General features: G+C 41.4%; 2 long non-coding RNA genes across 2 annotated transcripts; one reads left to right on the top strand and one right to left on the bottom strand.

Annotated features, from left to right (window-relative positions):
• Nucleotides 1-25,219: 25,219 nt before the first annotated feature.
• LOC118500782 lies at nt 25,220-41,827 on the top strand. The gene is made up of 3 exons (XR_004903364.1): nt 25,220-25,234; nt 26,267-26,268; nt 41,462-41,827. It is a non-coding gene; the product is annotated as an uncharacterized LOC118500782 (long non-coding RNA).
• Nucleotides 41,828-48,469: 6,642 nt separating this feature from the next.
• On the bottom strand, nt 48,470-54,119 carry LOC118500781. Its single transcript, XR_004903363.1, has 2 exons — nt 53,949-54,119; nt 48,470-49,974 (listed from the first exon to the last, which is right to left on the bottom strand). It is a non-coding gene; the product is annotated as an uncharacterized LOC118500781 (long non-coding RNA).
• Between the last annotated feature and the right edge of the window lie 17,970 nt (nt 54,120-72,089).

The following is a 72,089-nucleotide window of genomic DNA, read 5'->3' as shown; positions in this document are numbered from 1 at the left end:
GTTTTTCTGACAGTCCACAGCATCTGTAGTTTCCACCAACACCATTTTCAAATGAACCTTTTTTCCTATTAGTTTTTTTCACTGTCCAACTTTCATATTTGTACATAGTAATTGGGAATATGAGGGTGCAGATAATCTTTGTACTCTACTGCATTTGAAAGAAGAAAATCAGCATTCCCTGCCTGTATTCATTTCCTAGGGCTGCTGTTACAAAGTACCCAAAACAAAGTGGCTTAGAACACAGAAATTTATTCTTTCACAGTTTTGGAGACCAGAAGTCCAAAATTAAGGCATCAGCATGGTCATACTCTTTCCCCTAGCTTTTGGTGGTTTCCAGCAGTTCTTGGTGTTTCTTGACTTGCAGCTTATAACTTCAGTTTCTGCCTCTGTTGTCACATGGGATGGTTTTCTTCTTTCTGTGTATGTCTTCACATGGTTTTTACTCTGTGTGTATCTGTCTCTGTGTGCTTTTCCTCTTCTAACAGCACTATTCATATTGGATTAAGGGCCCACCTTACTCCAGTATGACCTAATTTTAACTTACATATTAATTACATTTGTAAATACCCTACTTCCAAATAAGGTCATATTCACAAGGTTAGAGTTTATGACCTCGACATATTATTTTGGGGAGTAACTCAAACCACATACCTAATTTCTTTTATCTTATTCTCTGTATTGCTTCTTTAATTCCCTACTTCTTCCACCTTCACCAAAATCAACCAAACATCCTTGGCTCCTCTTGACTCCTGCTATGGTGGTACCTTTCTCAAAACCTAATAGCCATAGCTATAGACTTACCTTCCACATTACCATCAGCGCTAAGTCTGACAATCTTTTGTTTGAAGTTCAGCAATGTGGGCAGTCTTTGGAAAATCTCTTACTGTCTTCAATTTCAGAAAGTGTATTCCTTCCTTGCACTGACTCTGGATCTTCAGCAGGCACAAAATTCAAAGTTGCCTATAGAAAGGTACACACCTAGTTCTGTGGTTTTCTCTGGACAAGGAGCATCAGTATCCTCTAGGAACTTGTTAATAATACATATTCTCAACCCCCACCCCAGATCTACTAAAGTAGAAACTCTGAGGTTGGGCTCAACATTCTGTGTTCCAATGAGTTGTCTACATGATTTGAATGCACACTAAAGTTTGAGAATCATTTGCATAGAGAAGTACTTTAAATCTCATGGAGAGGCTGATAAATCAGAAAACAGCAAATTAAAATCAAAGGATGAACACTGCAAATGATGAATCTAGCTCTCTGATGTCTGGAGTAAAGCAAGACTAAGGTGTGCTATGTGCTGGCCTGGCAGGAGCTCTGTGTTCCTGGCAGGAACTTCCATCCCCCAGCATAAAGGACAAGGCAGGTTTTCATAAAGTTGGAGAATTGATAGCCTGCCACAAGCCATGCTGCCCCAGTGAGACTCAACTCATCATTTCTATGTAAGAAAGAATCTGAATTATGAGATGGAATGCATCTATTTTTCCTTACTGTCAGTCTCAGGGTTAGATGCTGAGATCTAGTGTGTTGGAATAATTGCAAATGGTAGGAATACCCAGCCTTTCCCTAAAGACTCTAAAAGGAAACCTTTTGAAAGAACTTATTCTGGAGACTCTGTTTTTTTTTCCCAAGGTTATGTTAAGTTCTGTAGAATTTATTCCTTTATTCTTTTTCATACCTATCCAAATCTCTTGGTTTAGAGAAATAGCTGTTCTATCTCCCCACCCTCATTTTACTTTCCTTCTATTAAAAAACTGCCTGCTGACTTACCTGTACCTCTGCCAGCTTGGGGACTTCTCTGGTTATAGGGTCTACAGTTTTTCTAATTTAAATGTGCTCTTCATTCCTTTATGTCAAGCCATGTCCTTTCTTTAAAACCTGAAGCATGAGTAGATAGATGTCTAATTATTGAGAAGGGCTAAGATAATAGAGGAATGAGTCTTTGTTTTCATTTTCTGAAAGCACTTGGAAGCAGCAAGTAGAAATAAAAATAGAAAAATTACATGTGATGAAACCAGGAAATAGGCACACTTTTGAGCCACAATTGGAGAAAAAGCCCACAGTCTTCCAAAGACAAATTGCACAGCCTGAGGTATCAAACAAATAACCCCTCATTTACCATGACAATGGTAAAAAATACTGGAAAGTTTTTTAGTGCAACATGACATAGAAAGGGCAGAGAATTCAGGCTTAGTGAAAAAAAAAACATGGAAACATGTGGACATGCCCTCTACAAAAATGTGATGCCAATGTGGAGGCCAAAGTGAGGAAGGTTAACAGACTTGCAGTGATTGAACTTGCTCACCAGAGAAAAATAACCATGGAAGTATATAGATATTAATGTGGATATAGATATGGAGATGATAGATAAATAGATAGATAGATAGGTAGATAGATAGATAGATAGATGAAAGATAGATAGATTGTTATAGAACAGAAGGAGGGGGTGAACAATATATTATTACCAAAAGGCCCCATTTTTTCTCTGGGGGTTCCCCCACCAATACTAGGTTCACTTTGCCTGCTGCCAGAGGAAAGATGTCCCTCAATGCCAGAGACTGGTGAAAAGGAAAGGAATTATTTATTTAAAAGTTATACAGACTTAGAGTAATGACTTAATGTCTTCATTAAAATACTAAAGTTCTTTAGAATACCTACAAATGCATACAGTACTTCCTCCTCTCCTTTGCCCAGTCTGGGAGTACTGTATGTCAGGAAAAGAAGTAGAAGTCTGTGACTTAGTCTTCCGGCACCATTAGCTGTGTTGCTGCCATGATCTACGGTTAATCCAAAGTCATGTGGCACCTTCTCATGGCCCACCAGCAAGTGTCCTATCACCCCTTTTCTTCCAGGCAAAGTCTCTCCTCCTGCCTAAGCCATGTAGCAAAAGGGAGCACCTCAGAGCCATGTGATCCCAACTCCTCTAAAGCCGCATGGCCTGGTCCTGACCTGGTATGGCTGCTGCACCTGGGTTTAAATCCCTGAGCCAATCTTCCTCTGCAGCCCCATTTCAGACTCCTCCCACAATCAGTTACACCTGCCAGCATTCCTGTATTCTTCCAGCTTTACTGGGCTGCCGTAGTAAGTCTGGGCAGACATGACCCTAGGCATGGAGCCAATCGTCTCCAAGCTCTCACACAGGCGCTGTTACCAGGGGAAGTTGCTTCCTAGTTATATCCTGGGTTGAAGTCACTCCTGTTCTCCTGGCTCAAAGCTTGGCCATAGCTATTTAACATATCTATGAAACAAGTTAAATGCTATAGATATGTTAAATGACCATGCCAGAGGCTAGCTGCAAAGCTGTTGCTATGCAAAACAGCCCTCAAAGGCTCGGCTCCATGTGTCCCATCCCCCAGCTCAGACTGGTGGGAGTGAGGACATAATATATAATTTTTTCTCTAATATTGAGTTCTGGACCACATTACAAATCCCTATTTGGGGACCCCCTTGGCTGTGCCCTGTTACAAGATGATAGATGATAGATAGATAGATAGATAGATAGATAGATAGATAGATAGATAGATAGATAGATAGATAGATAGATAGATAGATATTTCATGTGTACAACCATGATGTTAAAACTTCTCTCTAAGTCTAGGAAATTTCCTGTCCTAGTGTCGTCATGTGCTCAGGGAAGGATATTGGTGAGAATATGTTCACAGATTGTAGGCCAAAGCCAAGTCCACTCATCTGCTATTCTTCAACAACTAACTGGAACAAGAAGAAAGAACTTCCTTCTAAGACAAGTAATGATCAGAAAGAAAGCAGCATGGTATTAATGCATGGTATTGATGCAAGAAATCTCCAAACTTGTAGAGAATTTTCATGAGTTTATTTGAGCCAAACTGATGACAATTTCTGGGACAGAAACTCTCAAAGGATTGAGAGAATGTTCCAAGGAGTGGCAGTTTTGCAGCTTACTTTATACGTTAAAATCAAAAGAGGGGATGTAAGGAAGTTACATGCAATTCCTTGGTGGTAGATTAGGAAGGTGAGAGAAAGAAAAGCAGAGAAATCTGTGAGACTGAATAAAGAGCAAAACAGAGAGACACATACTTCTTTTACATTGGTGGGTATAGGATAGTTAACAACATTTATAGCACATAGAGATAGTATATAGGGAACAAGATAACAATGAGGTCTTATGCTCTGATAGGGAGGTTGTACCCTGAGAGTTCTGAAAAGGAGATTACTCTGATATTTCAGAGGTATGTTATCTTAAATGTCAAAAAGTAATAAATAAGCTTACTTAAAGATTGGCATTTGTCAAGGAAGCTGTAGGCCTACGATGTGACTACCCACCATGACCCAATTAGTGTTAGGAATTTATATATTCAGACCATCCTATGTGGTTATTTGTTGTCTCTGAGTTTGTAAGGCCACCATGTAGGCCTTTCCAGAGCTTGTCAGGTTTAATATGTGGTGCCTTTTTTGTGCACAATAATTTGGGAAATTAAAAAAGAAGAAAAAGACTAAGTAAGCGAGTGAGAAATACATACCTGAAGCACTATGGCACTCAAGCAAATGAATTTAGATGAAAAAATCCATGCAATCAATAAAATTAAAGTAAATGTCACCTCTCTGAAGTGCTCACAGATGAGATATGAGGGTTTGAAGAGGAAGTAATAAAACAACCAACGGAGATTTAACAATATAAACCTGTACTAATAAGATTCAAAACTTTATACAAAAAAGAATTACATAAAAGTCATAAAAACCAAACTGTATATTGTATATATAGGCAGTGACAAGGACAGAACTGCGAAAATGAATCAAAATGAAATAAAATAATAAAACGCTAAACCAGATTAGAAGAAAGTGAGATTTGAAAGATAAATATTGTCTAATATACAAATTATTTATATTTTTTAATATAATAGCAGAAGAAATATAATTGAAAAATACAGATAAAATACAAGAAACATTCCCAAAATGAAGTGAAATCTAAATTTACCAAAAATTGCGGGACCCAGAAAAATCATTGAAGAGCAATAAAAAATGAGACATGCAGGTTTTAAAACATAAAGAAAAAACTGAATGGCCATCCAAGTTTTAAAATATCAACTTAATTTCAAGGAGAGAAATTTCCATCATAATGAATGGCAGTTTTTGTAATAGAACCATTTAAAGTTAGAAGACAATGTAGTAATCTTCAGAATATAAAACAATATTTACAAGTTAAACCAAGTTAAGTTGTCATTTAAGAGTAAACAATAATGAAGATAATTGTCAATTTTACTGAATTCCTGATCCTACATAAGGTCTTGTGTATATTATCTCATCTATATCTTAATAATAGCATGAGATAAGTATCATTATTAGCCACATTTTAAAAATGAAGTTCCTGAGCCTTAGGGAGTTAAGTAACATTCCCAAATTCGCATAACTTGAAATGCCATAACCAGAATTTGAGTACAGGCGTCTGATGCAAGATCCTGCTTTCCTACATATTATCTTATTTTCAAACTTATAAGAACTCAAGGATATAAACCCTTGACTATGTACTGGAAGACAAATACCTGTGATACAAGAACTGAGTGGGAAAACTGTAGTAAAAAGGACCAGTGATGAGCGTGCCATTCATTTTAATTTAGAATGAGCACAGCACAGATGTGAAGAGAATGTTTATTTAATGAGGTGTGTGGTTGGCAGACTCTAAGATAGTTTAACAAACACTTCTAAATATTCATGCCCTCATGGGAGTCCTTCCCCTTGAGTGTGGGCTGGATCAATAAACTTTCTTGCAGTGAATAGAAAACAGCAAACATAATGAGATGCCACTTCCAAGATCAGGTTTCAGAAAGACTGTGGTTTATGTCTCACTCACCTTCTAGTGCTTTCTGTCTTAGAAGCCTCACTTTCCTCTGAAAAAAATAAGATGCCATGCTGTGAGCTGCCTCATGGAGAGGCCCAAGTGCCAACAGTCAATGAGGAACCAAATCCTGCCAACATCCCAATGAGTGAATCTTCTCCTGCTGAGTCTTGAGACTTGATTGCACCATTGTGAAACACCTTGAGTCAGAAGCAGAAAAGCTGTGCCTGAATTCCAGGGTCACAGAAGTGGTGTGGTAATAAATGTTTGCTATTTTAAGTCACTAAGGTTGGGGGTAATTTGTTATGCAGCAATAGGTAACTAATTCAAGGTTCAAGCATCATAATCTAATCCCAGTGTGGCAGGAAAAGAAAACCCCATGAAAAAGTTTCTATGCTTCTTTGATAAGCAGTGCTCTCTGTAACACTTGCAAAAAGCTATTTTTAGGTAAGGAGCCATCACCAAGGCCATGGCTGGTTATCTCAAGGCCAAAAACACTGACCTTCACTTCTGCATGCTTGCTTTCAGCAGCTGGTTCCCCCCTCCCTTTCTGCCTGTATAACTAGTATGTACAGAAAGCTCCAGTCCAGCCTTTTTGCTCAGAGGATTTGGATGGTTAACTCCCCTCTGAGCCCCTGGGTAATGAAGTTTGTGCTTTGTCATCTCTCCACGAGTGAGTGGTTTTTCTGCAACATTTTGGTTCCCTGACCAGGAAACGACTCACGTGAGCAGGCATTTTGCTTCCGGTGAAGGTGACCAGGGGAGTCGGTGAGGGAGCCCTGCCAGAAGGAAAGGAGCACGTGCCCTGGTTGTTTCAGGCTTCCTGGGGCAGAGACTCCCATGCCACGTCCCCAACCACTCTAAGACCTAGGTGGAGGGGGAGAGACGAACCACAAACTGTCGGAGGCGCCAATCAGAATTGGTAAGTGCCCCAGGGGACCTGACCCGAGAATCAGGGAGAGGCTGATCACCTCTCAACTGGAAAATTCAGGAGTTTGTGCCAAGACCCAGACCATCGGACTCCTTCTCGGGGGAGAAAACTGTGTGACTGTGTGTGTGAATGTATTTGTGACTTCACAAGCTGGCCAGGCTTATGGAGTTTGATTGGGCCCTCACCTGAGGTGGGTGTGTGAAAGATCCCCTTTTCCTTTGTTTGTCTGCGCCAATTGGGAGAATTCATCATGGGGTGGGGGTGGGGGTTTCTGCCACAGTACTATAGTGCATGTATGTGGGAGATTGGACAGCAAGCCATGTGGGTGTGCTGCCATTTTGGGTAAAATGGAGGACGAGCTACGAGAGTGCCCCCCATGGAGGGTGGAGCATGCATGGCTGTCGTCATCTTGGATGATGGGTCACGTGAGAGCCCCTCCATCTTGGAACTGGGCAAGGTGCCAGGCTACGGGTTCTCTCCAGACTGCATCAGTCTGGTTCTCTGTGTAACTGGTTCTGATAAGAGTGGCTCTGAAGGACATGAACTGAGGTTTAAGGGTAAACATCTGACCTGTAGGGTGTTTGCAGGGTCTGAGCTTCAGAAAACTGCAGGATATCCCTGCAAATCTAGGGAATTTTAGTAGGAGGTACCTGCAGTGCCAGGGACTTTCGGCTGTCCTTCCCAGAGTGAAAAAGGAACCAGAATTAAAAAAGAATAATGGTTAAATCTAAATAAGTAAGAAGGTCTGTGGGAAATTGTAAAGATAAATGGAAAGGTAAAGGTTTTAGGAAGAAATTGTATGGTGTTACTTAATAGTAAAAGGTATAAGGCATAAAGATGCAATGTTGGTGGATATCAGAAGCTGTATAAAAAAATAGAGGGTTTGTGAATGTTGCAGAAAGTCTATGGAAGTAAGGTTTTAAAAAGCCCGGTGGATATCAAAAGGGAAAAGATTTTCCTTCAGGCTTTGTATTTTTCTCCCTACCTGATCCCTCCAGAATTTGGCATTCTAAAGGAGTGAGTGAAGACATAAGGTTTCTTTGCATATGACCAATAAGACCAGTCGTTAATAGTGGTTTTGTTAACCAAGGCTTTGACTGGAATGTCACATCTGAAGAAGGCATGTATGGGTTCTGGTTGTCACCAGAAAGCCCCGAGGAACTGGGATTGACTTGCAAAGCTAGTGTAAGCCCACGAGAAAAGCCTGGTACTTTGGTTGGTTGTGCAGTTTGTGGCAGTCTTTCCAGGGAAGGAACGAAGGTTGCTTTCATGAAAGATGGCCAAAAAGGAACCTGTGTGCACAATGGAAGCCTCAAGAATCTGAGTAAAACAACTGGTACAGGCAAAGACAGATGGCGGATGTGTGGCTCTGCTTCTGTGCCCTGAGAGGTGGACTAAAAAGTCAATCTGAAAGGTCCCTGTATGAGTTCCAGCAAAGCAGAATTAAAGATCATAAGTAATCCAGGCTGTGGGTTATGTGTGTGTTATGTGTGTGTGGATTATTGGTGTGTTTATGCAAACAAACAGTCAAAATAAAAAACAGAACTCAAAGTAGTCTCTTTAATAACAGTGAGGCTGATCTTAAGGAAAAAAATGTAGTTCAAGAAAAATCACAGTGCTCAGTATTAGACACCAGAATAATGCTGCTGTCTTAAAAGCATCTTTTTGTTTAACAGTTAAAGCTGGTTTTGTAATATCATCAAAAATGTACAGTTTACAGGTATAAAAAACCTGTCAAATTGCCATTGCTAAATGTCATTGCAGGAAAGACCTCACAACTAAATGCCTTCCCAAAAGACAGTCTCACAGGCACAGAGACTGGTTTAGGAACTACTGTGTGAATTAACCTGTGTGTTCTTCTGTTTTCATAGAATGTATGCCTATGACTTCATTACCTGAGTAACTGGTTGCAATATAGGCCTCACTTAAGGAGCCCATTCTTCATCATCACCCCTTGAAACTCAATGGTTTGGCTGAACTGAATAGTTAGGTTGGTAAGCAGTTTGGGTGACCTGTGGGCTTCACTTTAAACTGATTTTCCCTTTTCTGTCCAAATCTGTCACCTCCAGAATGTAACCAGGATGCCAATGGTCCAGTAATGCCAGCCTTTGGACAGTGAGCCTGCGACTTCCTGGTAACAGCCAACAAACCAGGATCCTATAAGGTCCTTCCCCTTACAAGAAGGACTCCCTCCATGCTGCACCCCCTTTCAGGGCACCCCAGGCCCACGGGTAGGTAGAATAACATCCATTTCCAGCCAGAAGCAGTTACAAGAAGATGAGACCTTCATTCATTGTCCTTTAAAAGAATTTAAAGTGGGTGTATATCTAAAATGAAAAATTGTTACAGAGTGCAGCCAAAAGGGGGAATGTGGGTAAGGCTGGGGCAGAGGGGGACGCTGTGGCTGGCAGACCACCTCCAGGACTCCCCTCGTCCACCTTCAGGCCTCCCAGAGCAGAGGCTAAGAGCCCCTGAGCCATCGGCAATTCCAGTAGCTGAGCCACCTCCTCCTGCAGCTCTTGGATCAGCTGGGCATTAGGATCCTCATTGATAATGGCATTTCAGCGGATCTGTTTGGTGTGGTCAGCATACCTGAGGGTGCTAAGAGACACCCCTTGGATCCACTACAGCCTGGCCAAGACAGTAGCAGATCCCGAGGACCCAAGGACTAGGCCTATGCCTAGAACACCCATGCTGAGGCACCGGAGGATGCCAGCCAGTAAAGAAGACACCAAAGAATAAACCATTGTTCTGCAGGGTACCTGACTTTAATTAGCACCTTCGCAGGAGCATTGGCAATTAGACTAGTGACTGTGGCCCCTGAGGAATGAAATCCCCGCAAAGCGGGTCACCCTAAAAATAGTTTGTCTCTGTTTGGTCTCTGCATTTAAATTTATTGTACGCTTTGCTTAACAAATGTGGCCCCTGTCTCAGCCCCAGCCTGCAGATGTAATACCCCCGGGCATAGAGTTGTGCTCAACGGTAGAGCAGTCTCTTACTATCTTCCAGGCTCAGCTTTCAGCTTCTCCACTGACATGCCATTGGGTTGTGTTCAGCCACAGCAATCCCTCTGCACTTGGGAAGGGAAGGTATACCAGACTGGAGTAACATCCAGGACCATAAAGTACCAGACCCGGAGGTGTCAGGCATATAGGACCCTGCATCCTCCGGACCTTGGTCCAACACCTAGGGCTACAGTAACTCGTAGGGTAGCCACCAAAGTGCTACCCCTCCAGTGGTACCAACGCCAGTATCAACAGTTGTAACCTTCCCAAAGACCTCAGTCTTATAGCCAGGTATTAGTGATGCTAAAAGGGATAAAACACCTTATAGCATCAATGGGGGGAATGTGGCAGGAAAAGAAAACCCCATGAAAAAGTTTCTATGCTTCTTTGATAAGCAGTGCTCTCTGTAACACTTGCAAAAAGCTATTTTTAGGTAAGGAGCCATCACCAAGGCCATGGCTGGTTATCTCAAGGCCAAAAACACTGACCTTCACTTCTGCATGCTTGCTTTCAATGGCTGGTTCCCCTCTCCCTTTCTGCCTGTACAACTAGTATATACAGAAAGCTCCAGTCCAGCCTTTTTGCTCAGAGGATTTGGGTGGTTAACTCCCCTCTGAGCCCCTGGGTAATAAAGTTTGTGCTTTGTCATCTCTCTGTGAGTGAGTGAGTGATTTTCCGCAACACCAGTAGCATAAAAATTCTTTCAGATCATCATTTTACAAAGACTAGCCATGGTCCTGTCAGACTATGCATTTGTGAGTGTGTTTGTTACACGGAGAGAAAGGACAAAAACAACACTTACTGTTGCTAACTTAGCACCTCAATCAGAGTAACTTTACATTCATGCTCTGCTTAGAGACAGTTTGTGTATTTGTGTGTGAATGGAGGAAGAGGGCATATCACTGGACCAGCAGTAACCAAAAAAAATTGACTGCAATAAATAACTATGGCTCTTTTTAAAGTCATTTGTATTGTTATTCTATTACAGTTGTCCCAGTTTTTCCCCCTTTGCCCTCCTCTGTCCATCCCACTGCAAACTCTTGCAGTCAGTCCCCACACTGTGGTCCACGTCCGTGGGTCATTCATACATGTTCTTCAACTAGTCCCTTCCCCATCTTTCCACTGTTATCTCCCTCCCACTTCCTTCTGGTCACTGTCAGTCGGTTCCGTATTTCCATACCTATGGTCCTACTTTGTTCGCTAGTTTATTTTGTTCATTAGATTCCTCTTATAGGTGAGATTATATGGAATTTGTCTTTCACTGACTGGCTTATTTCACTTAGCATAATATTCTCCATATTCTATCTATGCTCTCACAAATGGTGGAAGTTCCTGTTCCTACCATTTTTTCTGCTGTGTAGTATTCCATGGTGTAAATGTACCACAGTGTTTTGATCCACTCTTTTACTGATGGGCACTTTGTCTGTTTTCAGCCTTGGCTATTGCATGTAGCACTGCTATGAACATGGAGGTGCCTCAATTCTATGAAATGGTGATTCAGGTTTCTTTTTAAAATATATTTTATTGATTATGCAATTACAATTGTCTCATTCCCCCCCCTCTTTATTCCCCTCCACCTGGCACACTCACACCCACCTGCATTTCCCCTCACTTTAGTTCATGTCCATGAGTTGTACATACAAGTTTTTTAGCTTCTACATTTCCTATACTATTCTTAACCTCACCCTGCCTATTTTTTACCTACCAATAATGCCACTTATTCCCCATACCTTTTCCCCTTTCTCCCGTCTCCCTCTCCTGCTCATAACCTTCCATGTGATCTCCATTTCTGTCACTCTGTTCCTATTCTAGTTGTTTGCTTAGTTGGCTTTTGTTCTTGTTTTTTAAGGTGAGTTTGTTGTCACTTTACTGTTTATATGTTTATCTTCTTTTTCTTAGTTAAGTCTCTTTAACAGTTCATATAATAATGGGTTCATGATGATGAACTCCTTTAACTTGACCTTATCTGGGAAGCACTTTATCTGCCCTCCCATTCTAAATGATAGCTTTGCTGGATAGGGTAATCTTGGATGTAGGTCCTTCCCTTTCATGAATTTGAATATGTCTTTCCAGTCCCTTCTTGCCTTCAAGATTTCTTCCAAGAAATCAGCTGATAGTCTAAATGGAAACTCCTTTGTACATAACAGCGTCCTTTTCTCTTGCAGCTTTTAAGATTCTCTCTTTCTCTTTAATCTTGGGTTATTAATTATGATGTGCTTTTGTGTGTGCTGCCTTTGGGTTCAACTCCTTTGGGATTCTCTGAGCTTCCTGGACTTCCTGGAAGTCTATTTCCTTTGCTAGATTGGGTAAGTTCTCCTTCATTATTTGTTCAAATAAATTTTCCATTTCTTCCTCTTCCTCTCCTCCTTCTGGTACCCCTGTGATTAAGATGTTGGAACATTTAAGGTTGTCTTAGAGGTTCCTAAACTTCTCCTTATTTCTTTGATTTCTTGTTTCTTCATTTTTTTTCTTTTTTTTTAAATATTTTTTATTTATTTATTTTTAGGGAGGGAAAGGAGGGAGAGAGAGAGAGAGAGAGAGAGAGAGAGAGAGAGAGAGAGAGAAACATCAATGTGCGGTTGCTGGGGGTTACGGCCTGCAACCCAGGAATGTACCCTGGCTGGGAATCGAACCTGGGACACTTTGGTTCCCAGCCTGCGCTCAATCCACTGAGCTACGCCAGCCAGGGCTTGTTTCTTCATTCTGTTCTGGTTGAATGTTCATTTCTTCCTTCTGGTGCAAATCATTGATTTGAGTCCCGGTTTCCTTCCTGTCACTGTTGGTTCCCTGTATATTTTTCTTTATTTCACTTTGCATAGCCTTCAATTTTTCCTCTATTTTGTGACCATACTCAGCCATTTCTCTGAGCATCTGGATTACCAGTGTTTTGAACTCTATCTGATAGGTTAGCTATCTCTTCAATGCTTAGTTGTATTGTTTCTGGAACTTTGATCTTGTCTTTCATTTGGGCCATTTTTTTTTTTTGGTCTCAGTGTGCCTGTTAAGTAGTAAGAGGTGGAGCCTTAGGTATTCACCAGGGCAGAGCAACCATGTTTCTGCATTGTGGTGCTGTATATGTAGAAAAGGTCTGAGAGGGAACAATGTCACTTGTTCAGCTCACTGTCGGCTTTCAGTCACTTTCCCTATTTCTTCATTTCTGCTATTTCTGCAGATTTCTTAATCTGCTATTACCCAAAAGCAGATTGGGCCCTTCTGGTGCTGATTCCCAGGTGGGTGGTTTTGTGTGCATTCTAGGACCCTGTGGGTCTCTCCAATGAACTCTCCTGTGAGGCTAGGAGTTTCTCCCACAGACTCAACCCCCACAAGTTTTTTCAGTCAGAGATTTTGAAGCTTGATTTCACCACACTGGATCCCTGGTTTATGTGGTCTGTCTCACTCCCCAGTTGTTCCTCCCAGTTTGTTCTGCACATGAATGTTGTACCGCACACTCTGCCAGCCCCCACCTTGCCTAGTCCTCCAGCCACTGCCTTGCTAGCTCCAGTCCTCCAGCTGCCACCTTGCCGTGAGACCTCTCCACACAGCTGCCCATCTCCGCCCCTTCATATGGGTCTAGTTTTTCTTTAACTCCTTGGTTGTCGGACTTCCACACAGTTTGATTTTCTGTCAGTTCTGGTTATGTTTTTGTTTTTAAATTTGGTTTTGTCTTTCTTTTGGTTGTGCAAAGAGGCACAGTGTGTCCAGCTACACCCCCATCTTGGCCAGAAGTCTGAGATTTGAAATAAAATTGAAAAAGTAGTAAATCAAAGGGAATCAAAGTTTCTTTTCTTATTGACACCACAGTGTCAATAAGAAAAGAAAGCTGAGCAAAGATTAATAAAGGTAGAGGGAGAATAAGACTATTATATGAAAGACAAAAGAGAATATGAGATGTCTACAGTGAGGAAAAATTATTTTGAGAGGATAGAGAGAAGAGAAATAATGAGAGTAAGGGATAAAATACAGGCTAAAAAAGGGAAAATAATTCCTAACTCAAGTAAGCATGAGCAGGAGGAAGGCAAAAATGGAGTAAGATAAGGGAGAGTAACCTGAGATATGAATTTAAAAAAAAAACAGTGAACAAATAGGAATATAGGTGAAGAAGAAGAATGATAACCATTATATCCACATTAAACAAGCCACATTTTTATAACGGTGGAAAGGAAGTAAGAATATTATAAGAAGGGGGAAAAGAATGAGAGCTGACAAAAGGAAGGAAGAGTGATTTTGAGAGGATAGACAGAGAAATAGTAAGAGTAAGGAATAGGAACAAGGCCTAGCATGGGGGAAAATAAGATTTACAACAAAAATAACAAAGGGCAGGAAGAAGGCAAAATGGAGGGACAAGGGGGGTACCATATGAGATTTGAAATAAAAATAAAATAAAAAAGTATAAAAATCTAAATTAAAAAAGTAAGAAATTAAAGACAAAGAATAATGAATGTATTGGAATAAATTGATGCAAACGAAGTCTCAAAAGGCTAAGAGAAAGAAAAAATAACAAATTCTGAAGAGGAATGAGGTAGGATTTATTTCAGCAGAGTTTGGTGTTTGCCTTCTATCTTCTCTTTTTGGGTCCACCTCTGGTTTTTTATCAGCTCAGGCTCCTGGGGTGGGTTGTCCAACTTCTGGCATCACCACCTGTGTCACCTTCACCTGCCTCTAGAGGGGGCTTCTATTGTGATCAGGAGAGTGGGCCCCGTGGGTCTCCCATGATAGGCACTATTCAGTCTTCTGGGAAAGTTGCGGTGTGTTCTCCTGGCCCCTGCACCACCCATCTTGGTCTGTCCCTGCTTATTTCCAACAATGTATGGTTTCTGATGAATTAACTGTCTATTTCAAGGTGAGGGCCAATCTGTGTAAGAGTGCCAGCTATTTACTGCTTGGTGTTGATGGCAGCTCCGGGACTGAGCTGGGCCCTGATATCCCTTTGCTGGACCAATTTCTGATCTCCCTGCTTTGCTGGCCTCAGTGGAATAGGGCCCTAGGAACCAGTGTATTTTGTCTCCCTGAGATAAGTTCAAAATGGACCCTTTAGGTGTTTCTCTTTCTTTCTCTTGCAGATATGTACTCTGCAGGGGGTTCTTGTGCTCTCCTGCTTGGAATCCTGCAGGAGGTGGAGGCTAGGTATATTCTTCCCTTCCCAGAGGTTTGATCTCCAACCAGGAAGGTAACTCTGTCTGGCTCTAAATAATCTCAGATGTACTACTCCCACCCATCCAGTTCCTAGCCCACTGCCCTTACAGCAGACACAGTCCCAAACTCTCCACTCTGTGCAGCCTCCGGCCTGCTAGCTGCATTGGGCTAGGGCCAAGAAATCCCCTTGCTGTGCACCTTTCTGATTTTTATGCCTAGCTGCACTCAGTGGGAGGAAACCGCACCCTTAATGCTTTCTCCCTGCTGACAGGGCAGCTGTACAGGAGGTCCCTACCAAGCACACCTAAGCTCCCCTTTTAAAAAGTCTCCGTGGGCATTCCCACAATATCACTGAGTCACTATATGGCTTTCCTCAAACACCCTCTTCAAAAGGCAAAAGTCTCTCACTGTCATGGCTGGACACAGCCAACCTCCTTCACCTGACCCAGGTGCAGATAGAATCCTATCTCTCTGGCACTCTCCTGGTTGGCATTTGCCACTAGAACTATGGGTGTGCTGCTCACTCTGTGTGTGTGTGTGTGTGTGTGTGTGTGTGTGTGTGTGTGTAGTCTGGGCCTCCCCAACTTTGTATATCCAAGCCACTTCCAGCCTAGGTCTGAGGGTTCTCTGTATTGGGAGGCGAGGGGACAGCAGAGCCGTGATCTCAGACCAGGCTCTCCACAGTCACAGGCACCACACCTGACGTACTTCCCCTTCAACCTATAAAATCTCCTCCCATTTTGAAGCATCTTCTGTACTCCTTGGCTTCCAACCTTCATATCAACTAAGATTCCTTTGAATAATCAGTTTATTTTTCAGAAGTTCAGCCAAGTATCCAACTTGGGGACAAGAGCAAGTGGGCTCAGCTTCCACCTACTTGGCCACCATCTTCTCTGTACTGTGGTTTCTATTTAGCAACTGAAATAGAATTAACCTTTCCTTTAAAAAAAACCCCTCTTTTTATTATAATACTCATTATAAACAATTTAGAAAATAAGAATTGTTTTTGGTTATACCACAACTCTTACATTTAAAACAATTCTTTTTTTGATGTACCTTCTTTTATTTTTACACAGTTTCTGCCAAAATAAATATAATTTTATAGTGCATATTTCACTTAATGTTTTTGTATTACTAGGATCTTTGATTTCTTATAAATTTCTTTTGTTAGTCTAATATTAGACTAACCTTTCAATGTATGTATGCTTATTTTGGGGCATAAAGGTCATTTCTATGTGGTTGTAGGAGAGTTTGGCTTCTGCTTACAACTCATAAATAACATTGCAGTATATTCCCTTGAGCATAAAGTCTTTAGTGTACAGGGATGCTTCTTAGACAAAATTCCCATACATGAAAATAATGAGTTGAACTATATACCTGGGCCTGGCACAGAGTGCCCAAACTGTTTTTCGAAAGGGTCATACCTGTTTGCACTTTCACCCACATGGCAGGGAGGACCCCTTCATTACAGAATGCCCTTCCTTTGAGTGTTCCTTCAGAGAAGAGAGATCATTCTTGAAGAGGTTTTCACATTTTACTTTTTGTTTCATTGATAGCTAATGAGGCTAAGCTTTTCCCTCCTTGTTCATTTGTATGTTTTGTAAACAAGTAATTATCTATTTATTTTGTGGCCTATGGATCCACTGTCCCTAGCCTTCAGCCCAATTTTACTCTTTTCAGGTTTTCAGCTCTTAGATCAGGCATTACACCCTGTCTTGAACAGTTATCTGAGTACCCTGGGAGACTCCTAGATAAGTTTTGTCGCCACTAAATGAAATATCTGTGAGAGCAGGGAGGGCTATGTTTGTCTCTCTGTGTACCTGCAGTACCTGCACAGTGCCAGGGCCTTATCTGTGCTCAGTGTTGAGGGGATGTGTGTTCATTCCCATGATATCAGATAAGACTTCCTTTGAGATGCTCTTTCCATCTTGGCATCCTGTCCCGTCAGGCTCTGGTTTTTAAACAAGGGCTGCTGCTAACTTCAGAAGTTACCCAACCCTCTTCCATTTCCTAACAAAGTCAGTCTATCTAGACATCCCCCTACCACCACCACAGTATTGTTCAGTTAGCCCACTTGGGAAGTCCTTCTGTTTCAGAGAGTTCAGTAACTGAGGTGAACACATTTATCACTTAGTTAAAGGCTTCATTTAGCCCATGTGCTCAGGCATTCACAGAGATGTTTTCTTGGGCAAACTTAATTATTGCATCAGAAGAAAAAAATGTGTTCTCATGTTAGTCTTGGGGAGGGAGCAAAAGTTGGCAAGGCTTCCTGTAATTTTAATTACCAGTAATGATATTTTCCACAATCATTAATTCATTGGGTTATTTTTATTATTTTTACATTCCTTGTCTAAATGGCAACAGGACCTATTAAGGGCAGGCTTGATAGCAGTTTTCATAAATTCAAGGAATTGTCAGGAGTTCTGAAAGGTCACTTAATGTATGTCTCAATCCTCCAGCAGCAGAGTCATGGTTAAATCCTCTGACCACTAGAAACCTCATGGACTTGCAAAGAAATAATTTCCACAGTCTGCCATAGAAGGATCCCTTCTATGGTCTGGAAACTCTCCCAGTCAGGAAGGCCTCCCCAGGTCTAATAGCCACCCATTGGAATAGCAGCTGCAATGGAAGGGTGGGACACTAAAATCACCAGGAGAATCTTTGGTCCTTTCGCCTGTGTCACACTCAGATTCATTAAATGGTTCCTGGGGCTGGAGGAGACAGAAATCTGTATTTTTTAAAAAATATTTTATTTATTTATTTTTAGAGACAAGAAGGGAAGGAGAAAGAGAGAGAGAAATATCAATGTGTGGTTGCCTCTCATGTGGCCCCCACTGGGGACCTGGCCTGCAATGCAGGCATGTGCCCTGACTGGGAATAGAACCTGCCTTGCTTTGGTTCACAGCCCACGCTCAATCCACTGAGCTATGCCAGCCAGGGCTCAAAATCTGTATTTTTTAATGATGTTCATGTGAAACCAGAGTTGAGGCCCACAGATCTGTCTCTGCTGATTTGTCAAATGCCTCACCTGGAGGTGGGGCATTAAATGAGAGGACTTTACAGGGTCTTGTTTCCCATCTTGTCTGAACATTAAAATATCTTAGAAAGATTCAACAACTTGTCCATGTCTAGCCCTACCCTCATGGGTTCTGACCAAACTGGTCTGGGGCCTGACTACTCTTTGAGAGATCCCAGAGCTCTCTGTCCAGGACTGAAGACCACCCAGTTGGTCCCTTATGAGCCTTCATTGTCCCCAGGCCTTCAGAAGAACTAGAGAGGGTTCCAAGAAATATTCATATATACAAGAGCACCCATTTTGCAAGGGGCTTTGACACCCATCTAAAGACACCCCAGTGGTCATGGAACCTGATTTACTTCCATCAAGTTGTTTATAAAACAGAGGGCAAATGCCTAGAGAAGCCCAGTGACTGGCTCAGGACCAGAACTTGATGACAGCAGCATATCAGGGATCATGAGTTCTGATGTCAGCCAGAAGCTCTTCTACAACCCAGTTTCATATAAGTCACTAAGAAAAATGTCTCATTGCCTGCTGTGGTAGCCCAAGACATGGTCCCCAATTGCAAACACAAGGGTCTGTGAGAGGGAGGCAGGGAGAAATTTTCACACACAGAGACGAAGGTGATATAAAAGCAGAAAGAGATTTGAAGATAGTTTGGAGATTGGAGTGATGTGACCACAAGCCAAGGAATGTCAGCAGCCATCAGAAAATGAGAGCAGTAAGAAATAAATACTTCCCTTAAGCCTTCAGAAGGAGCAAGACACCTTAATTTCAGACTTCCCAGAGACACCTTAATTTCAGACTTCCAGCTTCCAGAACTGTGAGAGAAGATATATCTACTGTTTTAAACCACCAAGTTTGTGGTAATTTGTTATAGCAACCATAGGGAACTAGTACACCTAAATAACAAAAGTTTAGAATTATCAAATAGAATTTGGAATACATGTCTCTGTGATTAGTTCTAACCCAGTGGTCCCCAAGCTTTTTGGCACCAGAGACCCTGCTTTACTGGCTCCCCAGATGCTCACCTCCTATTGTGTAGCACAGTTCCTAACAGGCCATGGACTGGACTGGTCCATGGCCCAGGGATTGGGGACTACTGTTCTAACCTACATTTCTGGGAATGTAGGGAGTATCCTTTCAGAGAGGTAAAGTAAAAGTGGGTATATGGGGTTTACAGCTTCCCACAGAGTCCCCTGAAGTTGAGTTATGGTCTTCCTGTTGCTTTCCTTAGACTTTCAGAGAGCACCCCTGACAACTTGGAGCACCAGATGTTAGCCTCTTCCAGGTCTATATAGATAAAAGTTGTGTGGGCCACAGCACACACCTTGCCCCTGCAGTGCTGCTGAAGGGATGTGAGTTGCTTCTTGTCCTTCCTTACAGCTGAGTCCAGGCCCAGGGACACTTGGCCAGGCATAACTAGGAATAGGAGGTCTTCAAGGGGTCATCCTCTGCCTCTTATAATTCCCTCTTTGTAGCCTTGAGCTCACGAGGATCTCTCTCACTGACCAAACAAACATGTTGGATCTTCCCATTAGAAGCAATTGGAATTTCATCCTTCAGAACTCAGCTCAAACTTCCTTTTCTTTGAAACCTTCCTTGATCTCCCAGAATAGGTTGTTCGGTGAGGTTGGTCAGGGTCTTAGCAGAAAACAGATGGTATATTTAAATTGGGTAATTTGATGAAGGTTCAGTGAAGGGACTGACTATAAAGTATGGGCCAGAGTTAGGGGAAGCTGCAGGGGTAGGGTATCCTGTGAGTCAAAGGGAATAAATTATGGGGAGATCAAGATGTCTACTACTTTTTGCCCATGGAGGTAGGGCAGGAGTGGTTCTAAGAACCTGAATGCAGGGTGGGGAAGAGAGAGGCAGGGCCTGAAGCAGGCAGGGAGCCAGGGAAGCCAGTGTCCACTTTCCTCCTTTAGCGTCCACTCTTTTGTCTCCCTTGGTGACCCCATCAGGTGAACTCAGTTGGAAGCCACAGGTCCTGCAGAGACTCAGAAATGCACACCTCATAGTTGGGACTTCTGCATCTATCATTATTTGTATTCCCCATAGGAGTGTGGGTCCCTCAAGAAAGGAAACTTGCATAGCTTGCTCACTGTGCAGCACCTGGGTATAACCGGAGTTCACTGAACACCTGCTGACTAACCAATAGATGCTGCAGAAACAAGGGGGTATAGGCCACCCTGGAAGAGCATCATTAAGAAACCCAATAAGTGACTCACAACCCCTAACTTCCCCAAATGAGAGGCTTCCCTTCTGTCTTCTCATCTCTTCATGTAATTCTGGAAGATCCAGATGAGTGGGTGAAGGTGCCACCACTGCTTTGTCTCCCACTCTCATGGTCATAGTGTGCTGATCCCAGGAACACTGTGAAGTGAGGGGCTGTTGACATGGTTCAGGATTTCCCCAAACATGTGACTACTCCCCTGAGATGCTGTGGTTCTCCCTTCTGCTTCCCTTGTTCTCCTGCTTTAACTCCTCCTATATCCCCTACTATGGACTGAATGTTTGTGTCTTCCCCAAAACCCACATGTTGAAGCCCTCACCTCCCATGTGACTGTATTTGGAGGTGGGGACCTTTGGGGGTGATTAAGTTACAATGAGGTCAGGAGGGTGGAGTCTGAGCTTTTTCTTTCTCTGCACCAAGGACACAGCAAGATGGCAGCCATGTGTTAACCAGGAAGGGCACTCTCACCAGAACCTGACCATGCTGACACCCTGACCTTGGACTTTCCAGCCTCCAGTGCTGTGAAAGATAAATATCATTAAGACTACCCAGTCTATGGTATTTTGTTAAAGCAGTCTGAACTGACTGAGATAGTTCCTGACAGTCACCTCCAGCCACCCTAGCCCCTTTGGCCTGGGACTTTGGCAGTGCTCATGAAGTTCTCACCCTGTCCTATCTGTGTGGCATCCTAAGAGGTGCTGGTAGCCCTGCCTGATGGTGAGAGTGTCTTTGCCTGGAAAGGACACTAAATAGTCAGAACAATTGTTCTGGTTTTGCACATTGTAAAAGTTAGCTCTAGAGTGTAATGCAGGAGACAGGCTTCTCCATCCTTGGGGGAAGCTGCTGATCCTGGTCCTCCAGGCTGTCTCTTCAGATGGAGAGGAGTCAGGCCCACAAAGTGATAAAAGAGAAGCAGCTGTGACTCTGGCTCCCTCCCTGACCCTGCATTTGCTGAGCTGTGCTGTGGGCAGGCTTTGACCTTGGTGCTGAGGACAAGAGGGAGCAACCTCAAGGGGCTCATGTCACCAGACAGAGAACCAAAGGCCATGCTAATTATGTGCAGGCTGCAGGGAAGGGCTATATATGGGGGTGAGACAGGGAGTCAGAAGCAACCTAGGGAAAGTATGGAACTTGAGCTGTACCTCAAGAAGACCGGGCCTCTTTCCCAACTCAGGTAAGAGTCTCCTGGAGGCCCTGAAGAGAAGCTGTACCTGTTAAGACCAACAGACAGGCTCCTTACAGGGTGGACTCAAGGGCAGAGTGATCTTGAGGCCCCAGCCTCAGGTAGGTCTCTGGCATTCTTTTGTTCTCTCCAGCTTACTCCTGTTTGACTCACTGTGAGTAATATATTTTAAGTCTCCCAAAGCCCATGTCCTTGTCCCCAGCTGCCATTAAAGTCATGCAAGGAACTTGAGGAAAAGATACCAACTCTGGGACCCCTTTCCAGAGATAAATATTGACTAGACTGCGATGGGACTGGGGCAAGGGGCAGGTTTTAAACCTCCTCCAGGCCACTGATTTGAGTGTACAGCTGAGATTGAGAACCACCACTAACTAGTCTTAAAAAATGGGAACTCTGCGTGTTCCAGACATTAGGAGGAATATACTACTCCAAAGTCCATTCTGTTCCCCTTGGAAAACAAGGAACCAACTCATAGATCTTATTTTTGTGTTTGTCAAACCAGTGGTCTTTTGAGGAATTGAGAGCTTATGGGCTTGAGGAGGAATCAAAGCAGTGGCTTTTCCTCTTCTTCTTGGAGCACCAGCTGGTGGGAGCAGGAGGAGCTTGTGCAGGATCATTCAGATCAGCTTGGGAAAGAGGCTCTGGCTGCACCCATGAGAGCTCTAGGGAAAGATCACTAGGAGATAGTAAACATCATCACTTTCAAATTGCCCTGTTTACATTTATATAACTTGGAATAATTTGAAAAGCCACTAGAGAGATAATCTGAAGACATGTGGACAGAGTATTATGCACAGATACACACACTGGAAAACCTTGACTTCAGCAAGAAAGAAGGAAGGTTATGCTAGGTAACAGGACTCAATGGAGAAGAGATTAGGTAACAGGGAGATTAGGTATGATGTCAAACCAAAGAAATATATAATCCACACATAAAAAACATCATCTTGACTACGTAAAGTTCAAGAAAATAGGCCACAATTTTCAAGTGTTTTCATGCATTAGTCTTTCAAGTATTATTTAAAGATATATATGAATTATTATTCTCTTTTTCATGTTTTTAGTATTCCCTAGATTTTCTATAACAGGCATGTATTATATTCATAAACAGAAAAGAAATTCTAACAAAAAGTTAGTTGAGTTGCAAGTTGTCTTTCCCTCTGGATGTAAGAATTCACATTTGGCAAATAAAAGATAGAATGCTCAGTTGCATTTGAGTTTCAGATAAATGACAAACTATCCTACATATTGCATGGGCCATACTTAGATGAAAAAAAGTACTTATTACATATCTAAAATAAAATTTAACTAGGCATCCTTCTGCTTTATCTGGCAGCCCTGAGAAGTCACAGGCTAGGTGAGAGAATTTCCAACAAGGGCCCCTGAGAGTTCCCAGGGTACCCAGGACAAGGACTATGCTGGCCTCTCTGACTGAGATGCTGGATATGCAACAGCAGCCCTCTCTCCCAAGTCTTCTCATCAATAACCTCCTTATTTCCTAGGCTAAAATACAGCTGCTTTTGTGTATACATCTATTTCATGTAAATAGTAACCATAATGTTTATTTGTGTTGGGTGTTAAAATTCTCAATGGATGTCATATTTTTAATCACAGCTGTGGATTTGTATCCCTGATGGGTCACCCAGCAAGTGTCAGCTCTTTAACACACCTTCTCTAAGGCAGGGACTGTTCTTAACCCCATTTTGTGGGTGAGGAAACTGACGCTCAGAGAAAAGGGCACAAACCTGCTCAAGTTCACACAGCTGGAGGATGACAGAGATCATGGACCTACCTTGGGTCTGGCATAAGGAAGCATATCTCTGTGCCACGTGCCATCACTTTATCACTTTAGCCTCTAAAGCAATCTTGTAAGATAACTGTTGGGATGGGAATGCTAAAGTGCCCTGAGTTTTGTAGCTATACTAGCTCAATTCCATTGGTTTCTTCTTATCATTCTTCCTCCTATTCCCTCTCTCTCCTGTTATATCCCTCTCTTCCCTCTTCCTTTTCCTCAGTCCTCTCCTTCCTTCCCTCCTCCCCTTCCCTCCCTCCCTCTCCCTTTCTCTCTCCCTCTTTCCATCCCCCCTCTCCAGCTGCAATGAAGTTCTTTTAGAATCTTCTAGATCTGTTAGATTCCCCTCACTTGCTCTGGAACTTCAGGCAAATCACTAGAGCTCCCTATTCTTCACTGTTTTCACCTATAAGAGAGGAAAAAACAATTCAGCAACCTGGGCTTGGCTGTCAGTGGAAAAACCTTCCCCATTGGGGTTATAGCATTTCCAGGTAGCTTTCAGGTGGTTTCCAGTGAATATTTCTTCAAAACATTTCTTCCCACTGTCCAGGGCTTAAACAGCTGATTAAATGATCCAAATTAAAACAAACAAAACAATGTATGTTATGTTGTTGAATTTATGGCTTGATCTTACCAATCCTACTTTACCCAGAAAGAACCAAGATCTAGACTTTAAGAAAACCCCAACATACATTCAATCATATTTATTTCTTGGTGAGATCCTTAAACTAATGTCTTCTTGCAAAAAAAAAATTGATTCCCATTTTTATTAATTCTCTCAGCCCCTTCAAGGTCTTTCACCAAACCAAATCTTGAAACTTTCTTGGAAATCCAGGAAATTAAGTGAAACAAGAACACTGTAGAAACCTAAGAATATATTAAATGGTCTGGCACAAATTAATGAAAATCTTTTTGCTTGTAAAAGAAAAATAAAGATTCAGTTCATTCAAACAAGGAAAGCTCTGTGCAGGAAGCATAGATTTTCCATTTGACTTCAACACCTCCAAATGTAATGAGCAATACATGAGGAGTATGTGCACACATGCCATCTACACATGTGAAATGAGGGAGAAGACACACCCAGCACATGGCTGAATCTTCTCAACAATGGTGAGAGATAGTGTCATTTTTATTTTTCAAATGAGGAACCAGGCACTGAGAAGTCCAGTGACTCGCCCAGAATCAGCCCACAGCAAACTGATGTTGTGCGTGACTCTAAGCACTGAGCTTTCCACCACATGACTCTGCCTCCCTAGTGGGCCAGTGCCTCCAAACCGTAATGAAGAATCATTATTTTAAAGGGCAGAACTGACCATGAACCTGTGGTTGGCCATGAACCATTGCTGGTGTCTGCCCTTTGGTCTCATCCTCATTGCTCTGGAGAAGCCTCTGAAGATTTCTCATCATCTTCATGGTCATTCTTGGGCCCCCTCTCCATTCCTACTTGTCTCTCTCAGGACCAATTATAATATCTTTTCCAGTGTTAGCATGGAAGAGAATGCAAAGACCATAGATCCCAAGCAACAAATAAACTTTGTTTGAATTCTCTTCCTGAGCTTAGTTATTTGGGGCAAGTTATTTAACCTCCAGGACTTAGTCTCCTCATACAGCAAAGCAGATATTTTTAATTGTCACTCAGAGCTGTTGTAGAGATTTGATGATGCTGAACAACCTCCTCCTATTCCACTGAATAGTCCATCCTCTATCTCCTCTCAGTCTAAAAATGTTCCAGATTAGCTAGAGCCCTGAAAGAGTGGAAAAAAAAAACTATGTGAAGAAAGTTTGCATACAAAGGCCCATACCATCCCTCTGTTGACACAAAGTAATGCACCTCTTGTCCTAAAAGTCAGCCTTGAATGAAATTATGTCTAGGGTGGAATGATTTGCAGTGATCTTTGGTCTCTCCCGGGAGTCAATGGGAGGCCCAAGTTGTGATATGGAGAAAAATGCTCTTCTCATAATTAGGTATAGGGTCCAAAAACCAGGGCACTGTTGCCTGATGCTTAAGTAACCATCAAGAACCTTTTGGGAAAAGTGAAATCCTAGTGATACCCAGAGATGATGATGTGGCCAGTTCAGGTGAGACCCCTAAAGCTCTGGGAAGAATGGTGGAAAAACTTCACACTGTTCCCTGGCTCTGACCAGAAGGCAATGCCCATTCCAGGAATCCTGTGCCCAGTGCTCCTGCTGCTGGCCTGTCTCCCCATCCAGTCTGCCAAAGACTGAAGTCACGGCCACCTTCTCTTCCAAGGCCTACTCTGTGACTGTGCCAGGAGCTGGGCATTAGCCTCCTTTCACTCCTTTGGAGAGGATGAATTATGGCAGGGTTGTATTAACCAACATTCAGAGAATATTTTTGGAGATGGAAAACTCTTTAGCAGCAGACATTGGAGGTTGCATAGCAACTATGAGAACGAGACTCTCGGATACTCCAAGCAGACCTGCCAAGGGAAAGTTATCACTGATAGCACTCTGGGGATGCTGTTTACAGACTCAACTTTGGAATATACTGTGGTGAGTGTGCTATTGCTCTACGCAGGATGGGGCCCACTCTGGTAGGGTAGGACACACTCTCATTTATGTTGGGGTGGTGCTCAGGGGCAAATTCAGGGGTGGAAATGAAGCAGGATCCAGAAACATCTACTACCTCACTCAAGCTATCTCATTGCACAAGGGACCTAGTGTCCAGGAGACTACATACTTGGCCCTGAGCATTTTAAAAAGTCCAATTCTTTTTTAACCCTTTGCTGCAGAACACTGGTTCTTGGACTCTTGTTGCTAGTTCCTTCATGCTTCGTGTTTTCTGTCTTCATGATGAGAGCCATAGGTACAGGATTTCAAAGGTCTCAGAGGCACACTACACACCTTGTTTTTACCCTGTGAGCATTGCATATTAGGGTACACTCCTGGGGGATGCTGATGGGTAATGAAGACTGCCAGGAAGCTTCCTTGAAAACTGAAGAACATGCCTTTACTCTTGTCAACCTCCTATGAGTTTTAGAGATAATCTAAGCATGTAACTAACTTTTTTTAATGTATTATATCCACCAAATGTATTATATTACATGTCTGTATTAGTTTGTTAGGACTGCCATAACAAAAGGCCATAATGGGGGCTTTAACATCAAGAATTTGTTTCTCACAGTTCTGGAGGCCAGAAGTCCAGGACCAAAGTGTCAACAGGTTTGTGTTCTCTGAAGCCTCTCTCCTTGGCTTGCAGATGGATGCCTTCTCATGGTGTCCTCATAGGGTCTTTCTGTTTCATGTGTGCCCTGGTGCAACCTTTCGCATCCAAATTTCCTCTTCTTATAAAGACACCAGTCAGTGCCCACCCTAATGGCTTCATTTAACTTAACTGCTCCTTTAAAGGCCCTATCTCCAAAATATAGTCACATTCTAAGTATTGGTTTTTTGGGCTTCAACATAGGAATTTTGAGGGGACACATTTAGTCCAAAACTCGGTACTTAAAGATAAATAAATGTAAGTTTTATAAGAAACAGTACATACCCTTACCATGTGGAGGCAATTTGATATTTGCTATTTTGTTCTGTCTAAAAATTGAATTCTACTTTATTAAAAATAATGCTAGCTATGACCCATAAAAGTGATTTCACAACCCACTAATGGCTTTGACTTGCAGTTTTTCAAACTGTGAATAAGGCCAAAAGCTAATGGAGTGATTTCAACACCAATCTAAGGAGATAAGCAAACACTGATCAGGACCTAAGCCTTTATCTTAATGACAGGAGAGCTGAAACCCTGAGTAGGTGTGATTGGGGTGTGACCAGAGAATGTCAATTATATTGGTGGCCTAGGGCGGGGGAACTGGAGACCTGGGCTTTCTCCAGAAAAGACAGGGACAAAGCTAGGTTATGATAGCAGGTGACCAGGATCAAAATAGAGGGACCAAATCTATTTCCATTCAAAGGGCAAGTGTGGAGCAGAGAGTATGGGCCCCCAAAATGCTAGACTCTGGGCCAAGGCAGGGATAGAGAGACAAGGCAAGAATGAATCCTGAAGAATGAATTCTGAAGAATGGCAAACATTGAGGGGTGGTATGGGGGTCAGTCCTTCCTGCTGTGGGCTGGTAGAACAAGTACTGTCCTATAAGACTACCTCATCTTATTAGCCTTTTGCTAAAGGACAAGAAGGAGTTCTGTGTGACAAAACATCTCATAACTGAGCAGCGCCCTGACCTCTCACACCAAAAAGCTTGGGAAAACTGAGGAGAGAAGGCTTTAACTTCTGGAAAATGATCAAAGTATGTCAAGAGGCATAGAAAGCCATTCTTAAAGTTCCAAAATAGTCATCCCAGTACTTTCTCAATTAGCTATGTTTTACATAGGTATAATTTAGTCAATCATTTGCTTGTATATACACCTATTGTTTCTTGATAGAATATACAGCTGTTTCTTTGGAATAGAGTAAAAATTCTTTCTAGCTTTTTCATTTGTCATTTATAGTCCCCACAACAAATACCATATATTTGTATGCCTAACTCTATTGTAACAACACCAGATGTATGATGCTGTTTTTTAAATAACAAAAGTAATTGCAAACAATATCACACATAAAAGAGTATATGCTTTTTTAATAAAAAATAATTGCAAAAATAAGTTATACATGAAAGAATATCTGTATAGTTGAAACAAAAAAAATAAAATAAAATCTACGCAGCTTAAGAAACAAACTCTTACACATGCATTAGAAAGCCTCTGTGTGCTCCTCCTCAACTGCACTTCACCTAGTCTCACCAAGTAGTGGTCATCCTGAGTACTGTCTTCATCATCTTTTGCTTTTCTGTATAAATTTCAGTGTAGTACCTTTTTAAAATTATATTCTACAATTGCATATTGCTGGTGTTTAGTAATGCAATAGATTTGTATATTGATTTTTTTTATTCCAACAAATGTAACAATTTTTTCTATTTTAATAATATATCTCTAGGTTCTTTTGGGTTTTCTATGTAGAAAGTTTTAACAGCTGCAAATAATGAAAGGTTTGATTGTTGCTTTCCAATCTCTTCAACTTTTCTTTCTTTTTTTCTTCTTATTGCACTGGCTAAACTCTTTAGTACATTACTGAACAGAAAAGGTAAAAGCAGGCATTCTTGACATTTTTCTCATCTTAAAGGTAGATTTTAAACACCTTTACATAGGATTTTCTGTAGTTTTGTTCATGCATTTTATCAAGTTCATTCTTTGCTTTTCACTATTTTGTATAGTTTTGTCTTGTTTTTAAGTCATGAATGAATGTTGAATATTATCAAACAGATTTTTGCATCTATAAACACAAACATTTAGTCTTGCTTCTTTAAGCTGCTGAATTATATTAATTGATTTTAAAAATTAAACCAATTTTGTACTCCTTGGATGAACTTAAAGTAGTCATGATGGATGTTTGTTACACATTTGCTTTAAAGTATGTTGAGATCTTTATAGTATTTTGTTTAGAATTTTTCATCTATATTTACAAAAGAAATTGAAATGTAGTTTTATTTTCTTGAGGTTCCTTGTCTGGTCTTAGCATCAGGCATAAGATGACCTCATAAAATGAGTTAGTATGTGCTTCGCATTTCCTATTCTTCAGAAGAATATCTGTGAGGTAAAATGATCCATTCTTTGATGTCTTATAGAAATCAGTTCCAAGGCCATTTAGGTCTGATATTTCCTTTGTGAAAGAATATTGGCAACTAGTAATGTTTTCTGTTTCTTCTTGAACAATTTTAATAAATTGTAGTTTTTTAGATACATCGTTGTTTATTGTATTTATAACATTTCTTTGTCATTAATTCATTTCTTCAATATTGTAGTTACATTTCTTTGTATTTAAATTCCATTCAATTCTCATTTTTTGTGCTCATTTTTCTCTTTTTTGATTAATATCACCTAATATTTATCTATTTTATTAACATTTTTAATTGATTTTGCCTATCTTCTTTATATTTTCTTTCATGTCACTAATTTCTGTTCTTATGTTATTTCTTTTTCTCCTGTAATTTTTGCCATCATTTTCTAATTTCATGTTTTGAATGCTTAGCTCATCAACATTGAGCCTTCTTTTCCCCAGGAACATTTAGGGCTATAAACTTCCCTTTAACTCCTACTAAAGTAATACACAGTCATTTAATTATATTCATTTATAAATATTTTCTAATTTTCATTTTTATTTCTTCTTTGTCCCATGAATTATTTAGAAATGTCTTTATAATTTTAAAACAAGTTTGAAGTTATCATTGCTACTTATTTGTAATTTATCTTTTGATCAGAATAGGTACTCTGTAAAATACAAACTTTCTGAAATTTGTCAAAGATAGCTTTATGATCAATATGTGGTCAAATTTTATGTTTTTTAACTTAAAAATATTTTATTATTATTCTATTACAATTGTCCCAATTTTTCCTCCTTTACCCTCCTACGCCTAGCCCATCTCCGCTCCCACAGTCATTCCACCACCATTGTTGATGTAAATGGATCATTCACACATGTTCCTGCACTAGTCCCTTCCCCTTCTTTCCACCTTGTCCCCCTCCTCTTTCCCCTCTGGTCATTTTCAGTCTGTTCCTCATTTCCATGCCTCTGGTTCTATTTTGCTCATTTGTTTTGTTGATTCGGTTCCTCTTATAGGTGAAATCATATGGTATTTGTCTTTCACTACCTGGCTTATTTCACTTAGCATAACATTCTCCAGTTCAATCTATGCTGTCATGAAAGATAGGAGTTCCTTCTTTCTTTCTGCTGGGTAGTATTCCATTGTGGAAATGAACCACAGGTTTTTTTTTTTTTTCTGAAAAATATGAGTTTTTATGAATTTTTATTTTTTAGCAATTTTATTTATTTATTTACTTATTTAATTGTTTTATCATTGTTCAAGTATAGTTGTCTGCATTTACCCTCCAACACCTCCCCTGAACCCCAGCCATCCCTACCTCCCTCCCCTGGTCCCACCCCCCTTGGCTTGGTCCCTGAGTCCTTTATAGTTGTTCCTGAAAACACTTCCTTCCTTTCCCTCAATTATCCTCTCCCACCTCCCCTCTGCTTACTCTCAGATTGTTGTAAATTTCAATGTGTATGGTTATATTTTGCTTGCTTGTTTGTTTTGTTAATTAGGTTCCACTTAAAGGTGAGATTATATGATATTTGTCTCTCATTGCCTGGCTTATTTCACTTAACATAATGCTTTCCATTTCCATCTATGCTGTTCCCAGGTCACTACTTTAAGTCTGTATAGCTTTAAATAAACATTTCCTTTTCTTGTCACAAATCTCTGGCATTGAGAGATATATTTCCTCTGGTGATGGGCATAGTGAACCTAGTGGGGTTCCTTTCAGTAATAGTATATCGTACCCCCGCCTTGGCCTTGTTCTGTAACAATAAGGTAGATTTATCCATTTCTCTTTGTCCTGGAAATTCTTATTTTATATATATTTGAGGCTGCTTTTGGTAATATTTAAATTTAGATTTTTTCCTCAAGTTATTATGTTATATGTATTTTAGTCTATCTTTTTATTTCAATTATTTTATGTGTACTATAAACATCATATAGCTGGATTTGTTTTTTCTTTTATTTACACAGACTGATGGTTCATATATTTTAGGGGAGGTTTTTGTTCATTTATATTTACAGCTCATCCTTGAGCAACATGGGTTTGAACTGCAAAAGTACGCTTCTACACAGATGTTTTTCAAAAATATACAGCAACCCTCTATGCCCCCAGGTTTCATTTCCATGGATTCATCCAATCACAGATCAGTAGCAATATTTTCCATCCACAATTAGAAGTCCATGGGTGTAGAAGTCTGACTGTATATACTGATCTACACCATTTTATATGAGGCACTTGAATTTCTTCAGATTTTGGTATCTCCTGTGGATATTCAAGAGACAGCTGAAGCTGTGCAAAGAAGTCAAAAATTGTGCCAAGATTTTTGACTACATGTGGGTCCATGCTCCTAAACCCTGTGGTATTTAAAGGTTAACTATAGTGTGATTAGAATTTATGGCTACAGTATTGTTCTGCGATTTTTATCATCTAGTTCTTTCTTTTTTATCTTCTTTTATGGCTTAATTTGGATGAAGTTCCTTAAAATCTGATTCCATTGTTATCCCTCAACTTCTTTTAAAGATATACACCCTATGTCTATTCTGTTAATGGTTATCTTAGGTATTTCAATCTGCATATTTAAGTATGTATACAGTTTATCAATATCTTTAATGCCATTTCAAAGGACACAGTTGATTTCTAGGTTTACTGCTTTCTAGATGCAGATTTACTGTGAAACTCACCAATGTGATTTCAAGATTCTTCATTTGCATGGACTTTTTCCAAGAAGCTGAACCACACTTTGTTTTTAAAGTTTAGTATTCTTTTTCTTAAGGAGGACCTCCAAATTTTGTAAGTTTAAGATCTCACAAAATCCAGATTGGCCCCTGAAAATTGCAAATCATTCTGTGGATTCCTAACTACTGCACTAGCTCAGCCTTACAGTGGAGAAAATGTTTCTTCTATCTGTTGTTGTTTGTCCAGTGAGGAGATTCATTCAAGGAATTTAAGTGACCACATTGCTGTAGCAGAGAATGAGACTATAAAACTTACAGAAAAAGGTCCTCGATATCTGTGGGCAGGATTCAGAATGAGAAAGCTACTCAGCTGCAAACACAAAGGGAAGAGTGTTGAAGAGAGCACATCAAGAGCTTGTGGGAGCAGTGAACTGGAAGACACTTCCTCAAAGAACCAGCACTGTTTTGGCCCCACAGCAGGGTGACTGCAGGGACCCAGCAGGATCTCAGTGGTTTCAAGTTCTTTCTTTTCATCCTGTGTTTTGGTGAAAGTGTCTATTCCAGTTACTCTGCCTCTGCCTCATTGTTGTAACTGTTAGTTTGCAAGTCCCTGGGCCTGAGTTAAACACCAAGATCCAGCACTTTCAAGAGTCTACTTCTATAATGAGATGAAACTTTTGGGGTTTGGGGTGAAGACATTTTGCTAGATGTCCCTTCTCTGGACCTGCAGCCTGGTTCTGTTCCCTAGAGTGGCCCTGGAGTTGTTGTCAGGGGCTGCTGGAGCCATTCCTAGTTTGTTTCATATCAAAAGTTAAAGGGGACATAGCTAGAAATAGAAGGGCACCCTGGTCTTTCCTTTCCTTAACATCAAAAAAATAAAATACTAAATATTAATAAATATAAATATTTATCCATGGTGGTATATCATTTTAAATAACTGAAAAAATATCTTGGAGTGGTTATGAGTCTATTAAATTGTCTATTTAACTTTAAATATCCACACACCTCTCAATATAGACAATAAACATCCATGCTCCCCTTCACATGAAGAAATACCCGTGCCCTTCTTCACATAAACACTTATTAATATGCATTAAAGTACAGGTCATTGTGGGATAAAAGTGTAGAAGTAATAAAATAAAGCATAGAATGTGTACTTCAAGGTCCCATACATTTTTGAGGGGTCTTAAAGGTATTTCTGAAGTCCCAAGAAACTCACAGGAAGAGAAAAATATGGCCACATGGCATATTTACAGGATCCTTACTACAAATAAACCATGAAAATTACCCAAGAAGTACACTTCTGTTTCTGCTGCTGAGACTTGACCCTCAGGTAGGTGCCTGTGGCCTCCAACCTGGCACTGACTGGGAAGAGATGGGGACAGCAACTGGGCATTTCTTAAGCCATCTCTGGGTCACTTTTACTGCACTTTAACCATGAAGTAACTGATGCGTGGGAGGAATGCCTTGAAAGGAAACTCAAAGGGCTTGTTCTGTTGGCAGCAATAAAGAACCACAGTTCTTGAGTTCAACTGAGAAAGAGTTAAGAGCCAAGAACTTTAGTGAAAGAGTTTTCTAGAGAAAGTTTCTTCAGCAAGCAAAGTGAGAAAGTACACTTGAAAAATAGAGTGGAGTGGGTAGCTCAAAGGGCTGCCTCAGGTGTTGACAAGGTCTTGTTTTACCTAAAGGGGCTAACAGTTCCTCCTTTAAGCTGACTTTTCAGGACCTGTCCTGCCATCTCCTGTCCTTGTATCAGAGTCATATGAGGTTATTCTATGCCCTCTTGTTCGTCCTCTAAAGGGGTCTAATCTGCATGATGAATGACATCCTAGGAGAGAAAAGGCTAAAAGCCCGGGATTCTAGCCTATTGTTAGGCATCCAGGACTTTCAGCCCTGGTGACATTCTGTAGCTGGTCTATCATTCCTGCTCTGCTCATGCCTGCCTACTCTTATCAGTTACATGCTGTTTTGTCTTAATCCTTCACCCAGTCCTCAAGGAATAATATTTTTCTCAACTTAGTTTTTAAGTGTGGAGTGATGATGCTTTTATGGCTTTACTCTCTGACACCTGGAGTAAAGCTGGTCTTCTTTTAGCTGAAGAGTGACACATAAAGACTCTTGGTCACACTGAAATCCAGATTCCATCCTCTGGAGAGCTGGACAGCTGTTTAGGCATGATAACTATCTGAGGAGTAGGTCATCCTGCTTGTTTCATATCATGCCAACTTTCATCCTGTGTCGATTCAGTTGCTATTCTCTCTTATGCACAGGAAGCTTCCTGAGGGTGAGTCCCAAATCTGATCACCAGCTGTGCTGGCATGCTAGGACGGTAGAAACAAATCACCACAAACTAAGTGGATGAAACAGAAATATATTCTCTCACAGTTCTGGAGGAGAAAACTCAGAAATTAAGGTGTTAGCAGGGTTGGTTTCAGGCCTTTCCTTTACTTTTAGATGGCTGTCTTCATGTTCACAAGGCATTTTTCCCTGTGTGTATGTCTGTCTCCAAATTTCTTTTTGATTAGGACACCAGTCACGTTGGATTAAGGCCCATTCTAATGATCTCATCTTATATTAATTATCCTTGTAAAGTCCCTGTCTCCAAATAAGGTCACATTCTGAGGTACTGGGGGCTAGGACATCAGTATGTGAATCTGAGGGGAACACAATTCAACCCATAATGGTGTGGTATCTTCATTTCCTGACAGTGTAAGGCACAAAAGCAAAGTAAAAGAATATTTGGACAATTAAGAAATGAAAACATAAATTTATCAATAGAATGTGTTCAAGACCCAAGATTTTTATGTTGTAGCAATAATTCTAAGCTGGAAAATCTAAAATATGTGTTACTAAATGCTCGTGTTAGTCATAAAAGCCTTAGGAAAGCTTAGCAAAGGATGTCTCACTTTAAATTATGTGACTTCCTGATGAACACTCCAAGATAAACCAGTTATAAAAAGTACCTCGAAGTAAATGAGTTGAACCTATACAGGGTCATTACAAAGAGGAAACCTTCCTAAGTGATGACTTGGGCTTCAATGGCTGGTCTTGATCTGGCACTGATGAGATGCCTGGGTAACAAGCACACCTGCTTGAAGAGAGGACACAGTTCTCTGCTCTCTATGCAATTGAGGCTGGGAGGATGGCAGTGGGGAAGCATTCTTTATTTCCTTCTCCTATCCTTAGAAAAGTGGCCATGTTTATTTTTCAATGATTCAAATGGTAAAGCATTGGCAAGAAGATGTTTAACAATTCTGAAGGTTAAAAAAAAATCCTCAAAAGTTTTAGAAATCTGTGATAGCAACTATTACAATTAAGTTGTGTATAATTCCACTTTCAACATACATATTTATACTTTAAATATGATATATACTCTCCAAAATAGAATCATAGAAGACATACTATTCATTACCTGAATTTTGAACTTTATAAAGCATGACTGTGAACCCAGGCAGAGCTGCTAAACCTATGTGTACCATTGTAGAATGTAACTCCCCTAGTGCCTCAGTTCTTTACTGAAGGACACACATTGTTTCTAGTATTGTGCTACTATGAATTTCACTTAATAAAATTCCCCATGTGTATACATCTATATGATCAATCACTGAATTATTTCCTAATGTTAAAGACCCAGAAGTAAAATTCCCAAGTCAAAATAAATGTATTTTATCATAAAGATTTTTAAAAATAATTTTGGAAATGTGTCAGTCCTCACTCTATCATTAAAGCATGAAATTGTGTTTACCCACATCTGAGACATTGTTGAACATTCTTTTAAAATTTTTCCAATTCGCTAGATAAAACTGATGTTACTGTCTCTGTAATTTAGATTTCTTTTATAACATGATTTGTTTATTGGATACTTGCAGTTCTTCCCTTTGAGTTTCTGTTCCAATCCTTACTTATTAAACATTTTAAAGTTGTTTCCAGCTTTTTGTTATTATATTAGAGTTATAGAGAGCATTTTTACATATGTAAATTTTCTTGTTTTGGAATTATTTCTACACATAGGATTTCTGGGTTAATAGAAATTATTTTTCTTGTGGTTTTTAATGTCAAATGATATTCAAAAGAATTATGTAAGTTTATGTTTCAGACTATTTATGAGTGTATTAGCTTTATCACATCTCTGGCTTTAGACATTATGAAGGTGCAAGAAAAACAACTGTTTATCTCTGTCCTTGCTAATTTTTCCTCCTAAAATGTGTCCTTTTGCATTATTTCTTTGAAGATTTTCTCTCCTTAATCTTTTCCATCATCTGTTTGCAATTTCAGTTCTTCCATTTTGGAGAATGAGTGTGGGTGTGTGTGTGTCCATCCTCCTTCCATTTTGTATATATATGTATATATGACCACATACATACAGATATATTTATATCCTGTGTGATTTCTTTGTCCTTATTTTTTAGAAGGCTTAATGAATTTGTTATCCTGTCAATATTTGTAATCTCTAAGAAGACTTTATTGGTTGCTTTTCATCTTACCTTCCTCTTGCTTTAAGTATATATACTTTTTTCAATTTTTGCTTTTTCTTAATTAGCTTTTACATCTATCATCTATCTATCTATCTATCTATCTATCTATCTATCTATCATCTATCTATCTATCTTTAAATCCTTTATTTCTGGTTTCTGGGAGAATAGATTGAGCTATCAGCATTACTATTTGATACTGGGTTGTCCATGCCTTAAATTGTGCACTGTTTGCGGATTCCATATCCTGCAAGTAGTTTTTTAAAAGATGATGGAAGAGAGAAATTGGTAGATAAGTGATTGCTCTATGGTTTGCATGATCCTCTTTTGTTTTTCCATTTTTGAAACATGTTCATTTTCACAGAAGCCATGATTACTGTATTAGTTAAGATTTGTGTTTTGCCACAGATAGGAAGACCCACTCCATACTAGCTAGCATAAAGTATTATTACAGTTTTGTTTGTTTTTTTTTCCTCACTCTCCCAGAGATGGTTCAGAGGCTAAGGACTGTCAGGAACAAAGTGTTTGAAATTCTTGTGGCCTTGCTAATTGGAAACAGACAATCTTCTTTTCTAAGAAAGAGGAGGAAGATGAGACAAGGAAGAAGGTGTGACACTTAGAGCAAGGAAGCAGAATGTGCCAGGAAGCCCTTGCAGCTGTCTGTTTTCATCTAATTGGCCACTGGAACAAATTTTCCCAGCATCCTCATAGCTAGAGGTGATTATTTGACACCATCACTGTAGTAGATGATGTTAGTTTTCTATTTCTCATTCTTCTTTTGTTTTAATTAAGATCCATTGCTCATTCTTAACTTCTTATTCATAATCCTTGGGTTATTGCTTAGTTTAATTTTTTTAAATTTCTGATGGACTTTTAGGGCCATTAGGGGAAGCCCATGAACTGTTTTATTTTGGAAGCCCCCTAGACTTGAGCACACAGAGACTGTTCACAGTTTTTGGAATTTGGTTGGCTGCCAGTCAAGAACTTAGCAAAATATAAATACTACTTCTTGAATACTTACCCTATGCCAAGCACTTTTCCAAATGCTTCACATATATTAACACATTTTATCCCACAACAGCTTTACAAGGTAGATACTATTATGATATTTATTTAACTGATGAGAAAATTAAAGCACATAGTGAAGTAACTTGCCCAAAGCCACAGAGCTAAAAAAGTGAAAGCATGGAACTGAGTTTTGAAGGCAGGTAGCCTGCTTTCTGGACTTGTGCTCTACTGCACTAAGTAAGTCATAAGTGACCGTCACCATCAAATCTTAATTATATGGTAGGAAGTGATAAAAAGCAAACAAAATATATAACTATTTTGAACCTTTATTTGAAAGAGAAAGCTGACAGTTGATTGAATAAGAGGAGCAAAGGAAATCTTTGTGCTAAAAACTGTGTATCCCTGTTTTCTCATCAGTGTAGATCAAGTTAAAAACATAACCATCTTCTTCCTCATTCATTCTGTGTTTGTGAAAATATCACAGTGATCAAAGCTGCCATGGGGCACAGGGTAAGCCCTGATGTAAAACAAGCTTCTAAGAGAAATACTGCTTTTCCTCTCCAGCCCAGGGCTGTCAACAAGGTGTCTGGGAGTGTTGTTTGATTCTTCTTTAGAAAAGTACATCCAAGCCCTGGCTGGCATAGCTCAGTGGATTGAGCAGGGGCTGTGAACCAAAGTGTCACAGGTTTGATTCCCAGTCAGGCCACATGCCTTAGGAGACCCCGATAACTATATACCAGCAAATCCCCTTAACACACCCCCTCACATTAAACCAGAATGATACTTCCTTTTTGCTTACGCAATCCTACGCTCAATCCCAAATAAACTCGGAGGAGTCCTAGCCCTAGTTCTATCAATCCTAGTACTGGCCGTCATTCCAATACTACATACATCCAAACAACGAAGCATAATATTCCGTCCCCTTAGCCAATGCTTATTTTGACTACTCGTAGCAGTACTACTCACACTCACATGAATCGGAGGGCAACCAGTAGAACACCCCTACATTATTATCGGCCAATTAACATCCATCCTTTATTTCCTAATTCTACTAGTCTTAATACCCTTAGTCAGCATAGTAGAAAATTACCTCCTAAAATGAAGAGTCCATGTAGTATACTAATTATACTGGTCTTGTAAACCAGAGAAGGGAATTAAACTTCCCCATAGACTCAAGGAGAAGGCATTAAGCCCTACCTTCAACACCCAAAGCTGAAATTCTGCATAAACTACCCCTTGCGTTATGTTATTAGTGCATATATTTAATTACCCCATATTAATAAAGGACATCTATGTATAATAGTGCATTATATTATATTCCCCATGAATATTAAGCAGGTACATAAAGTTAATGTGTTAATGACATTTAACTTATACTCTGACATTATATCATCTAGCATATGGATATGAAAAAGGTAATTAATAATGATTGATCACCCAAGCACATACTATTTATTGGTCGTACATATACCATCAATTTACGTTAAACCTTGTCAACACGTCTATCCACCATCAAAGGGTGTCCCTTGATCTAGCTACCTCCGTGAAACCAGCAACCCGCCCAATCAGTGTCCCTCTTCTTGTCCCAGGCCCATTTAACTTGGGGGTTTCTAACTTGGGTCGTAAACGGCATCTGGTTCTTGCTTCAGGGCCATATAACCTTAGAATCGCCCATTCGTTCCCCTTAAATAAGACATCACGATGGATTAGTGACTAATCAGCCCATGCCGCGGCATAACTGTTCTGTCATGCCTTTAGTAGGATTTTTTATTGGGGTATGCTTGGACTCAGCTATGGCCGTGGCGGGCCGGGGTTCAGGAGCATTTTCGTCAGGACGAGCCTTTTAATGTACCTTCCCTCTCCACATGATGAGGGTAGCAGGACATGGACTTAATGAAACAGGGGCATGTTAGTCTGTAACGTGCATGATTCTTGTCTCTCATGAGTCTGCACCATCCGGGGATATAAAGTTCATGGTTCAGGACATAAACTTATCCATATATCCCCCCGGGTGGCGCGTGTACGCACACACCCACGTGTACGCACACACCCACGTGTACGCACACAGCAAGGACATGTTCTTTTGAGTCGACAAACCCCCCCTACCCCCCGTTAGACCCCCTCCGCACCGTATTATATATCCTTGCCAAACCCCCAAAACAAGGACAATACAAAGCGCATCACAAGCCTAACCTAATAACAGACAGTGTTACCACCCATTTAAACAAATGCCTGCCTATTCAACTCTTATTAATTGAACGCTATCACTTTAAGGAATTTATTTTCCTTCGACAGACACCTCCCTAGATCCGTCGAATTTTTTTTTTCGTCTCTCCATACAACTAGGTCATGAACGTTAATGTAGCTTAATTTATAAAGCAAGGCACTGAAAATGCCTAGATGGACTTTTAAAGCCCCATAAACATATAGGTTTGGTCCCAGCCCTTCTATTGGTTGCTAGCAAAACTACACATGCAAGTATCCGCACTCCAGTGAGGATGCCCTATAAATCACCTAACATGATAAAAAGGAGCGGGTATCAAGCACACCCCAAGTAGCTCATGACGCCTTGCTTAACCACACCCCCACGGGAAACAGCAGTGATAAAAATCAAGCAATAAACGAAAGTTTGACTAAGTTATGCTTGCTAGGGTTGGTAAATTTCGTGCCAGCCACCGCGGTCATACGATTAACCCCAATCAATAGATTCACGGCGTAAAACGTGTTTAAGAGCCTCAAGTAATAAAGTTAAACCTTAGCTATGCCGTAAAAAGCCCCAGCTACTGTAAACCCCTCCACGAAAGTGACTTTAGACCATCTGAATACACGACAGCTGAGACCCAAACTGGGATTAGATACCCCACTATGCTCAGCCCTAAACTTAAAGAATTAACCCAACAAAATTCTTCGCCAGAGTACTACTAGCTAAAGCTTAAAACTCAAAGGACTTGGCGGTGCTTCACATCCTTCTAGAGGAGCCTGTTCTATAATCGATAAACCCCGATAAACCTCACCAACCCTTGCCAACTCAGCCTATATACCGCCATCTTCAGCAAACCCTGAAAAGGAAATATAGTAAGCTTAATCACAATACGCAAAAACGTTAGGTCAAGGTGTAGCCTATGGGTTGGGAAGAAATGGGCTACATTTCCTACTACCTAGGCTATTTCCCTACAACGAAAGTCCCCATGAAATCAAGGACTAAAGGTGGATTTAGTAGTAAGTTAAGAATAGAGCGCTTAACTGAATAAGGCCATGAAGCACGCACACACCGCCCGTCACCCTCCTCAAATAACTACAGTAACTCATAACCCTGTTAACACTTACTACAATTACTAGAGGAGATAAGTCGTAACAAGGTAAGCGTACTGGAAAGTGTGCTTGGATAACACAAAGTATAGCTTAAACATAAAGCATCTAGCTTACACCTAGAAGATATCATACAAAATGACTACTTTGAGCCAAACCTAGCCCATAACTAAGCAAGCACAACTACCCCATCAACTAAAACAAAATATTTATGAAACATCAAAGTATAGGAGATAGAAATTATAATAAGGCGCTATAGAAAAAGTACCATAAGGGAATGATGAAAGAAATTATCAAAGCAACAAACAGCAAAGTTTACCCCTTGTACCTTTCGCATAATGATTTAACTAGAACAACTTAGCAAAGAGACCTTAAGTTAACCACCCCGAAACCAGACGAGCTATTCATGAGCAGCTTCCCAGAGCAAATTCATCTATGTGGCAAAATAGTGAAAAGACTCATAAATAGAGGTGACAAGCCTACCGAGCCTGGTGATAGCTGGTTGTCCAGAAAAGAATTTCAGTTCAACTTTAAGCCTACCAAAAAATACCTTAATTCCACTGTAGACTTAAAATATAGTCTAAAAAGGGACAGCTTTTTAGACATAGGCTACAACCTTGCCTAGAGAGCAGGCATAAAAATAAACCATAGTTGGCCTAAAAGCAGCCACCAATAAAGAAAGCGTTCAAGCTCAACAACCTAATTATCTTAATTCCAATATCGACATGCCAACTCCTAGGACTAAAACTGGACCATTCTATAACCATATAGAAGAGATACTGTTAATATGAGTAACAAGAATTCTATTCTCCTCGCACAAGTGTATATCAGAACGGATCCCCACTGATAATTAACGTCCATGAAGCAAGCCAAACAACAAGTCCTTCATTCCCTCCCCTACGTTAATCCAACACAGGAGTGCTCTTAAGGAAAGATTAAAAGGAGTAAAAGGAACTCGGCAAACACAGACCCTGCCTGTTTACCAAAAACATCACCTCTAGCATATCAAGTATTAGAGGCACTGCCTGCCCAGTGACATAAGTTTAACGGCCGCGGTATCCTGACCGTGCAAAGGTAGCATAATCACTTGTTCTCTAAATAAGGACTTGTATGAATGGCCACACGAGGGTCCTACTGTCTCTTACTCCCAATCAGTGAAATTGACCTTCCCGTGAAGAGGCGGGAATGTACCAATAAGACGAGAAGACCCTATGGAGCTTTAATTAATTAACCTAAGAACATACATCAACCACCAAAAGGAATTAAAACATATTCAATATAGGTTAACAATTTAGGTTGGGGTGACCTCGGAGCATAAAAAAACCCTCCGAGCAATTACAAGCCAAGACTCACCAGTCTAAGCCACAACATCTACTGATCCAAAATCTTTGATCAACGGAACAAGTTACCCTAGGGATAACAGCGCAATCCTATTTAAGAGTCCCTATCGACAATAGGGTTTACGACCTCGATGTTGGATCAGGACATCCTAGTGGTGCAGCAGCTATTAACAGTTCGTTTGTTCAACGATTAAAGTCCTACGTGATCTGAGTTCAGACCGGAGCAATCCAGGTCGGTTTCTATCTATTCTACGCCCCTCCCAGTACGAAAGGACAAGAGAGGCAAGGCCTCCTTAAACCCAAGCGCCTTCTAGCTTAACAGGTGACACCATCTCAACCTGACACGCTATAGCCAAACAACCCCTAGACAAGGGCTCAGTTAAAGTGGCAGAGACCTGTAATTGCATAAAACTTAAATCTTTAATATCAGAGGTTCAAATCCTCTCTTTAACATAATGTATCTAATCACCCTCCTCTCTACAATTATCCCAATCCTTCTAGCCGTAGCATTCCTGACGCTAGTAGAACGGAAAATCCTAGGATATATACAACTCCACAAAGGACCAAATGTCGTAGGCCCCTATGGGCTTCTCCAACCAATCGCAGACGCTGTAAAACTATTCACCAAAGAACCTCTACGTCCACTAACATCCTCCGTGTCCATATTCATTATTGCCCCTATCCTGGCCCTAACACTAGCCCTAACCATATGAACTCCCTTACCAATGCCACACCCCCTAATCAACATAAACCTCGGCGTCCTATTCATGCTTGCTATAACTAGCCTAGCAGTATACGCCATTCTCTGATCCGGCTGAGCATCCAACTCAAAATACGCCCTAATTGGAGCTTTACGAGCCGTAGCTCAAACGATCTCATACGAAGTTACGCTAGCAATTATCCTATTATCCATCCTACTAATAAGCGGATCCTACTCCCTAACCACTCTCATCACCACTCAAGAATATATCTGACTAATTCTCCCCTCATGACCCCTAGCAATAATATGATTTATCTCTACTCTAGCAGAAACCAACCGAGCTCCCTTCGATCTAACAGAAGGTGAATCAGAACTGGTCTCCAGATTCAACGTCGAATACGCAGGAGGCCCCTTCGCCCTATTCTTCCTTGCAGAATACGCCAACATTATTATAATAAATGCCCTAACCACAACCCTTTTTCTAGGAGCCTACAACAACCCCACAACCCCCAAACTCTATACCACCAACTTCGCAATTAAAACTCTCCTACTCACCATATCATTCCTATGAATCCGTGCATCCTACCCACGCTTCCGATACGACCAACTAATACACCTACTATGAAAAAATTTCCTACCCCTAACACTTGCCCTATGCATATGATATGTCACCATGCCAATTATACTAGCTAGCATTCCACCCCAAACATAAGAAATATGTCTGACAAAAGAGTTACTTTGATAGAGTAAAGCATAGAGGCTAAAGCCCTCTTATTTCTAGGACTATAGGATTCGAACCTAATCCTAAGAATTCAAAAATCTTCGTGCTACCACACTACACTAAATCCTAAGTAAGGTCAGCTAAATTAAGCTATCGGGCCCATACCCCGAAAATGTTGGTTTATATCCTTCCCGTACTAATAAATCCCATCATCTTTTCAATAACTATATCAACCATTATCCTAGGAACAATCATCGTAATAACCAGCTCTCACTGATTGACAACATGAATAGGCTTCGAAATAAACATACTGGCAATCATCCCAGTACTTATAAAAAATCACCATCCCCGCTCCACAGAAGCAGCAACCAAATATTTCCTTACCCAAGCTACAGCCTCAATACTTCTACTCCTCGCCATCATTATTAACCTACTATACTCCGGCCAATGAACCGTTACAAACATAATCAACCCCACAGCCTCTACTATCCTCACCCTCGCCCTTGCCATAAAACTCGGACTTTCCCCATTTCACTTCTGAGTTCCAGAAGTCACACAAGGTATCCCCCTATCATCAGGCCTGATCCTACTAACCTGACAGAAACTAGCCCCACTATCCATCCTCTACATTATTTCACCCAACATCAACCCAGACCTACTCCTAACAATAGCTCTCCTCTCCGTAATAATTGGAGGCTGAGGAGGCCTCAACCAAACCCAACTACGAAAAATCATAGCCTATTCATCCATCACCCACATAGGCTGAATATCCGCAATCCTTATCTATAACCCAACTCTAACACTCCTCAATCTCACAATCTACATCACAATAACCCTAACAATATTCATACTCTTAATTGCCTCCGCAACAACCACAACACTATCACTATCCCACACATGAAACAAAACACCCATAATCACGACCATTATACTAACCATCCTCCTGTCCATAGGAGGCCTACCACCCCTTACAGGATTTATACCAAAATGGATAATCCTCCAAGAACTAACAAAAAACAACAGCATTATTCTACCTACCTTTATAGCCATCACAGCCCTACTTAACCTATACTTCTACATACGATTAACATACGCGACATCACTAACAATATTCCCCACAACAAACAACATCAAAATCAAGTGACACTTTGCAATTATAAAACAAACAACCAACCTAACCCCTCTAATTATCATTTCAACAATAATACTTCCTCTAACCCCTATAATAGTACTCCTATACTAGAAGTTTAGGTTAATCCCAGACCAAGAGCCTTCAAAGCTCTAAGCAAATATCGAATATTTAACTTCTGACCAAACTAAGGGCTGCAAGACTCTATCCTACATCCGTTGAATGCAAATCAACTACTTTACTTAAGCTAAACCCTTACTAGATTGATGGGCTTTAAACCCATGAAACTTTAGTTAACAGCTAAACACCCTAAACAACTGGCTTCAATCTACTTCTCCCGCCGCCTAAAAAAAAAAGGCGGGAGAAGCCCGGGCAGGATTGAAGCTGCTCCTTTGAATTTGCAATTCAATGTGCTACGCACCACAGGGCCTGGTAATAAGAAGAATTACCCTCTGTCTTTAGATTTACAGTCTAATACCTATCTCGGCCATATTACCTATGTTCATTTCCCGTTGACTCTTCTCAACAAACCATAAAGATATCGGCACCCTGTATCTCCTATTTGGTGCCTGAGCAGGCATAGTAGGAACTGCACTAAGCCTCCTCATCCGTGCTGAACTCGGTCAACCTGGAGCCCTACTAGGAGATGACCAAATCTATAATGTTGTCGTTACAGCTCATGCTTTCGTAATGATTTTCTTCATAGTAATGCCTATCATAATTGGGGGATTTGGTAACTGACTAGTCCCCCTGATAATTGGAGCCCCCGATATAGCATTCCCCCGAATAAACAATATAAGCTTTTGACTTCTACCTCCTTCTTTCCTACTACTATTAGCTTCATCTACAGTCGAAGCTGGAGTTGGCACTGGTTGAACAGTTTATCCACTATTAGCAGGAAATCTTGCACATGCAGGGGCCTCTGTCGATCTAGCAATCTTCTCCCTACATCTAGCAGGGGTTTCTTCCATTCTAGGGGCTATCAACTTTATCACTACAATTATTAATATAAAACCTCCCGCCCTATCTCAATATCAACCCCCCCTGTTTGTATGATCTGTCCTAATCACAGCCGTCCTTCTACTACTATCTCTTCCTGTCTTGGCAGCCGGCATTACCATGCTTCTGACAGATCGAAACCTTAATACCACATTCTTTGATCCGGCCGGAGGAGGAGACCCTATCCTATATCAACATTTATTCTGATTTTTTGGTCACCCTGAAGTATATATTCTTATTTTACCAGGATTTGGAATTATCTCTCATGTTGTAACTTATTACTAAGGCAAGAAAGAACCTTTCGGGTACATAGGAATAGTATGAGCTATAATATCTATTGGATTTCTAGGCTTTATCGTATGAGCCCATCATATATTTACAGTTGGAATGGACGTAGACACGCGAGCATACTTTACATCTGCTACTATAATCATTGCTATTCCTACTAGAGTAAAAGTATTCAGCTGACTAGCCACTCTACATGGAGGCAATATCAAATGATCCCCAGCCATGCTTTGAGCACTTGGTTTCATTTTCCTCTTCACAGTAGGGGGTCTAACAGGAATCGTATTAGCTAACTCATCTCTGGACATTGTATTACATGACACTTACTACGTTGTAGCCCATTTCCACTATGTCTTATCTATAGGAGCTGTTTTTGCTATCATAGGGGGATTCGTACGTTGATTCCCTCTCTTTACAGGTTATACATTAAACACAGTGTGAGCAAAAATTCACTTCCTAGTAATATTTGTAGGTGTTAATATAACTTTCTTCCCACAACACTTCCTAGGCTTATCAGGAATACCTCGACGATACTCCGATTACCCAGATGCATATACTACCTGAAATACCGTATCCTCTATAGGGTCCTTTATTTCACTCACAGCTGTAATACTAATAGTATTTATAGTATGAGAGGCCTTTGCAGCCAAACGAGAGGTCTCAGTTGCTGAACTAACTACTACAAATCTTGAATGACTCCACGGATGCCCTCCTCCTTACCATACATTTGAGGAACCTACATATGTTAATCCTAAATAAGAAAGGAAGGAATCGAACCCCCTCAGATCGGTTTCAAGCCAACATCATAACCATTATGTCTTTCTCCACAAGCGAGATATTAGTAAAAATTACGTAACTTTGTCAAAGTTGAATTACAGGTGAAACTCCCGTATATCTCTATGGCATACCCTTTTCAACTAGGATTCCAAGATGCAACCTCCCCTATTATAGAAGAATTACTGCACTTTCATGATCACACTCTAATAATCGTCTTCATAATTAGTTCCCTGGTCCTATACCTTATCTCCTCTATATTAACAACACGTCTAACCCACACAAGCACAATAGATGCTCAAGAGGTAGAAACCATTTGAACAATCCTTCCAGCTATTATTCTAATTATGATCGCCCTCCCATCCCTACGTATCCTGTATATAATAGATGAAATCAACAACCCTTCTATAACAATCAAAACCATAGGCCACCAGTGATACTGAAGCTACGAATACACTGATTACTCAGAATTATGCTTCGATTCATATATAATCCCTACACCTGATCTAAAATCAGGAGGACTCCGCCTCTTAGAAGTCGACAACCGAGTAGTTATCCCCATGGAAATAACAGTCCGCATACTCATCTCCTCTGAAGACGTACTTCATTCATGAGCTGTCCCATCTCTAGGACTAAAAACGGACGCAATTCCAGGTCGACTTAACCAAACAACTCTCTTGTCCACTCGGCCTGGCCTATACTACGGTCAATGCTCCGAAATCTGCGGCTCTAACCACAGCTTCATACCCATTGTTCTTGAGATAGTTACCCTAAACTGTTTTGAGAAATGATCTGCATCTATATTATAATCTCATTGAGAAGCTGATTTAGCATTAACCTTTTAAGTTAAAGACAGGAGGAACTAATCTTCCCTCAATGACATGCCCCAATTAGATACATCAACATGATTTATCACAATTTTATCCACCATAATCACCCTGTTCATTATCATACAACTAAAAATCTCTAGCCATCATTATCACTCAGCTCCAGAGCCAAAAACAACAAAATCCATCAAATCTCTAACCCCTTGAGAAAACAAATGAACGAAAATTTATTCGCCTCTTTCATTACCCCTACGATAATAGGGCTTCCCATTGTCGTACTGATTATCATATTCCCCACTATAATATTTCCATCTACCAATCGGCTAATTAATAACCGACTAGTAGCCATTCAACAATGATTAATTTATCTGACATCCAAACAAATACTCTCAATCCATAATTGTAAAGGCCAAACATGGGCTTTAATATTAATGTCTTTAATCCTATTCATTGGCTCCACAAACTTACTAGGCTTGCTACCCCATTCATTCACCCCCACAACACAACTATCAATAAACCTTGGTATAGCAATTCCCCTGTGAGCAGGCACTGTAATCTTAGGCTTCCGCCATAAAACTAAAGCCTCCCTCGCACATTTCCTTCCACAAGGTACTCCTCTCCCCTTAATCCCTATACTAATTATCATTGAAACAATTAGCCTGTTCATTCAACCGATAGCCCTAGCCGTACGACTAACAGCTAACATCATTGCTGGTCACCTATTAATTCACTTAATTGGAGGAGCAACACTTGCCCTAATAAACATCAGCACGACCACCGCCCTCATTACATTTGTAATCCTAGTACTACTTACAATTCTAGAATTCGCCGTAGCTTTAATCCAAGCATATGTTTTTACACTACTAGTTAGCCTATATCTACATGATAATGCCTAATGACCCACCAAACACACGCCTACCATATAGTCAACCCCAGCCCCTGACCACTTACAGGAGCCCTATCAGCCCTATTAATAACCTCAGGCCTAGTAATGTGATTCCACTTTAACTCTATAACCCTGCTAACCCTAGGCTTACTCACCAATACCTTAACCATAAACCAATGATGACGAGACATTATCTGAGAAGGCACATTCCAAGGACATCACACACCAGTCGTACAAAAAGGACTTCGCTATGGAATAATCTTATTTATTATCTCAGAAGTCTTCTTCTTCTCAGGATTCTTTTGAGCTTTTTACCATTCCAGCCTAGCCCCAACCCCCGAATTAGGAGGATATTGGCCTCCAGCAGGCATTACTCCCCTCAATCCACTGGACGTTCCCCTTCTTAATACATCCGTCCTATTAGCTTCAGGAGTTTCCATTACCTGAGCACACCACAGCCTCATAGAAGGACACCGCAAACATATAATTCAAGCACTGTCCATTACCATTGCCCTAGGCTTATATTTTACCTTACTACAAGCATCAGAGTACTACGAAACACCTTTCACTATTTCAGACGGAGTATATGGCTCCACATTCTTCATAGCAACTGGATTTCACGGCCTACATGTTATTATCGGATCTACCTTCCTAATCGTATGTCTCCTACGACAACTAAAATTCCACTTCACATCTAACCACCACTTTGGATTTGAGGCTGCCGCCTGATACTGACACTTTGTAGACGTCGTCTGACTTTTCCTATACGTATCTATCTATTGATGAGGCTCTTACCCTTTTAGTATTAATCAGTACAACTGACTTCCAATCAGTTAGTTCCGGCACAATCCGGAAAAGAGTAATCAACATAGCCATCACCCTCTTAACAAACACAGCACTAGCCTCAATTCTCGTAATTATTGCATTCTGACTCCCCCAAACCAGCCCTTACGCAGAAAAAACAAGCCCCTATGAATGCGGTTTCGATCCCCTAGGCTCTGCCCGTCTCCCCTTTTCAATAAAATTTTTCCTTGTAGCAATTACATTCCTGCTATTTGACCTAGAAATTGCCCTTCTCCTACCCCTACCATGAGCATCCCAAACTAATAACTTACAAACTATACTTCCTATAGCCCTGATTCTAATCTCCCTCTTAGCTGCTAGCCTAGCATACGAATGACTACAAGAAGGACTAGAATGATCCGAATAATGATAATTAGTTTAAACAAAACAAGTGATTTCGACTCACTAGATTATGATAAACCTCATAGTTATCTAATGTCCATCAGCTGCATAAATATACTTTTAGCATTCACAATCTCCCTATTAGGTTTACTAATGTACCGATCCCACATGATATCTTCCCTCCTATGCCTAGAAGGAATAATACTTTCCCTATTTGTAATAATGACTATCATCATTCTAAATACCCATCTCACACTAGCAACCATACTACCTATTATCTTACTAGTATTTGCAGCCTGTGAGGCAGCACTAGGCCTCTCCCTCTTAGTTATAGTATCTACTACTTATGGAATAGACTATGTCCAAAACCTTAACCTCCTCAAATGTTAAAAATTATTATACCCACCATTATGCTCATTCCCCTTACCTGATTCTCCAAACCAAAAATAATCTGAATCAATACTACAATCCACAGTCTGATAATCAGCATCCTATGACTTCCTCTTATAAACCAATTCGCCGACAACAGTCTCAATCTATCCACAATATTCTTTTCTGACGCCCTATCCACCCCACTACTCATACTAACAATATGGCTACTGCCCTTAATAATTATCGCCAGTCAATTCCACTTATCTAACGAAACTCCACCCCGAAAAAAACTCTATCTTACTATATTAATCTCACTTCAAACATTCCTAATTATAACTTTCACCGCCACAGAACTTATCATATTCTACATCCTATTTGAAGCCACCCTACTCCCAACCCTAATCATTATCACACGATGAGGAAACCAAGCAGAACGCCTAAATGCGGGCCTTTACTTCCTATTCTATACATTAGTAGGATCACTCCCCCTACTAATTGCCTTAGTATACGTACAAAACATCACAGGCTCATTAAACTTTCTCCTAATACAACAATGACTAAACCCCCTTCCTACTTCCTGAAGCACCTCCCTACTATGACTAGCATGCATACTAGCTTTTATAGTAAAAATATCATTATATGGCCTCCACCTTTGACTACCAAAAGCCCACGTAGAGGCTCCTATCGCGGGTTCAATAGTCCTTGCAGCAATTCTTCTAAAACTAGGAGGCTACGGCATACTACGCATCACAATTTTACTTACCCCACTCACCGAATTTATAGCCTACCCATTCATAATACTTTCCCTATGAGGGATAATTATAACCAGCTCCATCTGCTTACGCCAAACAGACCTTAAATCTCTCATTGCTTACTCCTCAGTAAGCCACATAGCCTTAGTTATCGTGGCTATCCTTATCCAAACTCCCTGAAGCTTTATAGGAGCAACAGCATTAATAATCGCACATGGCCTGACTTCCTCCATACTTTTCTGCCTGGCCAACTCAAATTACGAACGAATCCACAGTCGAACAATAATTCTAGCCCGAGGCCTACAAATTCTCCTTCCCCTTATAGCAACCTGATGACTACTAGCAAGCCTCACCAACCTAGCCCTACCACCAACTATTAACTTAATCGGAGAACTATTCGTAGTAATATCAATATTCTCTTGATCCAACCTCTCCCTAATCCTTCTAGGATTAAACATTATTATTACAGCCCTATACTCTCTATACATACTCATTATAACCCAACGAGGCAATCTCACCTCTCACATTAACAATATCCTCCCTTCCTATACACGAGAAAACACCCTCATAACCATGCACATCCTCCCTCTCCTACTCCTCTCCATAAATCCTAAAATTATCCTAGGTACTCCATACTGTAAGTATAGTTTAATAAAAACATTAGATTGTGAATCTAACAACAGAAACTAAACTTTCTTACTTACCGGAAAAGTATGCAAGAACTGCTAACTCTATGCTCCCGTACCTAACAGCACGGCTCTTCCGCACTTTTAAAGGATGGTAGTTATCCATTGGTCTTAGGAACCAAAAAATTGGTGCAACTCCAAATAAAAGTAATAAATCTATTTTCCTCCACTACCATCCTATCCCTGACTATTCTAACTCTACCTATCCTCATAACAACCCTAAAACCCCAAAATAGTTCCAACTACCCATACTATGTTAAAAATACAGTTTCTTACTTTTTTTTCATCAGTATAATTCCCGCAATCATATTTATTTATTCTGGACAGGAAACAATCATTTCCAACTGACACTGGATCACTCTACACACTTTCAAACTATTCCTTAGCTTCAAACTAGACTTCTTTTCAATACTATTTATACCAGTAGCATTATTTGTAACTTGATCCATCCTAGAGTTCTCAATATGATATATGCACACAGACCCAAATATCAACCGATTCTTTAAATATCTTTTAATATTTTTAATCACAATGCTGATTCTAGTAACGGCTAACAACCTCTTCCAACTGTTCATCGGCTGAGAAGGAGTAGGCATTATATCCTTCCTACTCATCAGCTGATGGTACAGCCGAACAGACGCTAACACAGCAGCCCTACAAGCAATCCTCTACAATCGCATCGGAGATATCGGCTTCATCCTAGCCATAGCATGATTCCTTATTAACTCCAACACATGGGAACTCCAACAGATCTTCCTTCTTAATCCACTAACCCCCCCCCTCCCCCTAGCAGGCTTATTACTCGCAGCAGTAGGCAAATCAGCCCAATTTGGATTACATCCCTGACTCCCCTCTGCCATAGAAGGCCCAACCCCCGTATCAGCTCTACTCCACTCAAGCACAATAGTTGTAGCCGGAATTTTTCTTCTAATCCAATTCCACCCCCTCATGGAAAATAACACCACAATCCAAACAGCAGCCCTATGCCTGGGAGCCTTAACAACCCTATTTACCGCTATATGTGCACTAACCGAAAACGATATCAAAAAAATCATCACATTCTCCACTTCAAGCCAACTAGGACTAATAATAGTAACAATTGGGATCAACCAACCATACCTAGCATTCCTACATATCTGCACACATGCTTTCTTCAAAGCTATACTCTTCATATGCTCAGGATCAATTATTCACAGTCTAAATGACGAACAAGACATTCGAAAAATAGGAGGCCTGTTCAAAACCATACCCTTCACTGCAACAGCTATAACAGTAGGAAGCCTAGCACTAACAGGCACCCCCTTCCTGACAGGATTCTACTCCAAAGACCTAATCATTGAAGCAGCTAACACCTCTTATACCAACGCCTGAGCCCTTCTTATAACCCTCATTGCCACCACCCTTACAGCTGTATACAGCACCCGAATTATCTTCTTCGCACTACTAGGACAACCTCGCCTCCCTACCCTAATCCTAATTAACGAGAATAACCCACTCCTATTCAATGCCATTAAACGCCTCCTTATCGGAAGCATTTTTGCCGGATTCCTAATCTCAAACAACATCCCTCCAACCACTATTCCTCCAATAACCATACCCCCTTACCTTAAACTCACAGCATTAACCGTTACCCTAACTGGATTCCTTCTCGTCCTAGAACTTAGTCTTGCCGCACTAAACCTAAAATTTAAAACCCCCACCAACCTATTCAAATTCTCCAACCTCCTAGGCTATTTCCCAACCATTATACATCGATTACCCCCAGCAACAAACCTAACCTTCAGCCAAAAATCTGCATCCTCCCTACTAGACCTCACCTGACTTGAAACCCTCCTTCCCAAATCAATCTCCTCTTTCCAACTAACATCTTCAAATCTGGTCTCCAACCAAAAAGGATTAATCAAACTTTATTTCCTCTCCTTCCTAATCACTTTCCTAATCACCTTAATCCTACTTAGCCACCACGCGTAACCTCCATAACTGCCACAACAGCAACCAATAAAGACCACCCAGTAACTACCACCAACCATACTCCGAAACTATATAAACCTCCTACACCAGTTAACTCCTTATTAACAGGACCCGCCTTCCCCACATCATAACCAACTCAATCTCCCCCTCCCCCACCAAATCCAAAAATCATCCCTAAATCCGTATCCTTTATCACAGCGAAAACTAAAACAAACTCCATAATTACACCCACAATGAAAGCTCCCAATACCGTTTTATTAGAAACCCAAACCTCCGGATACTGGTCTGTAGCTATAGCTGTAGTATATCCAAAAACTACTAACATACCTCCCAAATAAATTAAAAACACCATCAATCCCAAAAATGGCCCATCAAAACTTATCACAATTCCACATCCCGCACCTCCACTCACAATCAAACCTAGCCCTCCATAAATTGGAGAGGGTTTCGAAGAAACCCCAGCAAAACTCAATACAAAAACAACACTCAAAACAAATACAATATATGCTGCCATTATTCTTACATGGTTACACCCATGACCAATGGCATGAAAAACCATCGTTGTACTTCAACTATAAGAACAATAATGACCAACATTCGAAAAACCCACCCACTCCTAAAAATCATTAACAACTCCCTTGTAGACCTCCCCACCCCCTCCAGCCTATCATCATGATGAAACTTTGGCTCTCTTTTAGGAGTATGCTTAGCCGTACAAATCTTAACAGGATTATTCCTAGCTATACATTACACATCCGACACAGCCACAGCATTCAACTCAGTAGCACACATTTGCCGAGATGTCAACTACGGCTGAATACTCCGCTATCTCCACGCCAACGGAGCATCCATATTCTTTATCTGCCTATACCTCCATGTAGGTCGAGGACTCTACTACGGATCTTACATATACTCAGAAACATGAAACGTTGGCATTCTTCTCCTCTTCGCAGTCATAGCTACTGCATTCATAGGTTATGTACTACCATGAGGACAAATATCCTTCTGAGGAGCCACAGTTATTACAAACCTACTCTCCGCCATTCCCTGTATCGGAACAGACCTCGTCCAATGAATCTGAGGAGGATCCTCCGTAGACAAAGCCACCCTAACCCGATTCTTCACCTTCCATTTTTTATTACCATTCCTAGTAGCAGCCCTAGTAATAGTACATCTCCTATTCCTACACGAAACCGGATCCAACAACCCCACAGGCATTCCATCAGACCCTGACCTAATCCCATTCCATCCCTACTACACCATTAAAGACGCCCTAGGATTTCTAATTATACTTACTGCTTATTTCAGGCCACAGCCCCCAGCAACTGCACATTGATGTTTCTCTCTCTCTCTCCCCCCCTCACTTCTCTCTCTAAAAATAAATAAATAAAACCTTAAAAAAAAGGAAATACATCCATTGTGCAACCCGTTCACCATGCCATGTCCTGGTGAGAAGACAGAAGTCCAAAGGACCATTCTTTAGAAGGAACTAGTTTATAAAATTAGCAGATTCTATATAGACCCAGATATGATTTTGTTTGTAGAGACAATGGGGTTGGTTTTTCCTCACAAAGGTAAAGTCTTTGGTCTTTACACGGAACAAAGGTGGGAACTCCAGGAGCCTAGGTTAACTTCATTTTGCTATCTATTCACTAGAGCCTTATTAGTTCCAAATTTTTCATATGAGATATTTCTCATAGAACAGTTAAGGTAACTTATTTAGGGCCTCAGAGGAAACTTTGGAACCATGTACAATGCTCCAATGTTGTGTGAATATTTACAGCCTCACAAAAGCTGGCCTCTGGCTTTTCCTTTTCCTTATCTCACCAGGTTCTCCAGTTTTTTTCCTATTCCAAATTCACATGCCCTCTGCTCCCAAAGTATATAAGTTAGGGCAGGCTAAATTTTGCTGCTGTGACAAATCACCTAAAAATCTCAGTGACTTACCATCAAAAGTCAATTTCTTGTTCTCATGAAGTATGCTGTAGATACAGGTGACTCTTCAGGACAGTTCACCTCTATATTTAGCAATGCAAATGATTTCCTCCTTTTGGCTGCTTCATCTTAACATTTGTCCCTGTTGCAGATGAAGAAAGAGCCAGAAGATCAAGCATCTGCAGTTGATCACTTTGGCTCAGAAGTGACATGTTATTTTCATTCATGTATCTCTGGTAAGAACTAGTCATGTGGTCATATGTAACTTTAAGGAATAGACTTCATAATCCTCTGTGTAACTGAAAGTAGAGAAGAACTAAATATTGGTGAATATTAATTATATTGACCATATAGAACAAAGTTCTCTTCATTAGATAAAGAGTTCTATTTGGCTAACCTATGGGCTTCTATCTTTGGGTTAGCCAGATTCAGGACTATGGAATCTTGGTAAGGAAGGAATTTGGAGGCTACTAGTTCAATTTATTCCAAGTCAGAATCCTTGGCTTCAACCTTTAAAAATGACTGTCAAGCCTCTTTTTGCCCACTTTCAATGATAGCCTCACTACCCCATGAACCAGAGAATGAATGCCATGTAAGACAATTCAATTAGAAAAGTTTTCTTTGCTTTGAAACTATCTTCTTGGCACAGCCAAATCTCAGGTCTAGTTCTCTACCCTTAATGGAGCTGGCTTTGTCCACACTCATGCTCCCATGACCCGTCAAATTCCCCAGGCCATCAATATGTCTCTTTACAGTCCAGGTTACATAACCGCAGTTTCCTCTACCACCCCTCATGTGACCTTCAACTTCTCACTGTCCTGATTGCCACTCTGTGTGTCACCTCTTTTCAGTGTGGAGTTCAGAAGCAAGCATTATTTTTCTATTACCTGATCCATTGCCAAATAAAGAGTTATCACTGTGATTTTCTGGACTTTGAACAATTCTAGCAATGTCACCTAAAATAACGTTTTCCCAGCAGCTACAGCATGCTCTGGGCTTATATTCCATCTGGACTTATTGTGAATTGAGATCTAAGACATACCCCTCTTCCCTTCCAGGCTTCTTCCCAATGGTTTTAGACAAAAAGAGAGGAATGTAAAAATGAAAAGACTTTATTAATGTTGGGCATGTGTCCCAAGATTGACAAAATGCAGACATCTTTGGTCTAAATCAGAATAGAGAACTCATTTTGGTTCTCCCAGGCTGAATGGTGACCTCAGCTCTCCCCCACCCCTCATATATTGAAGATACTGGGAAATAGTGTATGCCTGCTTTAACTCACTCATTAATTTAAAAGTAAAGCTAGAACACACAGATGTACACACATATACACTGTAAGATGGCCAATGTGGCTACAGAAGACAAGTTCTGGGCCCTGTTCATCTAGAGTCAGACAGGAGAGAAGGAAAAAGAGATTTCAAGGTCCTCTACTGTACTGGCCATGAAGCAGGTTCTGAAAAAAAAATGGTAAAAGGCAAAGTGTTCCTCTCTACTAGTTAAAGGCTCCCAGTGAACACACTATTTCACCCTGACTTCAGACCATTTGCCAATCTAACAGGATCACTTTGAATCATGATTTAGTGATACACCAGACTAACTAATCCCTGGGTTTTGTGTTATTTTCTTCTGTGTGTTTTTTAAAGATTTTATTTATTTATTTTTAGAGAGAGGGGAAGGGAAGGAGAAAGAGAAGGAGAGAAACATCAGTGTGTGGTTGCCTCTCACACACCCCCTACTGGGGACCTGGCTTCAACCCAGGCATGTGCCCTGACTGGGAGTCCACCTAATGACCAACTGTTTGGTTCACAGGCTGGTGCTCAATCCACTAAGCTACACCAGCCAGGGCTGCTTCTGTGTTTTTTAAGTTATTTATCAGAAGAGGGACAGTTACAGAGACGTGAGATACACATGTTAATATTTCCTACCAGGTTGATGATCCTTGGGTGTCACTTTAGCTATGAATTAATACATCATTTAAGGCAAGGGTAAAAAAATAGTTTTGCATATGTTCTGCTAAACTTAATTAGTAGAGAAGCTCGCCCTAAGAGGACATGAAGTTTGTCATGTTTGTCATGTTTACCTCTTGGTGAGCCCATGTTGGCCACTGTCTTTCCTAGGTATGCCACTCATTCCTATTTAATGATTGCACTTAAAAACTCTCTATGGGGCAGGGTCTTGTCCTCCAGAACCTACTATTCTCATCTTTATGAGCACCAAGATATCACTTATCCATCCGCCTCTTCACTAGGCTGATATATTCTTTAAACTGCATGGGGCTTTTGTGCAAAGAGAAGAGTAATTATACTTGTACATCTTAGATTTAACAAAAAGCTTATTAATCTTAGTATTTTAACAAACAATAAATATTTTCATATATTAACAATCACTATTTTTTCTAACTATACATTTCTAATGCGCTCTTTCACAATTATGAATAAAATAAATTTAAGATGTCATAATATTTATACATTATTACAGACCCATTTAATCAAAATTTCTAAGCATTTAATTGAAAGCACAGGTCAAATTCAGGGAAGGGCAAAAGTAGGTTTTGGAGAAACAGATTTTATTCTTGTATTATTATTTGATAATTATTATATTACTTTATATATGAACAACTATAGATCTACTTATACCACACCTTGTATATAAGATTCTCTTTAATGTTTTAAAAGCTTTGTAGTGGAGGTTTACCACAGTTTCTCACACCCTTTCCCTGCCTACACACACCGGAAGACTCCCTGGTCCTTGCAATTTGGCATGATCCTTTGGCCAATGCTGGTTAATGGGTTAAGCATAGAAGTTAAATGTGCTTCCTCTGGGTCAAACCCTTAATTGCCAAAACAATACCATTCAATACCCATTTTCCCTATCTTCGTGTATTAGTGATCTATATCTACATATTAAATTATCCCCCAAACTTAATGGCTTAAAAAAAGAAACACTTACTATGTCACAGTTTTTATGGGTCAGGAATTCAGAAAAACCTTAGCTGGGTAGTACTGGCTCAGGGTCTTTCTTGAGGTCATAGTCAAGATGGAGCCAGGGCTGCATCATCTGATGGCTTGGCTGAGGCTGAAGGATTTGCTTGTGTGATGGCTCACTTCCATGGTTGTTGACATGAGGCCTAATTTCTCACTGACTGTTGGAAGGAGACCCCTGTTCTCAGCCATGAGCACCTCTACATAGGACTGCATGAGTATCCCACAACATGGTAGCTGTCTTCCTCAGAACCAGTTATTCAAAATAGATTAAGGAAGAAGTTACAATGCCTCTTGTGATCTGGTCTCACCTGTTACATATCATTATTACAGTAACATTCCATTCATTAAAAACAACTTACTAAGCAGCATTCACACTTAAAGGGAGGGAAATCAGTTTCTACTTTTTGAAGGGAAAGTATAAAAGAATTTGTGGACATATTTTAAAACCCTCACCAGGTGGAATTATGAATTCTGTACATTTGAATGATATTTTTATCCCCTTTATTTTTTTATATCCACATAGGTTCCACTAATTCTATTAAATACTAATAGTGTTAGCAGATCCCAAACTACACACATGCATACCATTTCAGAAATGATCACAGATTCTGATCTAGGACAAGTTTGTATAGTCCAAAGTGATCCAGACCAAATCACTAGCTAAGTTCCTTTTGATAATGAAATTCTAGTTGTTACATGTGGACCTTTAAGCCCCTGTCTTACAAAATCCAAATTCAAAGATTTAATTTTTTGAAACTTGGTGTCTTTCCCAGAAATGATGTATTTCTAAAAGTTTCTTATGACTGGAAATGCCTAAACAATTGTTCTGTCATTATGATAAATTGGCCTAGTCTATACATATTAATGGGAAACTTATGTATGACTTATCAATATTGCATTATAATTAGTAGGGTCATCTTAAGGTTCCATCTACCAGGAGATAAGAGATGAAGTGTGTGCACTGGTTGGCGAATTAATCATCAGGGGACACTACTGGATTCTCATGTAATTTTTGCTGTGCACAACTATGGGAACAATCAACTGTGTGGCTTTCCCTCCAAATACTTATTCCATGGTACACTGCCTATGTTTGAGGGGTTATGTTGGTTTATTTATGGTTTCCTGTGTTTGTTCTTTCTAATCTACAGAGATAGTGAGAAATATAACTCTATACTTTGTAAACAGATATATGCCTCATTGAAAAAAACACATTTTCTTCTACTTATCAAAAGCAGCACAATTAAACACATCCTAATTTATGCTTTCTTCTTTTGCACACATTATATTAACTTTCTTCTTTTAAATATTATTATGAATTAACAGTCTTCTACAAAATCAACTTGTTTCAGGTACCCATTATTATTTTCTTTTTCAAGCTCAATTGGTTGATAGGATCTTTTCAAAATGGCTTCTTTGTCCTTTTAATGCTAACCTTACTATAATTTTTGAAAGTAACTTTATATATATATCATCATTAACAATATCTTCCATACTAATTAATAGTTTCCCTACACCAAAATTTGAGAACAAGAATCCTCATGACTTTTGGTGGAAAATAATTTTGAAGACTCAAATCCAGACCTGGGGTCACACGGGAGCTGTCTCAGGCCCTGCAGCTCCCTAGCCTATATCCTTTCTCACTTTCTTCCTTAGGAGAACACTCATTGCATTCAGATGACAATATGCTCAGCTAGATGTAGTCACCATTATAGGCCTTTGCAGCTGAAGATGGCCCAGCCTAGCCTGGTCTGGGCCACCATCATCTCTTGCCTAGACTATTGCAGGAGACTCCCGTTCACTTCCTGCTCTCCTAACCTGAGTTTTTCTATAAACATACAGAGTAATTCTCTCACAATGGAAGCCATGTCATATGGCTTTTCTGCCAAAACTCTCCAATAGCCTTTATCTTACAAAGTCAGAGAGACATGATCAGAGCCTCACTACCTGTCTGACCTTCTGGCTCATCATATTTCCTCTTGCTCACTCTCTTCCAGAACAATTGTTTTTTTTTGTTTTTGTTTTGTTTTGGTTCATTTTGGGTTGGTTTGGTTTGGTTTGGTTTTGCTGCTGGTCCTTGACAACTCAACATATTCCTGTCACAGATGTTTGCAAATCACAAATGTTCCACATTTGTAATTCCTCTGAAGGGAACTGCTGAGATGCTCTTCTTCTGGGCTCTTCTTAGATGACCATCCTCTGCAAAAAGGCCTCCTCCCTCATTTACCCTCCTATCCTTTCCCCTCACCCTGCTGAGTTTGTCCTTATAACATGTATCACTCTTTGTTTATTGCTGCTTCCTCCAGGTAAATGTTGAGCCTCAAGATGATGATATATCTGCTTTGTTCCCTGCCCTGTTCCCAAATCTGAGGACAAATAACACCCAACATAAGTAGGTTTTCTACAAATATTTGTTGAATAAACGAATAGATAAGCAGGTGAATAAAGCTGTGGCTATCAACATTATGTTTGAGGCATGCCTTGAATTTCCAGTGACACGTGGAGTGATTCCCCTCACAAGCAATCCTGGTCATATCACTCTTCTGCTAGGACTGTGTTGACCTCCATGTCTACAGAATCAGAGCAACATTCACACAAATCATTCAAGTTTTGGAAGCACAACTGAAGCATAGACAGGAATTAGATGCCTAATTCTGCCCACATATCTACTTCACTGTTCTTCTGCAAAGCTGCAGTGTGTAGCTTTCTGCATCTTGTGGGATTCACACTCCTGAAGCACAGTTCATACAACAAGCACAGCACCATCTGACTCCTCCAGGCCTCACATCTCACACTCACTACACTCAGTAACTCTCTCTGTGTCTCATTGTAGACAGTCCTTTTATGCTGTTCTGGGGCCTCTGGCTCCTCAGCAGAGGACCACCCACATTGAGAATGACCCACAGGCAATGCCGTCCCTTCTGCTTTGCTACCTTGGACTCATAAAGGTCCTGGGAGCAGAGCCTGAGCAGAGGGTACAAGTATGAATGATCTCAGCTGGGTGCTTCTTTTTTTCATTTTGTCCCACACTGATTGGAGACAACTGATATTTTAGCTTAGTATTGGGAAGGGCTGCCCAAAAAAGACTCTTGATGTAATAGAAGATTTTAGGAGGCAGTGAGTTCCACATCTCAGCAGGCATTCAAGGACAAGCTGAAGGATAAGTTAGCAGGGCTGCAGGAAGAAGGTGTACTGAGAGCAGGCCAGGCTGAATGCTTGGTCAACTTCCTGGATGCCAAGTTTCTCAGACTCCCTTCTTTTGCGCCCTATAGGCTGAGTTAAATAGCAGTACTGTCCCTTGAGAAAATCCAGAAAAGCTAAGGACCCACCTGATAACCACAGGCTCATTCATAAATGAGAGATACCCCGCATCTTCTGTAGACCAATTTGCTGACATCAGTGGTACACAGTGGAGGGAAGCTAGAAAAACATACCTCTTGATCCCATTGCATCAGTATCACAGGGTGCATTAGAGGTTAGGCTGCTCTCCATACCAACAAAAGGAGTTTAATCTTTCCATCGTTTCTCAAGGACTGATATTTAAAAGTTATCTTTGGCATTTGTCGATATACATTTCTTTCAGATGTTACCCTAAGGTCCCAGACCAGTTATATAACATTGAAGGCCCAAATAAATCACATGATTTTGAAAAGAGACTAAACTTGTGGTGAGTCTACCCTGTGTCCTGAGCAGGATTTTATTTGCTAAAAGCAGCAAAGGCAGCTTTAGTCTGTCCTCAGCTCTCTACTGGCCAAAAATATTATTTACATTTAATGAAAAATAATCAACCGGTTTTGTTTTTGGTGCTCACATTAATTCTTTCTGTTTAGACTGAGGTCAGTGCAGCCCTGTTTCCAGCTAACCTGGACATCCCAAACTCCTGGTTTCACTTCCGATTAAAAAAGATAGAACCAATTGCATTTTTAATTTCTTTAAAATTGTTCAATAAACAAATGCACATTTCAACATCCAGGATTCCATTAATTCTGAGATATTTTCTGTTCCTTCCTTCATATTATATGCCTTTAAGGAAATTATTTCCACCTCCCCTTTTAAAATCTGATATTCATTCCAATTGGATGTGATGGAGATTCTGAGTTGAAAACAGTGTCTCTTTTAGCTTGTCCAAATTCCTACATAAATGAAATGAACAAAGTGAAACCTGGGAGTTCTTGGCTGAAAGGAATTTGTTGATGGAGATTAGGACCTAATGTTCTTCTTTCAGTTTTCAAACTCAGATCAAGAAACAGTCTGATTCTGGAAACTACCCTGTAGAAAGATGGAATAAATTATGTTTTTGTCACAGAGCCTGGGATATCTTGTTTTAAATGTGAACAAAGATATATGCTTACAAAGGAGTTTCATGTTAGCATATTTCTGGAGCTTGAATGAGTGCAACTGCATAAGCCTATTGGCACTTGCCATCCTCTTTGTGCTGAAAATCTGACTTTGGCAAATGAGGGTAAAGGAGGGTTGGTTATTCTGCAGAAGAAAATTTCAGTTGAGTATTTATATTTTAATTTTCTGCTATTCATTATGTGGCAGATTGTATTTCCCTAAGAAGGGTGCAATAGTGTCATCTGTCCTGCATGCTCTTCTACAACGTGGCTTCACCACCCTCTCACATGGACAGGTAGGGTACATGTCTCCTCCTTTTGAATTTGGTGGGCTTATTAAAAATAAAAAGAAAGGGGGTAAAACAATGTAGCTTCCTGCTTATCCACTAGAACATAAGTGGGGGAAGTCTGACTATCCTGAGGACAACATTTGTGAGTAAACCCAGATGACATGGAGAGACCACATGTAGTTGCTGAGTGAAAGGTCTTTAGATGATTATAGTTACCTGCCATCAAATCACCCCTACATGGCTTTGGTTTTATAGCAGAGGTCATAGACCTCATGGAGAAGAGACAAGCAATCTCACTGCTTTTGTTACAGAACAAGGGTGGGGGGCAAGGGCAATATACTGTTACCAAAAGGAACCCCCAGGTTTATTATGTCCTCTGTCTTATAGGAAAGACATCTCTCAATGCCAGAGATTCATGAAAAGGAAAGGAAATGTTTATTTAATGCTATACAAACCTAAAGTAGTGACCTAATGTCTTCATCAAAATCCCAAAGTCCCTTAAACACCCACAAACACACACGGTCCTTCCTTCCTTCCCCCTTTGCCTAGTCTGGGGTACCATATCTCAGGAAAAGAAATAGAAATCCATGTCTCAGGCAGCCCTCTGTTCTTCCCAGTAATCCGTGCTCAGCTGGTAGGCCTCCCTCGGTTCCCAGCACCATCAGCTGTGTTGCTGGGATCTCTGCTAAAGCCGAGTGGTGGTTCCCCCTTTTGAAGCTGCGGGGGTCCCCACTCTGGCAAAACTGCATGGTTCTCTCTTTCAGGGCCGCGGGTGTCCCCACTCTGGCAAAGCTGCATGGTTCTCCCTGCACAATGGCCACAGGAGTCCCTACTCTGTTAAAGACCGAGTGATTCTCCCCTTCACTGGCTTTGGTCCTCTCTGTTCTATGGCTAGGGGAGTCTCCACTCAGCCAAAACTACATGGTTCTCCCCCCAATGGCAGCTGTGTCTGGGTTTAAATCCCTGTGCCAATCTTCCTCTGCAGCCCCATTTCCAACTCCTCCCACAATTGGCTACACTTGCCAGCACTCATATCCTTCCAGCTTTACTGGGTTGCCATCGTGAGTCTGGGCAGGTATGGCCCCATGTCACGGAGCCAATCTTCTCCAAGCTCCCACACAGGCCCTGTAACTCGAGGGGACCTGCCCCCCAGTTAGTCTTGGTGGGGAAGTTACTTCCATTCCCCTGGCTCAGAGCAAGGCTGCAGCTATTTAACATATCTATATAACCAGTTAAAGGTTATAGACATGTTAAATGACCATGCCAGAGGTTAGCTGCAAAGCTGTTGCTATGCAAAACAGCTCTCAATGGCCCTGCTCCATTTGTCCCTTCCCCCAACTCACACCTGAAGGGGAAGGGGTGAGGACATCTTAATATTTCCTGAACACCTTGAGTTCTGGACCCCATTCCAAATCCCTATTTTGGTGCTCCCCTCTTGGCTGTACCCTGTTATACTTTGTGACTTAAGTCCAGACCCACAACATCTATAAGTATAATAAAATGATATATGCTACCCCATTTGTGATGGTTTGCTACCCAGTCATGTTATACATGACTGGGGACTAGACTAAGGAGGTGAGACTCAGAAGTGGGGCATTACAGAGGTATGAGGGAGAGAAAGAAGAGTATGCCCTGAATTCCCTATGAGAGCCTAAGTATTGAGAAATAGAGCCCATTTCCCAGCCCATTTTCTGCCTTTGTACGGCCTCAACATGCTGGGACCTTCTGGCCAGGCTCTTGAAAAGAATCCTGTAGCCTGGACTCATGAACAACCACCTGGCTTCAGCCTCTCTGGCTCTGGGGTCCAATGGGGGTGGCACCATTTCTTTTTCAGCAGCATGAACATGTCCTCTGCTCACATGAGCCTTCCCAATTGTTTTACTTACCCAGTGTTACTCAGGGCTAGTGCCTGGGGCTGCTCAACAAAAGCCCCCATGACATTCCTGTCTCCAGCAGCCTGCTGGGGCTCTGTGGTCTTCCACATCCTGAATGGTGACCCTGGCCAGCCTCAGGCAAAGATCCCTGCACAGCCTCTTTGAGGAGCTGCAGAGCCTTGGGCCCTCCCTGCCTTTAATGGAGCCAGGACCTCCTGTGGGGAACAGAGTTGCACTGAAACCAGTCTATGTTGGGGCCTGAGTTCTAGGGCAACTAACTCCAAGAGTTGAAAGTGCCATTTACTTAAACAACTAATGCATGCATTCATGTGAGAAATTCAGCATAATTGTTGATTTACATTTATGGAGGGATTATAAGAAAACTCATGCATGAGCAACCCCTCTGTGCTGGGTCCTGAGCTAAGGTTTTTTCAGCTACAAATCTTGTGCTATAAGCCCCAAACCTCAATAAACCTCAGTTCCCTAGAGTTGTTCACCCTAGGGCCTGAGGATGACATCCAATGGATCATGTAAATCATTGATATATACCTGACACTGGACAGAGAACAATAAATAATCACGTTTTTGTCATCCATGTTACCCAAAATCAACCCTACAAAGCATTGTGATATACATTTCATACTTTAGCCTGCAAAAGTTGAGAACTTGCCTGACACCACAAAGCTCTAAGGACTGAAGGTGGAATTTCAAACCCATGTCTTCTGACCTCAAGGTTGCGCATTTGCCTTGGCCACCACCTCCATGCAAGTAGTTTTTGTCTTTTGCCTGGGCTCCTGAAGCAGCCACTGGTGAGATCTTTCTCCAACTGATTTAACTGACTTTCTGTTCTGCAGCTACAGAGACTGGTTGTCTCTGTGTGTCACACTTCCTGGCCTGAGATTGCATCCTTTTACCTGGAGCCATGGTATCCAGAAAGAAAGTGAAGAGTGAAGGTGGCCAGGGCCTGGAAGTGGTGATAGGGAGTTGTTTAATGCATGTGGAATTTCAGTTTGGGATGCTGGGAAAGTTCTGGAAATGGATGGTGGAAATGGTTGCAAAATAATGTGAATACACTCACTGCTACTTGGAAATGGTTAAAATAGTTAATTTTATGTTATGCATATTTTACCACAAAAAAGTGTGTGTCCCTTAAAGGAAGTGACCTGAACTCCTTAACTTGGCACATATGAGCTTTACAGAGGTCATGCATCCGGGCTTCTGCTGCCCCTTCCAGCCTTGTCCATCCATGTATGTTTAGTCTGTCAGTCTGTCAGAACTGCCAGTCTCTCTGTCCTGCCCTGGAACTCTACTCTCTTGGGCTTCCTCACACACACACCATAGCATGCTGTTTTCCTTGCTTTTAAGCTAGCCCAGGCTGTTCCTCTGCCTGGGACTCTCACTAACCCTCACGTACCTAACTTCTCCCAGGCCAGACCTGGGCAAAAAAGCCTTTTCCCACCAGGCCTTGGGTCTTACCCATACTCTGGGCTCTGACACATGTGGGGTCTACCCTGCCAAGAACTGTAATGATCATGTCTTGTCTCTCTCCCACTGAAGTGGAATTGTCCCCAAATCCTCCGTGTGGCTCCAGCTACTTGTATCAGGGGCTGGCCTGATGCTCCACAGACTAACCAGGAACCTGAGTGGCAGCCAACAGAGCAGTGGATCTGGGACGATGGTCTGGAGTCCTTCCTTGAAAACAGATGTCTCAGAAGGGTTGAGTCTACTCTGGTGATGATGCTGTCACTCCCTCTGGGTGGTGATATCACATGGGGGTTGGTGGGCAGGCTCCTAAGAGAGAAGAGGTACGGGCAGGCCACAGGAAACAACTAGAGTTAAGAGTAATGGAGGAAGGTGATGAAGTGTGCCCATCCTTTCCCTGTAAGGATGAATGGTTAACATGTGATCTGGACCCAAACTCACTATACTGATGCCTATGGGGAAGCAGGCAACTCAGAGCTGAGTGATGACAGCCTTGGCAAGTAACCAGCACAGAATCTGTTTCCCACCATCTTCCCACTGCAAATCTCTCTGGAACCAATGCAGATGTGATCAAGAACATGGATTAGGATCCAACCTGCCCACACTGGAATTCCAGCTCTACCTCTAACTAGCTGTATTATCTTGAACAGTTCACTTACCCTCTGTACCTCAACTCCCTCAACAAAATATCAAAATAACAATAATATCTACATCCTGGTGTCAGACCCATAGAGAATACCATGTAGATTGTAGCTGTTATACTTATGATTCTGTTCCTAGCATCCCCCTAGAGGCTGGTAGGGAGAGTTTTGAATTACCATTCCATAGATGACTCAGCTGAAGGGGTCATGTGATTTGCCATGTTGAGACAAAGTCAGGGTATTATCTTGTCAAATTAGCACACCTGACTTCCTGAGATGGCGACAGCCCAGCTGGTTATGCAGAGGGGCCTGGAGCCTAGGCCTCACAGTCAGCTTTCCTGTCCTGTCTGGCATGCAGCACCCACTGCATGTCCAAGGTGGATTTGAGGGTCAGGCCTTGGCAGTGGGCTGTGTTTGGGCTGGTTGGCCTGAGGTGTGCTGGGGGAGGCAGACCCTGCTTAGGGCCTGAAGATAAACATATTAACTGAACTTTCCATCTGTCATTTCAGAGAGTCATTTACTGCCTAGCTGTGGTTGGAAAAATTAAGTCCTTGTAATTTAGAGTCAACATTTCTCGTGGAATCATGTTAGACAAGTTGGCGGATTATGCAGCCTCTCAGCAGAGCTGCCTGTAATCAAAACAAGTTTGGTGTGGTGTGCTGCCATCTACCTTGCCTGAGGCCCAGACAGCTGTCCTGTGCTGGGCACAGGGTGCTGCAAGCCTCACAGTGGGCCTGGGCACACTGGGACATGGGCCACAGGGGTGGGGGTTAGGAACTGGCCTTGGAAGGCACTGCAGAGGTAGAGCACCAGCCTCTTGGGGCCTTCCCCTCTCTACCTAATGCAAAATGAATCTTTCCCTGTGGATTGGTGAGCTGGGACTGTGAAAACAAAGTATCATATACTGTGTGGTTTAAACAACAAATTTATTGTCTCACAGTCCTAGAGGCCAGAATTCCAACATCAAGATGTCAATCAGTTTGGTTTCTTTTGCGGACTCTGTCCTTGTCTAGCAGATGGTCTGTGTGCATTTGTGTCCTTATTTCCTCTTCTTACAAAGACACTAGTAATGTTGGATTAGGGTCCACCTTAATGACCTTATTTTATCTTAGTTACCTCTTTAAAAGCCTTCTCTCCAAATACAGTCACATTCTGATGTCTTGGGATTAGGGCTTCAATATATGGATTTGGGGAACACAAATGTGACGATAACACCCTGTAAACTGTTCATTCTAGATTGGTTCATTCTGACTTTACCCAAGAGAAACAGGTTTGTTGGTCTCATTTTCCAGAGGACAAAACCAAAGGTTTGGGAATGCAGGTGAAGGACCCAGGGGCAGGGTTTCAGATCCGTGGGTTTGGGATCACAACACAGTTGTGTCTACCCGCAGCTCCAAGCAAGCACATGCCAGGCACTGCACAGGCTCCTCAAACTCTCCAAAGCCTTCCATGCAGAATGACCTGGAGGCCTGGGCTTTAGCTTAAGGCAGATTGCCCAACAGAAATGAGGCCTCTGGGCAGCCAGCACTCTATCCCTGGAAGGTCAAACTAAGGCCCCAGCTTGGCCTGGGGTGTTGTCTTCAGTGATGGACTCTTCAAATACACACTCTACCTCCTCTAGACAGATTCATCCAGCTTGAAGCTCATCCCAGAGATTATCCTGTTCAACTTGGTTTCACTAAGTAAAATTTTGGGGCTTACTATGTACTGGGTGGTATATCATTTATTTTAAAAAATGTGGTTAGAATCACAGCAGGCTACCCCAGAATTAGGGAGGTCCAGCCCTAAATCTCAGATGGCATACTAAATATTTTAGGACAAGACTGACTTCCTCAATTTGAGATGGGGACATTGAGGCCCTGAGTACAGCCCCAACTTATCAGACCTGACCTGTAGCTCAGGCTCTGGATTTGGCACAGCCATGCAGATGACTGTGTTTGGGAGCCACCTTCGGTAAGGGACCTCATTCCATCCTGCACCCACCCTTATATATGGAGCTGGAAATAGGCTCAGAAAAGTTCAGTGACTTGTCCAGACCAACAGCCAGTGAAATGGAAGGACAGGAACCCAAGGCCCCCAGCTCCAGCCCCAATACAGGCCCTGGGACTCAAAGTTGCCTTTCAAGTTCTCACATCAGTTTCTACCTGCCAGAGGAGTTGGGGGAGGTGGGGACACTTCTGAGTGATGGCCCATGCAGCCTTCTGGACAGAGGCCAGAGAGTCTGTTTCCAAAGAGAAGAGGAGTTCTCTGCCATGCTTCATGTTGTCAACTGTCAGGCAAGGCCCCACACACCTCTTCTGCCATCTCCCCACACCCACTCTCCTTTGCTTCCCTTGACTGGTGAGAAGAAAACACAGTGTGGCTTTCCCAAGGGTGTGAGGTCTCGCTGGCTCTCTGTGTGGCATCGCTCTGATCGATGGGCCCTGTTCTTCCCCAGGGCTGCCTTGGCCCTCCTCGTGTTTCCTTAGGAAGCCAGATACAGAAAAAAAGGGCAGCACCTCAAAATTGGAAGTGTGTCTCTTGAGGCCTCCATTTTCTGCTCTGGAAAGCAGGGTCCCTTCTGATTGTGGGCCTGGCATAAGAATAAAGAACTCTTGGAATAAAACATGGCTCTTTGCTGTGTCCAGGATGGCTTACTGTGCCCTGCTTGGAGGTTTAGTCTAATTGTGCACCACAGCTGATGATCACAGAGCAGCAGACCCTGCTGTGGGCAGACTTTGGAGACTCTTGTCCCTGAGTGTGCATGCCTTTTATAATTTCTTCCCCTTGGGTGTAGGCAGAACCCAGGAATATAATGCCATATTGTGCATATATGATTAAGGTCCCAAACAGGTTGATTTTGATGTATAAAATAGGAGATTACCCTGGGTGAGCCTGGCAATACAAGGTGAGCCTTTAAGGAGACGGGAGGCAGCAACTTTCCCACCAGCTGGGAGAAAGCAAACATCCATGCCCATGTCAGGGACCATGGTGAGGAACTCTGCAGTCTCTAGGACTGAGAGTGGCCTCTGGTTCACGGTCCTGAAGGAAACAGGAACCTCGGTGTCACAGTGAATGAGCCCCAGACAAGAATGCAACTGAGGGACATCGCAGTTTCAGCCTAGGGACACCCTGGGCAAAGTACCCCAACCACCTGTGCCTGCATTCTTGACCTGAAAACTGTGAGAGGCATTTGTGTTGTTTTAAGCCACTAAGTTTGTGCAAATTTGTTATGTAGCACTCAGAAACTAATGGATGTTCTTCCAGACTTCTCTTATTGATAGGGCTCTCAGAGCCTGTGAAGTAAGGTTTGAGCCAAGCCTCAGTGGGTAGGCATATTTCTCAGTTTAAACAAGTTTGAGAGGGGAAAAAAAAGGAACCACCACACTTAAAATACAAAGTTGAAACATGGTTATGGGACTGATGTGGGAGCAATGAAAGAGAGAGAGGGAGGCTCCTGTAGCTTTCTCAGACACTGTGCTTTTGCAGTTGCAAACACTGTCATCTTGCTTCTGTTTCACTTATTCACTTATTTTTTATATTCATTCCCATTCATTCTAATAGTGCTAACAGTGGAATGAAACTCAGTGACTCCATCTTCACCACCTCTGATTAGAACATTTTCTTCTGGAGAAGGGAGCATCCCTATAACCAGAGAGGTGTCTCTGGAGGGAGACAGAGTACACTGGGATGAAGAGCCATCTGGGCATGGACCCTATGTCACTCTCTGTCAGCCAGGTACCATGGGCTGTGCCATATGAAAATGTTGCCCACTCTGTAAAGTGCCCAAGGATGAATAATTCTGTAGAAGGTAAATATCTCCATTTTGATGCTGGGGAAAAAAGTGGGGAGAAAGAAACATTTGCTATGGCTTCCAGGACCGAATGTCTGGTCTTGCTTTTCTTAGGTGGTGGTCAAAATAGAAAGGGTGATATTGAACCATCAGCTCTAGGAAACCTTCTCTAGGGATCTCATGGTGGCATTTGCCTTGTGAAAAGTCCTTGTGGTGGCCTGTGGGGCTGCTCAGAGACAGCTGGGCTCCTCTCCTTCCCAGCACACAGAAGGCTGAACTTGCTGTGGGAGAGGGGGCCACGTGATGGTTCTGTACCATGGGCATGAGTGGAAGTGATGTGACTACTGAGGTGGAGTATTTCATTGTGGAGAGCAACCCACACAGTTCCCACCTTTCTACAATCTGCACTGTAGGTAGTGGAGGCTGTCAGCCTGCATTCTGAGTGAGTACAGTGAGGGTCAGAGTCCCCAGTTGACCTGCCATGGACATGTAACCTTGGTTGTTACTGAAGCACAGCCTCACCCTTACTGACTAATGGAGTCTGTCAGGGCTACTTAGTGCACACAGCTAGCTATGCCATTGTCCAGGTGTCTGGCTGACATGTGGAATGACCTGAACTGCAGCAGTGCAAACTTATGGAGAACTATCTGTGGGGAAAATCTCTGGGATAGGTAGGTTTTCTGGTTAATAGAAGAACGTCAAAATTTAGTAGAATTTGGAAGGCATGGGATTTTACTTATTCTTATTTCCACACAGATATAAACATACCATATATAAATTCTGTTTTCCACTTTTTCACTGATTTAAACATTTCTTCATGTTACTATAGAATGGTTCCAATCATTATTTTTAATGGTAGAATAAATATTTCAGAGTGTATTATTAAAGAACTTACTTAATCACCATCCCCTATGGTGAAACATTTAGATTTTTTTTTGCAATTTTATACTAATGTAAGTAACACCCCAGTAAACATCTTTGTGCATAAAGCTTGTTTTCTGTTTAATAGGATTTACTTTGGCTAGGTTCCCAGAAGTGAAATACCTGGGCAGAAATGTCATGAAATCTTACCTTTTTCAAACATTTAAAAATTAAAGCATTCATCCACCTTGATGCCACAGGATGGCCAGTCCAGAGAAAGTAACACATTCTTTCATTAATGATGAAAATGGAGTCAGGTCTTGGCCATCATCTTGCCTCTTGTTTATCAGTTTCCAGGACCACAGTGATGTGAGCCAAACCCCATATGGCCAGGCCAGCCTAGGTGGTGCGACCCAGGAATGGGCCCCCAACAACTTCACCTCAGTACTCTCTGGTTCTAGCCCAAGTTGCAAAATTTCTGAGGGCTCACCACCAACCCCCTCAAACATGTTCATTCCATCTATGGGCTCCTAGGATGTCTCCTGAGGGAACACCATAGCCCTCATCTCCTGCTTTGCAGATCCCATGCCCTCTGAAGTCCCAGAGTCAACATCCCATTCCAGGCCCCAGGCCCAGCCACTGCCCCTGTCCCAAAGTGGCAGTTCCTACAGCTCACTGGGGTCTTTCAGGATGAAATTTGGGAGGAATATTGTCTACCCATTCATGTAAAGCCTCTTAATTGGGCTATATACTAGCGTCTCTGGGGCCCAGCCTTTCCCTACAAGCAATTCCAGACCCTTCCTCTAATCTATACACCTAGGTGATATCCCTGGGGATCTGAGAGACATCTCAGTGACGTTTCACAGTGCTGCACTCAACACTATTTTTTCCCTTCCATCCACAAGCTCAACCCATGCTCCAAGGCAAATTTTAGAAACATTACCCTGAGTCCTTTTCCCACTGGTCTTCATTCTTGCCAGGCCAAGCCCTGTTCTAGTAAAGAATCCTACTGAACAAGTTTATCAAAAATCTCCCACCCTTGATGTCCAATCAAGTTTCTCTTTTCCCAACCTTGATACTCAACCAAGTTTCTCTATGTAATTTTCTATC

The sequence above is a fragment of the Phyllostomus discolor genome, chromosome 5 (assembly GCF_004126475.2).
Source record: "Phyllostomus discolor isolate MPI-MPIP mPhyDis1 chromosome 5, mPhyDis1.pri.v3, whole genome shotgun sequence".
NCBI classification, from domain to species: Eukaryota; Metazoa; Chordata; class Mammalia; order Chiroptera; family Phyllostomidae; genus Phyllostomus; species Phyllostomus discolor.
The sequence above is the reverse complement of the archived record's forward strand: the minus strand, read 5'-3'. Positions and strand labels throughout refer to the sequence as shown.